The following is a 72,089-nucleotide window of genomic DNA, read 5'->3' as shown; positions in this document are numbered from 1 at the left end:
GAACTCTTATTTGCTTCTTAGTTGGTCATGGACCTACCTTATGTGAAGACTATTTGAGTTTCAGTACAGACTGAGTTTATTCTTATCCCTGTAGTTAAGCCCTACCTATTATCTCGTACAATCGCTCCTTAATGGTATTCCCTCTCTGTACCCATTGGTTGGTCTCTAAAATCAAGGGGGATCTCCAATTCATGTACTTGTCTCATCTGGGGCACACAGCGAGGGGGAGCTCCGCTTTTATTTTAGAGACCAACAATGCAAATCGTGTTGTTGTCATCATCCACCAAAAAGGGGAAGAATGTAAGGGTATTCTCTCACCTTAAGTGTTTTGGTGATGATGACAACTCACTATGTTATCTAGTCGGGTGTCAAGTTATTCGGATATCATGTGTGAGACACAAGACGATTAAGTATTCCCTCCCAAGTGGAAAAGATCGAAGACGGTGTTCTCTACGTGTTTATTCTCTTTGGTCATAGGGATCCCATACTATTAAGATGGAATCCACACTGGCAGTTATTACGTGAATCAATTCTCTCTCACATAGTTTTGCACCCAACTCATTCCATAGCATCATAGAGAGAGAGGCCCATCTTTCCTTCCAAACTTGTTGGTTATACCGCTGCATCGGGCGGTTGTACTGCCCACACTCTGGATGGTTGAATCGGCCGAGCACCGGCTCCAACCGGACACGGGTATGTTGAGCTCCTGTTGTTGGGCGGTGGTGGACCGATTGTACCGCTATATTAATATAGCACGATACTACCGGTGTTCCATGCGGTTATACCGCTTGGGACTTAGATGTGTCTAGCATTCGAGGTTAGTGTTACCGCCGACCAAGTTTCTGTTTTGGTCCAGTGGTAGGGCGGTGGCTGGGTGGTTGTAACACTATATTATGTAGCCTAGTTGTACCGCCCGCGCCACCGGTTGAATAGGTGCCATGTAAAAATGGATGTAACGATTAGAAAGTGGGTGTCCTATATAAAGGGGTGGTTCTTCCACCTCTATCTTATCTCTTACCTCTCTCTGTCCAGCATTGATGCACAGCAAGCTTTCTCGCCCGATCTCTCTCTCTCTCTAGCCAGCCAAACTTGTTGTCTTTCTAGGGATTGAAGGAGGAGATCGAGATCTACACTTTCACCAAAGGAAAATTGATTCCCCCATAGTTTGTTGTGTGGATTTTGTTACTCTTGGGTGTTTGAGCACCCTAGATGGAAGAGGTCACCTTGAAGCCATATTCCATTTTTGTGAAGCTTCATGGTTTCGTTGGGAACCTCCAATTGAGTTGTGGAGAGAGCCCCAACTTTGTTTATAAAGGTCTCGTCGCCGCCTTCAAGGGCACCACTTAGTGGAATCACGACACCTCGCATCGTGTGAGGGCATGAGAAGAATACGGTGGCCTTAGTGGTATCTTGGGGAGCATTGTGCCTCCACACCACTCCAACGGAGACATACTTCCCCCAAAGGGAAGGAACTTCGGAAACACATCCTCGTCTTCATCGGTTCCACTTGTGGTTATTTCTTACCTTTACTTGTATTTATTTCTTGCTTACTATTTTTGTTGTTAGCATCTTATAGGTGATCACTTAGCTGCATATCTAAATAACCTATTTGTTGCAAAACTTAATTTGTTAAAATAAAAGATTAAAAAAATTAGTTGCCTATTCACCCCCCCCCCTCTAGTCAACTGATACATCTCAAACGTATATATAATTTTTGATGGTTTCACGTTGTTATCTTGTCTTCTTTGGTTGTTTTATGTACCTTTTATATCTTTTTTGGGACTAACTTAGTAATTCAGTGCCAAGTGCCAGTTCCTGTTTTTCCGTGTTTTTGACTCTTTTCAGATCTAATTTTGGAACGGAGTCCAAACGGAAGAAAAATCCGAAATGATTTTTTCCCGAACGGAAGAATATCAGGGGGCCTTTGGGCCAAGCCAGGTGGGCTCCAGAGAGCCCACAAACCCCCACTCCGCCACCAGGGGGAGGCGGTGGTGGGCAGGCTTGTGGCCTCCCTGGCCGCCCCCTGACCTAAATCTTTGGCAAAAAATCAGGGGAGCCTCGAAAATACTTTTCTGCCGCCGCAAGCTTCCGTTTCCGCGAGATCTCATCTGGAGACCCTTCCCGGCGCCCTGCCGGAGGGGACTTTGGAGTTGGAGGGCTTCTTCATCATCATCATCGCCCCTCCAATGACTCGTGAGTACTTCACTTCAGACCTATGGGTCCGTAGTTAGTAGCTAGATGGCTTCTTCTCTCTCTTGGATCTTCAATACAAAGTTCTCCATGATCTTCATGGAGATCTATCCGATGTAATCTTCTTTGGTGGTGTGTTTGTCGAGATCCGATGAATTGTGGATTTGTGATCAGATTATCTATGATATATATTTGAGTCTTTGCTGATTTCTTATATGCATGATTTGATATCCTTGTAAGTCTCTCCGAGTCTTCGGTTTTGTTTGGCCAACTAGATCTATGATTCTTGCAATGGGAGAAGTGCTTGGTTTTGGGTTCTACCATGTGGTGACCTTTCCCAGTGACAGCAGGGGCAGCAAGGCACACATCAAGTAGTTGCCATCAAGGGTAAAAAGATGGGGTTTTATCATTGGTTTGAGATTATCCCTCTACATCATGTCATCTTGCTTAAGGCGTTACTCTGTTCTTATGGACTTAATACACTAGATGCATGTTGGATAGCGGTCGACGTGTGGAGTAATAGTAGTAGATGCAGACAGTATCGGTCTACTTGTTTTGGATGTGATGCCTATAAAAATAATCATTGCATAGATATCGTCACGACTTTGCGCGGTTCTATCAATTGCTCGACAGTAATTTGTTCACCCACCGTCTACTTGCTTTCATGAGAGAAGCCACTAGTAAACACTACGGCCCCCGGGTCTATTTCCATCCATCGTTTACATATACGCTTTTACTTTGCTTTGTTACTTTGTTGCTTTCAGTTCTCACTTGGCAAGCAATCTATAAGGGATTGACAACCCCTTCATAGCGTTGGGAGCAAGTTTTTGTGTTTGTGCAGGATTTTGAGATACTCCTCCACTGGATTGATACCTTGGTTCTCAAACTGAGGTAAATACTTACCACCGCTACGCTACATCACATTTTCTGCTTCGAGGGAACACCAACGCAAGGCTCCAAGGCCACAGGGGAAATCCTTTGCATACTTGCCTAGGAAGTTCCTTAAGGCGTAGCCGCAGCAAAAAGATCAAGCCAAGTATTCTCCCATCGACGTGCCTATTTTTGGCGCCGTTGGAAGGTCATTTGTTGCAGTAGCATCAACCATATTGATCCTTTCTGTAGCCGACGTGCTTCAACTCCAAAATGTCATTGTTGGTAACATTGGAGACCTTCCATTTGCCTTTCGAGCCCAAGCCGGCCATCTCCAAATTGGAGAGAGGTTTGAGGGGATTGGGGAAAAGAGGAAGCTTGGAAGTTGGAGCTCCGATGATTGAGAAAGGCAATGGTGATGTGATATCTCGGGAGCGTGTGGAGGCTATGGTGTGAGATCCCTTTTTATAAGCCACTATAATACCAATAGCCCCTCTGTTGCACCGCGAACTTCGTTGTTTCCTGATAAATCGTGAAGTATGCATGCGCGGGATAGCCCAAATCATAAACCATATCCCCTAAAAAGCGGGGCACGATCTCCGTATTGACGAAATGTGCCAATGAAAAAACTGCCTCGAACCGTGTTTTTGTAACTAGTCAGTGGTCATGACCGTTCATGATCTTTCGCTAAAAAATTGTCACAGAAAAATGCTATTCACAATCAAACGGTTGGCCTATAAGGATGAGTCACATATACTGTCCGAAAACATAAAAGTCATCAGTGACCGGATTATTACCGGTCAAGTATAAGTGGGGGAAGGAACTAGCCCCACAAGCTGAAGACTTTGGGCACGAAAAGCAACTGGAAATCAAGACTACGACATTAGAGGCCAGTTTGGGGGCTACTAAGGAAGTCCGGGACTAAGGGGTCCTCGGGCCGCTGACATATTTTCATGGGCCAAACTCATGGGCTGCCCTGTGATTATCACTCAAGGCCAAATTACCACATGATGTTGTATCCCGAACGGATTCTTACGAAGACTTGGTGTGCACTCCAAGGCAAGACGAATGGTCAGGATGTTTTCTCCTTGGTGTAACAGATATTGTGTAACGCTAGTACCCCTGGTATCTATATAAACAAGAGGGCTTTTAGTCCGTAGGGAACGTGAAGATCATTACTCCTAGGGTTTTAGACCACAACATACGATCTCGAGGTAGATCAACTCTGCATTCGATACTCTACCATAAATATAAACAAAAGTAGGACGTGGGGTTTTAGCTCTATCAAGAGGGCACGAACCTGGGTAAATATTGTCTCCCTTGTCTCCTGTTACCCATCGATCCAAGATCCACAGTCCGGGACCCCCTACACGAGATTCATGTGATTGAAGGTATATCTTTAGATATAGAAATTTAATCTTTTAGTTTCTTGTTTATGACTAGTTTGGTTTATAAAAGAAAATTACAAAAAAATGGAACTTAGTTTACCTCAATTGCTTCATCTTTATATAGTCTTCTATGAAAATGATGGATCAAAAAATTGTGTCAAAGTGTTAGAAGAAGAATTTAACAAAATGCTTGGCACTAAATCCTTGAATGATAAGCATGATTGCAAAGTTGTTAGTATGAATTCTATGAATATCCATGATGCTGATGATATGCAAACACACAAGCTTGGGGATGCTATGTTTGATAAATATGATATTTTTAGTCCCTCCAAATTTTGATGAGCAAATTATTATGATGATAGCATGCCTCCTATTTATGATGATTATATTGATGAAAATGGGTTTGGAAGAGTGTCAACTCTAGGTACTAATGATCCCACTATTTTGGAGGGTGTTGAATCTTATGGCAATAATTATGAAAGTAGATATGGAGATGTCATGACTTTATTTAGTGAAGAAATTTTAACTCACTATGACAACAAAGTTGCTATCTATGATGATTATGGTGATGACATGTATGCTATAAATAGTGATAATAACCATGAAACTTGTCATCGCGATTTTAATGTTCAATTTGGTTATGTCAATCAAGTATCACATGGTAATTATTTTGTTGAGTTTGTTCCCACTATTATGAATGAGAAAAAAATGCTTGTGTGGGTAATAATAAAAATTCTATGCTTATGCAACATGAAAATAATGCTTTATGCGATAGTTATATTTTTGAGTTCCTTCATGATGCCAATGAAAAATATTATGAGGGGGGAACGTGTGCTTGTAGGTATTGCAATTTTGAAGTTATGCATGTTTTGCTTCCCTATTTAGTTGGTTCTTGCTATAATACATTGTTTTCTTGCAAAATACCTATGCATAGGAAGTGTGTTAAACTTAAATGTGCTTGCCATGAGATTCATGATTCTCCCTTGCATGTATCATTTACTATTCTTATGTGAGCATCATTGAAATCATCATGCCTAGCTAAAAGGCATTAAAGAAAAGTGCTTGTTAGGAGACAACCCGATACTTTTACCCACTATTTGTGTATGTTCACATGATTAAGCTACTGTATTAATCATGTTTTGTCTCTTTTATTTCAATAATGTGCCAAGTAAAGCCTTTGGGATAGCGTGGATACTTGTTAGTTTGATTCTGTGCAAAAATAGAAACTTTTGTGTCAAATATAAAAATTGTTATATTTTACTGGAGCATCAATATATTTTGAAATTTTTACACAATTTTTCTGTGCAAATTACCTAGTTTTTCCTAATTTTTCAGAATTTGCACACATAGGGAAGTATGGTTTTAGTCCAGGTCTTTACAAATTGTTTTGTTTTTTATAGATTCTATTTTGCATGCATAGTTTGCTAGTTTTAGTATTTCCATAGCTTATATTTAGTGATACAAATTATGGAAAATATGGATGCAGCAGGTATTATGTCATAACAATTATGAATCTTGCCTTGGCAGTACCTAAGTGAATGATTTGTCTTTACTACACTAATTCATCTCACGAAGTTCCATTAAGTTTTGTGTGATTGAAGTTCTCAAGTTTTGGGTGAGATGTAGATATGATGAGAATAAGGAGAGGCACTACCCTAAGATTGGGAAATCCCAAGGCACTGTCAAGGTAATATCCAAGGAAGACCCCAAGCATGTATGTCCAGGGCATCCCCTCTTTCGTCTTCAACACTATCAGTATATCATACTTGGAGCTATATTTTAATTTTTCATATAATATGTGTTTTTATTAGAGAATTATTTGATTTTGTTTTTTTACTTGCTTTCTATTATTTATAATCTTGTTTTTTACAAAAATTACCAAGAATTGCCTTGACGATGCTTGAATTGCATGCTTGATGTGCGTTGTTCAAGAACACAAACTTTTGCTAGAGTGTTTGAATTTATTTATTTTACTAGAATGAGTAAGGTTTCTTGAATTTTTATATAGTACTTTCATACAAATTATTTATCATTTAATAATTTTTCATAATGTTTGGAGATACAAAAGTACACTTTTTAAATTAATTGCTACAAACTACTCTGTTTGGACAGATTTGTTGACATAGTTTTGTTATCTACTTATCCTAGAGTTTTCAAGTCCTATATTGGTATATATAAATTGTGTAAATGATAGTATACAATGCCTAACGTTTCAAAAATATTATACAACTTGTCTTGGCAGCACATGAAGTGTCGATTTATTCGTGTGTGTACTAAGCTATCTCACGAGTTATTTTCAAGTTTTGTCTCGATGAAGATTTTGAGACTTAGGTGAAACTCGGATATGAGAGGGATTAATGAGATGCAAAAGCTCAAGATTAGGGATGCCAAAGGCTCCCCCAAGCAAATATTACAAGAAGTTTGAAGCATCTAAGCTTGGGGATGCTATGCATCCCACCTCTCTTCATCAACAACTGTCGGTTAGCCTATGTTGATCCTAACTTTCTATTTGTTTGCTTGGTATGTGATATTCTTGGAGTGCCTTTTGTTTTCTTTGTTGTCTTAAATAAATCTAAGATCATAAAATGTTTATTGATAGAGAGTCTTCACATAGCTACTTAATTGTTTGACTACTCGTTGATCTTCACTTATATCTTTAGAGAGTAGTTTGATGTTCACTCTTGTGTTTCACTAAGAGTAAAGTATGAATGAATGAAATATCATAAATCTGCAATTATAGATGTGCTTTATGCTTAGCAGTGTTTTACATTTGGTTTAGAAAGTAAAATCTATTGAAGTTTTACGATAACAATATTGGCCATACAAGCGATTCTTGAATGACTAGTATAAGGAAGAGAACTTTCGTATGCAAATTCATTATCTTCGACATCTTTTATGATTGTGAATACCCGTTAGTTATTTTCAACCTTGATAAAATTGTTCAAGTTGGACAAGGAAGACGGCGTAATGAGTTATGTTTGGCTATATTTGCATAGAAGTTATATTGTTATGGATCCTCCAACATGTGGTGCTTGTTTATAACCTTTTTCTAGCCAAAACTTCATACTAAGTAGAGATAATACTTGTGCATCCAAATCCTTGAGCCAAGTTTCTTCCACAAGAGTCCACCATACCTACCTATATATGGTATTTCACTACCATTCCAAGTAAATTTGCATGTGGCACCTCTAAAACCTTCAAATAAACATCTGTTTTATGTGCCTATACCACTCATGGAGCGATCGGGGCGGTCAATATCTTTCATGCTAAGCGGGTTATTCTCATGATGGGCGTTTATTCACTTGTCATTGCACGGGAGTGGCTGGTAAAAAGGATGCCCAGTCCTGCATAATACAAAAATAAATAAACAATAACTCCCCCTAGAAAGTGATTGTTTGGATGGAACCCGCGGATACGGCTAGCCATGGAATGTCTTTGATTGGTTGAGGGGGAGTAAAATTTCAATTCTGTTTGGGAACCGCCAATAATATGACTAGCACAGAAGATATTGAAATCCCTTATCATAACATTGACACAGAAGTCACACTACCCAAAATATAATCATCTCTGTTTTAAGCAATGAGCTCTAGCACCTCTACAAATCCCTACGCCCCTCTACAAAGGGACAACCTATTTACTTTTATGTTATTTACTTTCACGTTATTTACTTTACTTGTTGAGTCAACTTTTTATTCCAACCTTAATCTATTAGTTGGTAATCATCATGGGGTGGAGAAATTCCATGCATATATATCTAGTCAAATATATTTGATCATGAGTCATTATTGTTGAAAATTATCTTTATGATAAGTGTGTTGGGAGGCAAAACATTAAGCTCCTATCTTTCTATGTGTTTGATGGATGATATTTTTCTAAAAGTATGCTTTGAGTATTAGCAATCATAGAAGACTATACGATAATTGAGTACGTGGAGCTCTTACTTAGACTTTGTAAAAATAAGATGCATTGAAAGTGTTTGATGACTAAGAACATAGGTTGTTAAGTTTCAAGAGAATGCATTGTTTGAACCATGACATGTGAATTGATGTACTCTATCATGATGATTTTTATGATAAATAGTTGCTAGTTTTCATGCTAGAAAAAGTGTTTGAAATTATCATTGATCAAACTTATACACTATGTTAGCATTCACACTTCATAAATTACTTCTTTTATCATTTACCTACTTGGTGATGAGTAGGAATTAAGCTTGGGGATGCTAATACATCTCCAACGTCTCGATAATTATGAAGTACTCATGCCATATTTACCCACATTTACAATACTTTTGTATGGTTTTCTGCAATTTTATATGATTTCGTGGAACTAACCCACACTTATGTTGTTTTCAGCAGAATTACCGTGGTGCTATTTTTGTGCAAAAAATAAAAGTTCTCAAAATTATAGGATACTTTCCGGAGAGTTTTTATGGAACATATAAAAATACTAGAGCGAAGAACCAACGGAGAAGGGGCACCGGCATCCCACAAGGCAGCAGGGAGCGCCCACCCCCCTAGGACGCGCCCTGATGCCTTGCGGGCCCCCTGTTTCACCTCATGTCTTGATTCCAATGCTGAAAAATCCTATATATTGATAACCCCGCGAATGTTAGCCTAGAACTTTCGCTCCGCTGCCAAAAGCCTTTGTACCAAAGTGATCTCATGTGGAGCCCTGTTCTAGCACCCTGTCGGAGGGGGAAATCATCACCTTAGGCCATCTTCATCACCCCGACGTTCTCCATGATGAGGAGGGACTAGTTCACCCTCGAGGCTGGGGGTATGTACTAGTAGTTATGTGTTTGATCTCTCTCTCTCCCTCGTGTTCCTAATATACCCTCAGCCTTGTTAATATAGTTCGATCATATGGTGTTCTTCCCTTCCTATCTTGATGTGATGAATTGAGTCTTTCCCTTTGAGGTTTTGTTATGTTGGATTGGATTTGAGAACACTTTATATATGTCTTGTATGTGTATACCCGTGGTGACAATGGGGTGTTCTATTGATTCACTTGATATATGTTTTTGTAATCAACATGCGGATTCCCGTGACATCACGGAGATCTATGCATATGGGTTGATACACGTTCTTGCCCTACTTTCTTCTATAGAAACCTTGAGGTACTCTTCGAAGTTCTTTGTGTTGGATTGAATATGATGAATCTAAAAAAAAAAATTTGCATGTCAAATAATCAACTCATGGATACTTGTGGTGACATTTTAGTATCTAGGTGACGTTAGAATTGGTTGATGCATATCATAGGTGTTATTATAGTACGAACTCTAGGGTTCTTTGTGACACTTATAGGGATGGCTCAATAGATTTATCGGAAAGGATAACTTTGAGGTGGTTTTACTACCTACAACAATTTCATCTTATGTTCTCTGCTAGGTAGGAACTTTGGAGTGATTCTTTGTCGCACGTTGAGGGACGGTTATACGATTAAATTATGTTAGCACTCTTGAGAGATTGCATTAGTGAAAGTATGAACCCTAGGCCTTGTTTCCAAGCATTGGTATAACGTTTTGCTCGTTGTTACTATTTGTTACCTTGCTGTTTTTATATTTTCAGATTAAAAAGACCTATTTCTATCATCCATATTACACTTGTATCAACATCTCTTCACCGAACTAGTGCACCTATACAATTTATCATTGAATTGGGTGTGTCACGGACACAAGAGATTTCTTATATTTGATTACAAGGTTGTTTGAGAGAGACCATCTTCATCCTACACCTCCCACGAATTGATAAACCTTAGGTCATCCACTTGAGGGAAATTTGTTGTTGTCCTACAAAACTCTACACTTGGAGCCCCAACAACGTCTACAAGAATAAAGTTGTGTAGCGAGGCGGTTGCACCATGGTGCCTGGAGGCGCGGGTGTGTGCTCGGCGGCTCCGACGCTTCGAGTCCACCGGTCGGTGTGGGTTGGGCAGTGGCCCGGTGTGGCTGATGCTCTGGGCATGCATGTCTCCACGACAGCTTGGCAAGTCGGCTGCGGTGGCGGATGGCGTGGTTCGGTGTCGACTAATCCGTATGCAGCGTGTGTCGGCCATTGATCTTCCTCCCAGTGGTTTTCTTGTTACTTTCGTCAAAGGGCTAGTCCTCTCCCACCTACGGTCCATTGCTCGTCTCGCGCCCGGGGCAAAAGAACCGAGCTTGGCTTGCTCTCGGCGGCAGGACCGAGCTCGGCTCGCGCCTGGTGTTGTAGGACGGGTTGATGGAGACTAGTTTTGGCTGGTGGGTTTCGACGCTTGGGGCCGCCTAGGGGTGCGAAAGGCGGGGCCTTTCCATTTGTCTGTTTGGCTAGGGTAGCGGGGGGTCTCACATGATGTGGTGTCTATTGGGGAACGTGATAGAAAACAAAAAAAATGACCTACGCACCAACCTAGGACCACTATGAAGATCGCATACAAGGTTTGATCTAATCGTTACCAACTCCTAGCGCAGGGGAAGTAGAGTCGATGTAGATCGTTGGTGTAGATCCCCGCGGCTAGGATTTACAACCTCCCAACCGTGAGGATGTTTTCCCTCATCTGCCCATTGGACAACCCTTTGGGAGGCAGTCACACAGTCCCCGAGACAGTGTCACGGACATCCCTTCGGGTGGACCCCCAAAACTCGGACGACCACTCGGACAACCCTTCGGGAGGACACACGAATAGACCCTCGTGCAAAAGATCGAACCTACGACCTATCCATGGGGTTGCACTCATACGGTGTCACCTATCTGGTAGTGCTTCGCTGTCCAGAACTAGTTCCCATCAGAACACACACAACCTTTCAGCTCTACAAAACTATTTCGTGGGAGGGAAAGAAGAAAGCCACATCATGCATGGCATTTGTGAGAGAGTTAGAGTGAGTATAGAGAGCTTCTATCCACCTCTATTTATAGTGGTAGGTAAGGGGTAGATGCAAGGGGAAAATACCAAAACAGCCTTCCCATGACAGCACTCAATACATTAAAGCATAGGTGACGTAATAATGGCATCACCTACTACATTAAGGTACATGAGTCATCATCATGATATCACCCACTTCTTTTAAGGTACATGTGTCATCACCATGACATCACCCAATACATTAAAGTATAGGTGACAAAATAATGACATCACCTACTACATTAAGGTACATGTGTCATCACCATGACTTCACCCACTTCTATTAAGGTACATGTGTCATCACCATGACACCACCCACTACATTAAGGTACGGGTGACATAACTATGACATCACCTTACTACTTTAAGGTACATGTGTCATCACTGTGACAAAACCCACTACATTAAGGTACGGGTGACATAATTATGACATCACCTTACTACTTTAAGGTACATGTGTCATCACCATGACATCACCCACTACATTAAGGTACACATGACATAATTATGACATCACCTTACTACCTTAAGGTACATGTATCATCACCATGACATCACACACTACATTAAGGTACGGGTGACATGATTATGACATCTCCTTTCTACTTTAAGGTACATGTGTCATCACCATGACATCATGCACTATTTATGACAACTTTTCATTTACTCCGATTTTCTCTCCGGAACTTTTCCATTATCTCCGAAACTTTTTCAGTGACTTTTTCTCAGACCCCTTGTCTAGTATTCAGAAGATAGATGACCCTTCAGTGTGTGACCTGATAGGTTCGGTGAAGTTTAGAAAAGACCGGAACAGTTTCCAGTCAATGATCAACATCCGAGTCGTGGACACCCATATTGACCCCTATACACACACGAATAAATATTTGAGTGAAACTAGACTTGTTGTGTGCTATTCCTATTTCTTCGCAATATGTTACAAACACCCGAGGTGAGATTTATGGGCATCCCCGTGGATCAACCACTTGTCCACTATGCCACTTTCCTCGTTATCGGTTTTGTTCTCTTTTCTTGTTCTGCGTTCTGGCATCCCTGTGATCAAATCACATTATGTATCGCTAGACGATGTTGGATATCATAACACCGAGAGGGCCCAAAGAATATCTCTCCGTCGTCGGAGGAGCAAAACCCAATCTTGAGCTATCAAGTTCCTTGTCATACTTTTCAATGAACCCGTAAGCCGCCGTAATAGCCACCCATGGATGATGTTTAACAAACCCAAAGTTCATGGAGCAAGCATGAATAAGCTCGATACTCTCATGGTATAAGGAATTATGCAAACATTATCTTTATCTGTGTTATTTACCATTAACTTGTGATGAATGCATATCCTAGCATAACATCAATCGGGTCAATTCAACACAAGTGTTCTACTAACATTGTGCCCTCAAAGTTGCTGGCATAGTCATGCCCATGATCAGGAAAACACAACCATCATGCAACACTTGAACTAGTCTTAGAGGCCACACTAGGAATACATTTTACCATTTATTATTCCACACGTGCATATGAGTCTTCCTCCGAGCCTCGTGGTTATTGTAGACTCGAGAACCATAGCAGTTATAGCATGTAACATAAAGATAATTATGATCGTGGAGATAAATAATAATGTTTATTATTACCTCTAGGGCATATCTCCTACATACTCCAACTTGCGCTGGAGTCAATAATCTAGTCAGTGCTAATGCACTTTACACATATGGCATACCGGTGTAACAAATGCTTCGCTTGTGGTATAGCCTGATGTCCAACGGATCTGACATCTTCAGTTCCATGTGTATCTTTGCATCTCCTCGTGTTTTCAATCTTTCAAAAAATTCATATTTTGTGTGGACTTGGCTTTGTATATATGTGAATCACAAGCCAAACCTTGATTCCTCAGACTGAGTTATGGAGAAACTATCTGCAATAGTGTCCTATTGACCAAAGCCATCTTGGAACCATACTAAGTTCATGAATGAACTATATGATTCAACATCTTCTTTGTCGCTTCCAAAGCGTCAACATACTTATCCTTTCTTATAGAATTCGTCACGGTAACCTGTTTGGAACAATTTCCAACTATCGTGCCACCATATCATGTACTACACAAAACAACTAATTTAAATTGAAAATCACTTGGAGCATTGACGAAGACTGTATCGATGTAACCTTTTACAACAAACTCTTCATGATCTCTGCTTGCGAGAAAACATGTCATTGGTGCTACTCTAGTCAATGACCTTGTTTCACTGTGTCCCATGATCATTGCTTTGATCACTATGGTATCTATACTCGCAACAGCTTGGGAGTATCGGACATATTTGGTTTTTTTACATACCATGGAATACATGATTAATCCAAACACAAAAGTGTGTGGAATATCCATCATGTATTTTTCTCATCAGTGTTTTGGGACACCGAGTCTTGCAGAACTCTTTCCATGTGACTTCGGCAAGAATCACTCCTTGGCAGTTTTAATGCTAAATTGTTTTAGCATCTTGTCAATAGGTATTTTTGGCTTTAGCTCTATCAGATAATTTTATCTCGTAGATAATTATGCCTTATACCGAGGCTACCTAGCCTAAGCACTTCATCAAAAACAATTTTCAATGAAGTCCTAATTCATGTCAAGAAATTTATATTATTTCCAATCAACAATGTGTCAAGCACACAAGGTTTTTAGAAATATTATCATGCTCCCACTTACTTCCTTGTAACTAAAACCATCTTCGTTATCCATTGATGAAATCAAACTCTTTTGACTATTTCTTCAAAAATGAATATTCCAACTCCATTTTGATCTCTTATGTCCATCATTGGAACTCTCAAGTTTGCATACTCACTAGCATCCTCTGGATTGACAAAATACCTTAGACTGTATCACATGCAAGTCCTAGGTTGCATTTCCATCACATGGAAATACTTTTGGCATCCATGTTCCATATCTCATGATTGAAATATGTATCAATTGCTAGTTTAACCCGATGTGACTTTATGCAATGCAACGGTGAGACAATCTCATTGTAGTTAACTCCTTGAATTTGTTATAAGCAACAAGTCGAGCTTTATTTATAAACATTTTTATCCATTTCAATTTATAGTTCCATAAATATTCATTAGACTTCAAGTCTTTTGAAAGGTTTTAACAAGATTTAATCTTGAATCATTTATATGGAAACTATCTTGGATTGTATTGGCGTTTAGCCAATTCTGGAGTCAGGTTCCATCAACGCTTCCTTGTGTATCGTAAGTATACTGTTGTCTAACAACAATATCTCATTTGCGCACCTCAGAGGTTTGCACGAGTTTTGCCTACATGGTTCAGCTGGAAGTTTGACCGAAGTTCATGCATCTCATGTAGAGGCTTCTGTATCAGTCGCAGTAGGAAACTATGGAATCACTTCTAAGGTTCCTTTCCTTTGATGTGATGACGAAGATACTATTATCTCATCGAGTTGCACTGCCCCCCCCCCCCCCCCCCCGCTCACCTTTTTGTAAGAACCATTTTCTACAAAATCGTACCATTCTTTGTGGCAAACCTTTTGGCCTCGGTATAGTGAGGGAGGAATACCCAATTACTTGGGATAGCCTACAAAGTAGCACTTTTCTGATTTGGAATACGTTTGTAAACATTTTACACAAGCCTCATATTCCGAATGTAAAGAAAAGATATATCATGGTTGGGTGTACCATACCATGGAGTCATTTCAACATATGTGACAGTGCTCTTTTCAGTGTAAAAGTCGCAGTCTCTAAAGCATTACTTTAAAAGGGATAATGGAAAATTGATTTATGTCATCTTTGATCTCACCATGTCATACATGGTTTGATTACATCTTCACGGGTTTTCCACTCATAGTGGTGTTCCGAGTGGTGTAGGTTATGAAACCCTTTTCACAACTCATCACACATTCGCTAAACTTGTAACTCAAATATTCCTTTCCGCAATCTAATTTGTAGAAACATATTTTTTCTTGTTACAATAATTTCTACTTCATTTTGAAAACCTTTCAAATGATTTCAAAAGATCCAGACTTACAGCTCATCAAGTAAATATCCATATATCTACTCGAGCCATTTATGAAGATAGACAAATCCACTACTAGCAACAACATTTATCGGACTACACACATCAAAATGTATGATCACTAATAAGTTTGTTGCTCGTTCCTTATGGCATGTGAACGGTATTTCAGTCACTTCACTTTTCGGACAAAAGCTGCAAGTGTCAAATGATTCATAATCAAATGTCTTCAAAATCCATCATTATGAAATTTCTCCATGCGGTTTTCTCCAGTGTGACCAAATGTAGTGTCACACATGTGTGGTATTCTTTTAATCTTGTGACATTTAGCGTGAGTGTTATGGATGTATCACATTACCATCAATATTCATAACATACATCCCATCCTGATGGAAGTACGACCCTTATGTTATTCATAATACAAAAGATCAAAAGTTATCTTACGAACAACCTTCTTGCAACATACTTTATGCAATGGGATAGAGTGTGTAAAACTCTAAAATGAATTATGAAGATGAATACAGATGGTAATACGCTGATGGAAGGTATAGTAACATTTACTATGTTCCTAACGTGTATCTAAACCTTATTCCCGACAAGTCTTTTAGGTCGTAGTAGTTCTTGCATCGAATTGCAACGGAATGGAATCGAGCAGGTATTCCGGTGATCAACTTTTAATCATAATACCCAAGAATCAGTGATTAACATGTTTAATCATAATTCCCAAGAACTATTTCTTTGACCAGCCTTATATACATCAATAACTTGTATGACATTCATACATGAGTTGGATATTCCAATATTCTCTCTTTTTGCCTTTATACTTATAATAGTTTTACTTTTAGTATTTCTCCTACTCTCAGAAGAAGCACCCAACTTAAGAGTGGTGTTAGCCCCGGACTTCCTAGGCATGTAAGTCACACTAACACCCTTTGGACATTTCCTTTCTCTTTAAGTTGTTGTTTTATTCACCATCATGATATGACCGGCGTTCTTCTAGATCCCTCTCTTATTAGTCAAATGCCCAGTAAACACTTTACTAATACTTTGCAAACAAACATTTCTTTGGATATCACATATCTTTTAGCCTTTGTTTGTCTCTCAAAATGATTTCCAGTTTCCATGAATATCACATAACTATCCCAAAATTTTGAAGTTTGGGTCTCGTGGAAGCAAACATATTGCACATGACTGTAATGGAATTCTAGCTTTTGGATTGAAGGACGAGAGTCACATCACCCATAGCATTAGCAGGATAATACCGAAAGCATGCGATAGGACAAAGTCCTTCTTGGCACCCTTGAGGACAATCCTCACATTACGTTTACCAACCGTAAAGTTTTAACCAGATATCCAACAACTATCAAATTTTTCAATAGGGAAGGTGGAAATGCAAGCCATTATTCCACAACTATTATGCAAATCACACTTAGACGGAGTTCATAATTAATTACACTAAGAATTAAAATAATTAATTCTAAAATGCGCTCTCACTCAAATCAATATCTCTCATAATTGATTGTGAGTGATTTAAGATCCATATTGCAATTCAACGCCAAGGATATATCCATCTCAAGTGACGAGAATTGCAATTGGTAGACCAACTTGCCAATCACATATCTATGTGACTCTTGTTCATATTTTGATGCGCGTGTTCTGAGCTCATGATTTTCATGCCTGGACGTCAAGACAACCAAGTGATCTTGCTGCGAGGTCTCAACTCACCCGCCTCACACTTCTCTATTCGTTCGTACCCATGTATCCATGTGATACCCCAAAGAGACGGGTGTCGTGACAGTGCTACACTTGGGAGAACACTAACTACTTGATATTTTTAAGTGAGAGATCACCCTAATAAAAGGCGGCTACCATGCAATCAAAAAGGGCTCATCATAAGGGATAAACATCTCAGGCAATTCATAATAGCATGATATGGTATAACCCTTTTCCACGGAGAAGTCTTTATTTTCTTCGTCTTTGGCATTCGCGTCGGTGTCCACCTTCACAAAGTTTGCCACCACCTTGGCGATGCACATGATAATATTGTTATCACTATAGCTAATAAATTAAGTGCATTACATAAGGTTGACACGTAGGTCATTAAAGTGCAATCATATGGCTCCAGCCATCATGCCGAATCATGACACGCATGTCATGTTAATTAATTTACATCATATAGTCATATCATACATAATCAAATTATTATGAGCATTGCTATACCAAGTCACATGCGCTTCCCGCAAAACCAAGTTAGACGCCTCAATCGTTTTATGAAAAATATATATATTACGTGGCTTCTAAGGTTTCGAAACAAAACGAAGGTACCAACGTTCATCATCAAGCATGATTTTCCAACTCGCTAGATTAACATTGTGGGGTGTATGAAACACGAGATAATAAAATCTCAAGCCCCATACTGAACTTCATCATAAGCATGACCCCCATGCAGATCATATCTGCATTGCCCTTTTGTGTGCGAAACATCCATCTTTCTTTAACTATGGTGGAACCCAAAGAACAGTTAGCACTTCGTTGATCTATCAATCAACATACTCAGGAGCAGCATGAAAGGATTGTGGATTGCCAGAAATTTGTTAGATTCCACCATGCCTTCAAGATCACGACTACGCAAATTCAAGGGAAGCAACATGAACATCGGGTAACATATTTCATCTGCTACCTGCACAAATAATTTTGAGTAATGGAACACATCTACTACAAATTATATTGTGCAACACCCATATATCTCATGTATTCTAGATCGCAACCTGCATCTACACATAGCACGGCTCTGATGCCATTGTAGGGTAACGCGACAGAAAACAAAAAAATCCGACCTACGCACCAGCCCATGGCCACTATGAAGATCACATACAAGGTTTGATCTGATAGTTAACGACTCCTAGCGTAGCGGAAGTAGACTCGATGTAGATCTTTGGTGCAGATCCCCACAACTAGGATTTACAACTTCCCAACCGCGAGGATGTTTCCCCTCATCTGCCCCTCGGACAACCCTTTGGGAGGCGGTCGGACAGTCCCCCGGACGGTGTCACGGACAACCCTCCGGGAGGACCCCCAAAATTCAGACAATCACTCGGACAACCCTTTCGGAGGACACACGAACAGACCCTCGGGCAAAAGATCGAACCTACGACCTCTCCACGGGGTTGCACACATACGGTGTCACCTATCCGGCAGGGCTTCGCCGTCCAGAATTAGTTCCCACTGAAACCCAGACAGCCTTTCGGCTCTACGAAACTATTTCGTGGGAGGGAGAGAAGAAAGCCACATCATGCATGGCATTTGTGAGAGAGTTGGAGTGAGCATGGATAGCTTCTCTCCACCTCTATTTATTGTGGGAGGCAAGGTGGAAAGACCAAAACAGCCTTCACATGACATCACCCATGACATCACGCAATACATTAGAGTACATGTGACATAATAATGACATCGCCTACTACATTAAGGTACATGTGTCATCACCATGACATCACCCACTTCTTTTAAGGTACATGTATCATCACCATGACATCACCCAATGCATTAAGGTATAGGTGACATAATAACGACATCACCTACTACATTAAGGTATATGTGTCATCACCATGACATCATCCACTTCTTTTAACGTGCATGTGTCATCACCATGACATCAACCAATACATTAAGGTATGGATAACATAATTATGACATCACCTTACTACTTTAAGGTACATGTGTCATCACCATGAAATCACCCACTACATTAAGGTATGGGTGACATAATTATGACATCACCTTACTACTTTAAGGTACATGTGTCATCACCATGACATCATGCACTATTTATGACAACTTTTCATTGTGTTCGAAACTTATTTTGATTTTCTCTCCGGAACTTTTCCGTTGTCTCTGGAACTTTTTCGGTGACTTTTTCTCAGACCCCATGTCTAGTATTCAGCATATAGATGACCCTTAAGCGTGTGGCCCTATAGGTTCGGTGAAGTATAGACATGACCGGAACACTTTCTGATCAATGACATCGGAGCCGTGGACACCCATATTGACCCCTATACCCACACGAATAAATATTCATGTGAACCTCGAGTTGTCGTGTGCTATTCATGTTGCTTCACGATATGTTACAAACACCCGAGGTGAGATTTACCGGCATCTAGTGGATCAACTACTTGTCCACTATGCCAGTTTCTGAGTTATCCGTTTTGTTCTCTTTTCTCGTTTCTGTGTTCCGACATCCCTGTGATCAAATGACATTGTGTTTGGCCAGCCGATGTTGGATACCGTAACACCGAGAGCTCCCAAAGAATATCTCTCCATCGTTAGAGGAGCAAATCCCAATCTTGAGCTATCAAGTTCCTTGTCATACTTTTCCATGAAGCCGTAAGTCGTCGTAATAACCAATCTTTTACGAATGATGTTTAACAAACCCCAAAGTTCATGGAGCAAGCATGAAGAAACTCGATACTCTCATGGTCTGAGGAATTATGCAAACACTAATTTTATCTATGTTATTTACCATTAACTTGTGACGAATGTATCTCATTGCATAACATCGATTGGGTCGATTCAACAGAAGTGTTCTACTAACATTGTGCCCTCAAAGTTGCACGCATAGTCATGCCCATGATCAGGAAAATAGAACCATCATGCAACGCTTGAGCTAGTCTTAGAGGCCAGACTAGGAATACGTTTTACCGTCTATTTTCCCACACATGCATATGGGTCTTCATCCGAGCCTCGTGGTTATTGTAGACTCGAAAACCATAACAATTATAACATGGAACATAAACATAATTATGATCATGGAGATAAACAATAACGTTTATTATTGCCTCTAGGGCATATCTCCTATAGTGTCAGGGTCTTGGATGTTGGGGTGGCCGCCTTGGTGGTGGTAGCCCATGGCTCGGTGCTGCCCGGTGGCCATGGTTGTGTGGGCGGCGTGGTAGTCGGGGTCTGTGCGAGTGTTAACTGGGGTGAAAACATGTTCCATCTTTGGACGGACCGACGGTGACTGTCGTGGGTATAAGCCTGACAGTAGATGTGTAGGGTACGAATGAGATGGGCAGAGTCCTAGCTACGGCGAGGTTGTATGAGTTCAGGCCCCTCTGCGGTGGAGGTAACAGCCCTACGTCTCAGTGCTCTCGGAGCTTGTTACCGAGTGTGATATGGAGTACAAAGATTTTCCAACCCCTTTACCAGTGGGGGAGGGCGGCTTATATAGAGTGCGCTGCCCCCCACAACGGTTCTGACTCAGGGATGGAGTAGTGGCGATTGAATGCGTACGTTACAGGTAATGTATGCTCTAAATGCTAATAAGTGCACCCGGAAACGTACGACAGTTTCCCTCCGGAGAGGTTACGACGTACCGAGTGTATCCAGTCGGTGAGCCTGGTGTCCTCCGAATGCTAGTTACCGACTGGATGATTCAGGGCCTGTTACCGACTGGATGATGGGGATACCTTAATTCAGTCGGGGCAGACTTAAGGTCCTGTCCTTTGTGTGGGGTAGTCCTTGGGTAGGACATGTAGGGCAGGCCTATGACCCTACCCTAGGACTATGACCCCATCATTAGTCCCCGAATGGATTGGGGTTGAAACGTAGAAGCGGTGTTTGAGGTTCAGATCCGACTGAACTAGGTTTGGCTTGGGCGTTGCTTGCCTCTATCCATTTTATCTCTCTCGACCAATGCTCCGAGTGGAAGTGCTTGCGAAACAGACTGTCGGGAACCGAGTGCTCCCACGGCATCTTTTGACGCGACCGATCAACTGACAGCGGCGGATTTTCCGGGATCTCAAATTTCGGGTTCCGCGCGCTCAGCGGGGACGACGTCAGCGTAGCGCCTGACTCCTCGATCCTCGCGCCTTCAACTCCTCCACTGATATCGTCACGGCTGGTTGTGCAGATAAGATTTCGGGCCCGCTCGCCAGCGACCCAGTCGGTGCTCTATTTAACTCTGGGCGACGAGACCCTTCGGTTACGATCGCCGAATCTTTCGCTCCGCCTGCTCCGTCTTCCTTGCCACCTCCTGCGCTCATACACTCCTTCCTTCTCCTCCTTCTCGAGAGCTCGTCGTCGCCGCCATGACCAAAGGTCAGACCAGCAAGATGGAGGCGAGGAAGAAGAAGAACAAGGCAGCGGCCGCTCAGCGGCGGCAGCGGCCGTTGCCGGCGGGGTGGATCCAGGGAGACTTTCTCCCCTCCACGGTGATGGAAGGGGACCTGCTGGAGCTGGTGGAGCACGGCATGCTCGTGCATAAGTCCTGGAGGCTGCCGGCGGTCGACGAGGTCGAGCGAGCGCCACGGGAGGGGGAGCGCGTCTTGCTCCTCAGCCATGTTCACAGAGGTTTTTCTCTGCCCCCGCATCCCTTCTTCAAACGCATCATGAACCACTTTGGTGCTCAACTCCATCACTTCCCTCCGAATGCCATCGCCCACCTTTCTGCCTTCATTGTTTTGTGCGAGTGTTTTATCGGTTGTCCCCCCCATTGGGGTTTATTCAAACATATCTTCTCCGCCCGCTCTCAAACCATCAAACGCCTTAGTCGGTCGGACGACAAGACGCATCTCCTCCAGCTCTGTGGGGGTTTGGGATTTCAGAAGAAGAGTCGGAGCAGCTATCCTGCCCTCCAGTTGAGCGAATCGGTTAGGAACTGGCAGTCGACGTGGTTCTACTGCCAGGACATAGCCTGTCCGAATGCGTCGACTGGGCTGCCTCCGTTTAGTCTAGACCGGGCCGCCCCACCTAAACAGCTCGCGCTCTCGAAAGCCGAGAAGAACGACATCCAGCCTTTGGTCGAGGCACTTGTGCATGTTGTCAGGAAGGGGGTCACCGGCATAGACCTGCTGGAAGTCTTCTTGGGTCGGCGGATCCAGCCGCTGCAGGCTCGCGATCACGCTATGTGGCACTACACGGGGCCCGAGGATTCCACTCGGACCAACGTGGTGGGTGTACCCGAGGAGAGGGTGACCTCGTGGGTGCTCCAAATCACGGGCCCTTGTGAGAACCCCAAAGGAGCTCGCCGAGTGACGCCTTTCAGCATGGATCACCCTCCACCGAATCAGGTGAGTGACATGAGCCGAGTGCATTGAACTGTATCAATTCCTGTCTTTTATTTATATCTCCGTGTGATGTCTGATGTTTCCGATTGAACTTCATGCAGGCGTGGACCAACTGGTTCTCCCCCGTCTCGAACGGGAATCTGGAGGAGGAGGAAGAAGGCAGCCAGGAGGGGAGCGTGGAGAGTGCCGAGTACGTCTCCGACAGCGGGGAGTCGGAGGAGGAGGACAGCGAGGACGAGGAAGAGGACGAAGAGACAGACTCGCCACCTCAGCGGCCAGAGCATCGGAGCAAACGTCGGCACGAGCCTGTCATCCCTTCAGCTCCTCCTGCGTCGTCGAGTGCTCCGCCTCTTGCCCCGGTGGTCCCGAGTGTTCGAGGCACCAAGAGGGCTAGGGACGCAGCCGCTGAGCCCGCGGGCCAGTCTTCCAGGGCGCCTAGGCCGAGTGGGCCCAAACCCCAGAAGGCTCTGCCGCGGATGAGGGTTGCCATCCCCGTCACCTCCACGTAAGTGAATCTAACTTTCAGATCTTTCTGTTGTCCGAGTGAACTCCTGTTTTATAAGTCGAATGGACTTCACTCGACAGGGTCGCCACTTCTGCAACTTCTCCGGCCCGCCAAGGGGACGACCCCATGGACACGGACAACGTTGCCTCGTCCCAGCCAGGTATGTTGTAGGAGAGTCGGGTGTTTTATTTCTGTAGACTGCACCATTCTTTCTTTTTCTGAGTCGTCGTGCCATTCGGCTTGTCAGGGGCGATTCACCTGGACGAGGACGAGCAGGGGAGAGCCGACCCCGCCGTGGAGCCTGTCCTGGAGCCAGTCCTTGAGGCTGCGCCTCCTGCTGCCACTCTTGTCGCCGACGCTCCGCCAACCGAAGCGCCTCCACCGACTGAACCGGTGCCGGTGGGGGAGGACCCGACTGGGGTGGATCTTGGGATGCCCCAGGGACCTCCCACGATTCCCGGTTCGTCGAATGTTGAATTCAGCATCCGGCGTCTTCCAGAGGAGCAGGTGGGAGCGGCCAAGGGGGCCATGGTGCAGGCGGAGCTCATGGCTGGAGAAGCCAAGAGGGCTTACGACTCCGTTGCGGCGTTGTACCAGCGGAGCTTGGAGCTGCGCGACGACATCCGAGTAAGTAGTCTAGTAAGTATTTACTATTCTCCTGTAACCCACTGGGTGGTATTGTTTTTGCGATGGGTTCACTCCGGGTGAACCCAGTGGGTGTAGTCCCCGAGACTTCTGTCGAGTGCTTGCACCAACAGTTGTCTTTATACATTTTGCCTTCAGGTTGGTTGTGTCCGTAGACAGGATTTCGGAGTGCGAGTACTTATTGCAGTCGGAGCGCTCTTGCGGTAAGAGTCTCCGAGAGTAAGTTGCGCGCAAGTCGAGTAGTATTGGCCTCTGAGGCGTAGGTGAAAACATGCATCTCAATAGGGCGGCCTGCTTGAGGTGTATGCCAGTGGGGTCACTCTTAGTGAACCCACTGGGTGTAGTCCCCGAGACCGCTGTCGACTGCTTGCGTCGGCAGGGGTCTGAAGAACTTATACTGTGTATTGAGAAACTTGTTGATTATCCTTTGTTTGTTGGTGGCAGAAAACATGTGAGATGGGAACGGCCTATGAGGCCCTGAGGGATGAGAGGAACCAGTATGCTGGTGAACTGGAAGCTGCGATGCTCGCCATGGCCGGCATGAAAAGTGCACTGGAAGTACGAGAGAAGTCCTTGGAGGAGGCGCTGGAGGCAAACAGGGTGTTGACGGCGGAGGTGGAGAGGATAGGGAAACAGAGGACTGAGCTGCACAAACAGATGGGCATCCTGAACAAACGATGCATAGCCCAAGAGAAGTATGTCACCGACTGGGCGGCACAGATGATGACTCGTCTGGCTGGTAAGTCTTATGCTTTGTCGAGTGGTTGGACCGTGTGACGAACACTCGGTTTTTACTGTCTGCTTGCTCGTTTGATGCAGACTTTTGCGGAGACGCTGAAGCTGAAGCAGCAGTTGTGGAGCGGTCCATGAAAGACAAGGTGCCACTCGGCGATGACGCCAACCGGGATCTGCTCCGGGCACATATCTGCGTAGGAAAAGTAGGTCCTTTCATCGGTCGACTGAGAGAAATTGTCGGCCGAATTAACAATGAACTTTGGCCGGAAGACGAGTCGCGACAGGAGATGGAGACCCTGACGGGGCGACTGGAGGAGGTTCCGAGCCGAGTGCAATTCTGGAAGAAATCGGCAGCGCGTTGCGGTGCAGATGTTGCGTTGTCCTTGGTCCGAGTCCATTGCAAGGAGGTGCGAGAAGATAAGCTGAAGGCGTTGAAGGTCGCCAACACGAAGAAGCTTCGATTCGAAGACTTCATGGAGACGTTCCTTGAGACTGCTACCCGCATCGCTGATGGAATCGACTTGGACACTTTTGTGGAGCCCTCCAGTCCTGACGCCGGCCCAGCTGACGCGTGATCGAACTTTATCCTCGGTATGCCGAGTGTTTACCTATAATATACTCTGGCCACTTCTGTTGGCGGTCGTACTTTTAAATCGGTGTGGGTAAGCTTGATCCGCACCGAGTCAGCTATCATTTTTGAACTTATGTTGTCGGAATGAAAACATTTATTCTTTTGTTTGAATGCTGTTTCGAGTGCAACACTTAGTGCATACTCGGAGAAGATTAAGACTTAGGTGATTGTTGGCCACGTCTAAGTCTCCGAGTGGGACTTGTAGTGCACACTCGAATGAGTTATTACTTAGGTGATTCGTGATCACAGCTAAGTCCCCGAGTGCGACGTATAGTGCACACTCGGAGGAAGTTAGTACTTAGGCGATTCAGGATCGCAGCTAAGTCCCCGAGTGCGACGTATAGTGCACACTCGGAGGAAGTTATTACTTAGGCGATTCAGGATCGCAGCTAAGTCCCCGAGTGCGACGTATAGTGCACACTCGGAGGGAGTTATTACTTAGGTGATTCGTGATCACAGCTAAGTCCCCGAGTGCGACGTATAGTGCACACTCGGAGGAAGTTAGTACTTAGGCGATTCAGGATCACAGCTAAGTCCCCGAGTGCGACGTATAGTGCACACTCGGAGGAAGTTATTACTTAGGCGATTCAGGATCGCAGCTAAGTCCCCGAGTGCGACGTATAGTGCACACTCGGAGGGAGTTATTACTTAGGTGATTCGTGATCACAGCTAAGTCCTCGAGTGCGACGTATAGTGCACACTCGGAGGAAGTTATTACTTAGGTGATTCGTGATCACAGCTAAGTCCCCGAGTGCGACGTATAGTGCACACTCGAAGGAAGTTATTACTTAGGCGATGCAACATCGCAGCTAAGTCCCCGAGTGCGACGTGAAGTGCACACTCGGAGGAAGGTAGTACTTAGGTGATTCTTGATCACAGCTAAGTCTCCGAGTGCGACGTATAGTGCACACTCGGAGGAATTTATTACTTAGGTGATTCTTGATCACAGCTAAGTCCCCGAGTGCGACGTAGAGTGCACACTCGAAGGAGGTTAGTACTTAGGCGATTCAGGATCGCAGCTAAGTCTCCGAGTGCGACGTGAAGTGCACACTCGGAGGAAGGTAGTACTTAGGTGATTCTTGATCACAGCTAAGTCTCCGAGTGCGACGTATAGTGCACACTCGGAGGAATTTATTACTTAGGTGATTCTTGATCACAACTAAGTCTCCGAGTGCGACGTAGAGTGCACACTCGAAGGAGGTTAGTACTTAGGCGATTCAGGATCGCAGCTAAGTCTCCGAGTGCGACCACTCGGACGATCCAGATCGTGGCCATCGCGGTGGGCTCGACCCCTGTCGACTCTTCGCTGGGCGATTCGCCCTCTTGCGTCGGGTCTCGGGTCGTAAGTGTCGCCGACTGAACGCCGATCATCATGATGTCGGGACCCATAGGGCCCACCCCGCGGAGGGGTGCGCGAACGGCGGCGATCTTCACGGACCATGGAACGACTGCCTCCCCTGTGGCGCTGATAGGAGCCAGGGCTGTGAACCGACCGATGCGTGTTTGCATGGACGAAACTATTGTGGATCCGATTGTGCGACTGAGAGACTGCCAAATTCTGCTGCTGCGCCGTGTGCAACAGAGCATGGATCTGCTCGATTCCTCTTCCTGCCTCTGAATCAGTCGGCTGGAGGGAATCGACGATCTTGGCTGCTGCAGCCAAGTTGAGGAGAGGTGTGCGGAACAACTCTACGTTGCTCTGCCGGGTGTGCCGACTGGCAGAACGGCGAGGCGGACGGCGTGCACCGGATGCTTCACCGACTTCGCGCTCGTTCCAGCCGGCCTGATGGGGATCTTCATGGGTGTTGGCCATGTGAACTTCTGCTGCAGGCCCGCGGCCCACGTACTCGGAAGGGAGCTCAGTCGGAATCGAGCCCGAGCACTGGGGACGCAGGGCAACCACAACAAACTCCAGAACCGCCACTTGAGAGGACGCTTAACTGACGCGCTCGGGCATGCTGCACCCAACGTTGTAGACGCGGACTGCAAGATCGCTTGCTGCGGCGCGTGACGAAGGTGCGAGCTGGCAATGGAGCCGATTGTTGGAGAAGAAGAACGCCGCGAGCGCCGGCACGGAAGTGTGTGGCCCCGCGACGGGGAAGCGCCTCGACGTCGAGAGGTGCCTCCCGAAGCCACGCCGAATCGTCGACGACGAAGGAGAGAGCGCCGAAGAGGATCTGGTAACCCATGCTCGAATCTCCACCGGACGACATGACGAAAGGAAGTAGTCGCAAACTCGCCGGAAGTCGCTTAGACGCCTGCCCCACGGTGGGCGCCAACTGTCGTGGGTATAAGCCTGACAGTAGATGTGTAGGGTACGAATGAGATGGGCAGAGTCCTAGCTACGGCGAGGTTGTATGAGTTCAGGCCCCTCTGCGGTGGAGGTAACAGCCCTACGTCTCAGTGCTCTCGGAGCTTGTTACCGAGTGTGATATGGAGTACAAAGATTTTCCAACCCCTTTACCAGTGGGGGAGGGCGGCTTATATAGAGTGCGCTGCCCCCCACAACGGTTCTGACTCAGGGGTGGAGTAGTGGCGATTGAATGCGTACGTTACAGGTAATGTATGCTCTAAATGCTAATAAGTGCACCCGGAAACGTACGACAGTTTCCCTCCGGAGAGGTTACGACGTACCGAGTGTATCCAGTCGGTGAGCCTGGTGTCCTCCGAATGCTAGTTACCGACTGGATGATTCAGGGCCTGTTACTGACTGGATGATGGGGATACCTTAATTCAGAGGGGGCAGACTTAAGGTCCTGTCCTTTGTGTGGGGTAGTCCTTGGGTAGGACATGTAGGGCAGGCCTATGACCCTACCCTAGGACTACGACCCCATCAGTGACGAAGCTCGTTCCCTTCTTGAAGGCGTCGTCGCGGCTCTCATTGTCCGTCGTGTTCCTCCAGGGGAACTCCGATCCTTGGGTCAGGCGATGGCGGTGCGTCGGTGTCGTAGTCTTCTTGAAGGCCCTGCCTTGGAGCCCACAATTTATCATATGCGGCTTCATCTCTTCGTGGTGGCGTGTCCACGGTTGAAGCCCCAATTGCTCTTGTAGTGCTAGAAATAGTGTTGTTGCGCTCAACACCTATGTACCATGCCTTGGGTGTGTACATGTGGTGTGGTGGTGTGCGTTTGTACCGGGTTGTTGATAATCGTTGCTTTATATATAAAGCAGTGCGAAAGCCTTTTTTGGCAATAAGGTTTATTCTATGCCCTCAAGTACGTAATGAACTACTCACAACACATCATATGAATCATGATCAGTGATAATGACTATAAAATTAACAATCTGAACACATGAATATTTCATGAGGAAAACTTCTAAGCATCGATACGAAGGAGTAATCAACATGAGAAACTATTCTCAACAAAAGATCTAAGGTAGAAGTTCATAGAATAGAGATATGTGGTGTGGTGAAGGAGTTGATGAAAATGTTGATGGAGATGATGATCCCAATAATGATGGGACTGTTTGTGATGACGATGGCTTCGAGTTCCCTCTACCGGAAGGATGAATCTTCGGCAATATCGACCTGCCGGAGGGAAAAAGTGCTCTGCTTCGGTTCCGCACTGCAGAACGACGACGCAAAAATCCTAGAGAAGTCCATGATCTTCTTAAGTTAGATGGGATTTTATGGCAAAAGGCATCAGAAGGCGGTGCAGGGACCCCACCGGGAGGGGGTGGCTTGGCCCTATCACCTGTTGGTCCTGTGATACCCATCTTCTCACATATGTCGCCTTGTCTTCGATAAAAAATGGTCAAATTTTCATCGCTTGTGAAGCTCCAAAAAAATACTTGTTGTTATGTTCTGTATTACATGCAACTTGAAATGAAAAATACTTCCTCTGTACCAATATGATTGTAGTTGGGGAGAACTAGATTAGTTCTCTCCAAGTACAATTATTTTGATAGGGGGAAGCAACATTCAAATTAACTAATAATATGCAAAATATCACTACTAAAGAGTACATTGTAATAGGAAATAGTGATGGATGGGACACAATCAGAGAGTGGTAACAAGTAGGTGAGGAAGTAAGTTAGTTGCGTTCCTACGTGTGGTTTCGAAATCAAAGCGAACACGCATGTGGTGACATGCATCAAGATTGATGCTTTCGATCTAATGGTCGTCGGGTCGTTCGCTGGGAATACCAAAATCTATGACCTCAATCAAATAACATTTCTGTATTTTAATCAATGAAGCTTAAGGTCCTTCCAGTGTTCCACTAGATGTATTTGAGGGTGCCAGATATGTAGAAAAGATTATGTAAGTATGTGACAAAGCAATTAAGAAGGCTAAACAAACAATACTAAACACGTGAACCTATATAAAATACATATCATCAATGTATGTAAAAGTTGTTGAGATTTTTAATACTCTCATCATCTCATCTAAATATATCATCTACTTCTTCTAGTTCTTTTTAACTATAATTATTTAGGCATGGAGGGAGTAAGTATCAATGGAATAGGCTAAGCGTGATTCAGAAAAAGTATGAGAGAGTTAGCAACAGCAAGTCAATAAAGACAAACTAGGGTGTGGGTGTCGGCCGAGGATGCGATAGAAAGAGGAGCGCACGGAAGGTGTCTTCTTTCGAGAGGGGGCGGGGGGAGAGACCAGAGACCAAGGGAAGCTTCGCCGAGGATGGCCGCCGTCCCTCCGCCGGAGACTGCGCTCTCCTCCGTGGCGGACGGCTCGGATGACGAGGATGGGGACCAGTGCCGCATCTGCCGCTTCCCCGCCGAGGCGGATCGCCCTCTGCGCCGCCCCTGCGCCTGCAGCGGCAGCATCAGGTTCGTCCACGACGACTGCCTCCTCCGATGGCTCGCCACCAGCCGCCAGTCCCGGTGCGAGGTACCCCTCCAGTCCTCTCCTCCGCCTACCCCTCTCTCGGCATCGATCATATCCGCCATGAATGGTCCACGCGCTTGTTTGCTTTAGTAATTTCGATTCGTGCTGCTGCTGTGTGGTGTGGTGTGGTCTGCGCGTAGCTAATCTCCGAATTCCAATTCCACGTGATGCTCATGTTTCTGTGCTCGTTTCGATCAGGTGTGCAAACGCGAGATCACCATCAGCCCTCTCTACGCTCCAAATGCTCCCGCGAGGCTGCCCCTTTCCGAATTCATGCTCGGCCTGGCCAACAAGGTCATGGGCTGGGTTATCGTGCTGCTCTCCCTCGTTGTCGCGGTCCTCGTCTGGGAATTCATCATGCCCATCACCACTCTCTGGACATGGCGCCTCGCTCTCTCCAGGAGCTTTGCTCAAGTGCGGCACCTGCTCTCCCTCCGCCTCTCCGCCACCTCCTTCGCAGATGGGTTCTACAGGTTCAGGTTCATGCCTTCCGTGGATACCATATTCGCCTGTGTTTCTATCAGAAGAGCCTTCGTCAGGGACCTTGTCCATTTTAGACAGCTCAACGGGCTTGCCAGAATTGGTGCTGACGCTGTTGCTCCATTTGCTCTCTGGGTTGCTCGCCTGGAAACTAACCTTCAGAACAGATTTGGGGGATTGGATAGCCTGCAAGTCCTTGCGCTGCATACCGTGGAAGCTTCCTTGATGGTACGCTTCTTGCTTTGATCTCCCCAGTGTCCTCTGACTGTACATTATTGTTCCCTTTTTTGAGGGAACGTCCACAAGCTGTGCACATCTTATGACTATATAGAGAAGCAAATTGTAATTCATAATAGCCTAGCATTATGGGTTTTTCATCCAACACCAGCTACTGTTTCTTGTTTACTGTGATGGGAGGAATCTATATTCTACCTGCGGGAGTAAAGTACTGATTAATGAAGTTATATTCTAGAGATTAAGCACATCTTGTCATGGTTTTGCTTAAATTGGTGATAGTAGAGTATAACTCCAGTTCAAAGTGAAGATGCCGCTTACGATCCTGGCTATTGCTAGTAATGGAAGAACTTAAATGATTTGATCATCACATGGACCAAAACAGTATAGGTTCTTTTGTAAAACTGGATGGTGTTCTGTTCTTTACCTTTTTCCTACCCTGCAATTGGGCAAGACATCATCAACATGGTTTGCTGTCCATCAGTCTGGACCCTGGAGACGTAGAAATTCCAATGTTGGATGACTATTCCGAATATGTAGGTTTAGGATTTCTTAGGCCATTATTTTGAGTGCGCCACCATGAGTGGCTAACCTTGTCCTCCTTGGTGCTTAAATCATTGTGCTGTTCCACCATGGTTTTATCTACAACATTTTTGGACAATGCTTCAACACCACATGTGGACGCTTTCTTGCTTTTGTAGCATGAAGGCTTCAGATATCTTCTGCTTATCTTTTCTAATATATTTAATTGCAGAAAATCTAACTAAATAATTTTCTATTCAGGTGGTAATAGTTGACATAGGCATTGCTTTCATGTTTGGTTTTGTTCCCTTCACGTTGGGAAGGATAATCCTATGGTGTGTTTCGTGTTTCAATTTTGGAAATGTGGATGATGTCAACTCAAATGCTTCAACAGCTTATATCCTTTTAATTGGATATGGATTTATCTTTTCACTGGGTGTAACTTTTGCTGGGATGCATACTTTCAAACAATACTCGAGGGGAGAGCGCCTTCTGATAGCCATTTTCTTCAAGATCTTGGCTGATGGGACATGCTGGTTGTTGAGCCCCTTTAGATGGCTGCATCGTATACATGCAATGGTCCGCAAGACATTCTCTCTCTGCCAGATGTTCTTTAGAGGGATTGGAAAATTGATCACTTTTGCCAACTTTTCTCTTAATGTCATAAATATGGTTGTAGTATTCCCCTTGCTCTTTGGCTGGTCTCTTGATATCTGTACTTCGAAAATGTTTGGTGCAACAATACATCAAAGGTTCAAACTTATGTGGGCTTCATCCTTTTCTTCTATTGCTCTACATTGGCTTACTGGATGCATCTTTTTGATGCTACGCTCCAAGTTGTCCAGTCTTCTTCGCCCGGTATTTATCGTACTGTATTTGTGGTCTCACCATTTCATAGTGCATGCATTATATGTTTCAGGGGTCTAACAGTGATTTTTTTTTTTTGCTTGTGAATAGATACTGAGGCGAGGAGTTAGTATTCCATTTTTCTATCTTGCTGAAGAGCATAATGTGAAACTATGCTTGCGTGAACCATTCTATATTATTTCTTTCAAGAAGCTTCCTCGTCTTTTTGCTGGCATTATCAATGTTGGTATGGTCTTTCTTGTTCCTGTTCAAATCGCTAGTGGATTGGCACCTAAGTTGTTCCCGTTAGATATCACGTAAGTATTCTTTTTTTTTCTTCATCTTATGCATCTGCCGGTCTTTGACGATTCAACACATTTATTTTAATATTATGAACTGTAGCTACTTCGATCCTCCTACTAAGGGCACATCATTTTGGCAAGCGCCACGGACCTATGCAGAGTTACTTTCTGGCATTGTTCTTCTGAGGTTTCTCATTTGCAATACACTCAAATACCTTCAACCTAGCAAACTGATGGAGAAGATACTGCAAAATTGGTTTGCCACTACTGGACAAGCTCTTGATCTATTAGATTTGTTGACTGTCCAGCCTGCTGATGGAGCCTGTGGACATGAGGTTAGTAATAGCGTCGCACCAAATGACCAGTATGGCAGCACTTATGAAGCTATGGCTAATAGGTAAACTCCGATATTTTTGTTCATTCAAGGAACTGTATTTTCTGCACTATTTGTAGTTTGATGCTGCCGCACCCATTCTCCAATATGATCTAATTCTATTTCTTTATGATTTCGTTGTTGACTATTCATTTAAGATGCATGCATTCTGGTGGATAGGCATTAGTGTTGGTATTTGTTCTTTTTGCACACTTTTACCTCTCGAATGAAGAGGGTAGTCTATCTCGGTATATATCTTCCCAAATGTGTCTCGTCACAGCAATTTCCATCTTCTTTTCGGGGTTAAACATTGCAACGGTGGTCTAAGTATGTCACAGAACTGGAAAATTGAATTTTTGGATCCTCAAACTTGTACAGCTGGATTGAAGTGGGATCCATATATGGTTGTAGTGTCTGGCATTACTTCCATATGGGCACTATGGGTCATTTAAAAACGATACTTCAAGAAACAAATATGTGTGCCATTGTTCCATCTTCAGTACAGCAATTTAGTCTTCAGTCAAAATAAATTATATTTTCCTTGTTTTTTTTTCTGCTTTTTTTTTTACCATTCAACTAACTAATGTTTGGCAAACTCAAGATGTTGGCTGCACTTTTTTAGAAGATATTTACCCTTCTTACACATTGTAACAGGAGATCTGTTGCAGTTCGAATGACACTGCTTGTAGTGCTAGCATGGTTGACTGTTGTGATATTCAACACTGTTATGCTTATCTTTCCAATCTCAATTGGGCGTGCATTATTGTTGGCCATCCCTCAGCTGCCAGTAGTAGGTGGATTGAAGTTCAATGGTAATAATTGCTTATGATCGTTGAAATTCCTCTGTAAATGAAGTAAATATTTGTTTATGTTATTCATCTTATTTTGGGCTTAATTGGGCAATCTTTCTTTTAGATCTGTTTGCATTTGCTGTTGGATTTTGCACCATATCAACTATTATTGCCACATCTAGAGATTCATTTGTCTACATGACTTCTGGGAGAACATGCCTTCTAGCTTCTGCTATCTGCAAGTGGGGTATAACTGCTGTGAAGAGCTCTCCACTTTTGTTCATATGGGTGAGCATTCTAATTGAGGTGGTTTCATTTTTATCTATTTTATTTTGAGATACAGTTTAGTAACTTGTTGTTTGTTGCCAGATTGTTATCATTCCCATTCTGATAGGACTGCTGGTTGATTTTCTCCTGATATCACCCTTCAAGTTCCTGGTTGATTTTCTAGTCATGTCACCCTTTATAGTGCCCGCTGATGACATTCCAGTTCTAGACTTTTTCAGCATTTGGTTCCTGGGGCTGATATTGCTGAAATTCTGGACTATTTTGGTGAGATGCAACTTGTTTTGTCACTTTTCTGACCTCTTAACTTGTATTTATCGTGTATGTACCAAACCTGGCAATAATCAGGTGATCGCAATTATTTGGGAAAAATTGTTACTCCCTCCTTTCCAAAAAATTGTCATAATTTTGGTTCGAACTAAAACCATGACAAGTATTTTGGAATGGAAGGAGTACATGACACCCAAATTATACTAGTTGCAAAATGCACAGTTTCCTTGCTAAAGCGAATTATCAAAATAAACAGTGCATATTTTTATATTAGTCCACAATGCTTTTGTAATTCACTCTTCCCATTGAGAAAGCCTGCAAATATTTGACTTGTCTCCATGCCGCCTCAAGCATGCTATCAAGTATCAACTGCCAATATCTGCCTAATGATGGCTGAGTTTCTATTCTGACAGATCTTGCAATGGGCATACTTAGTGTAGTTTGCTGGTAATTTGCCAAGTTATTCTTATTAGATTTTTTTGTTATCATTGTTGAAGGCTCATTGGACAAGGGGCGTGCCTTTCCTGGCTCATTTCATTGATGGAAGATGGGACTGGAAGCTTACTCGGGCAAAGGATGATGGCTTTGCAGGGTTGAGGGCAAAGTGGGTCTTGCAAGATATATTGATGCCTATCACCATGAAGCTAGTGATTGTTCTGTGTGTTCCTTATGTGCTTGCGAAGGGCCTTTTCCCAAGGTTTGGCTACTCTGCTGCGGTGAATTCGGCAGTGTACCATTTCGCATGGCTGGGCAGCCTCGCCTCGTGTGGGCTCTGCTACCTTGCCAAGGTATTCTGGGGTGCCCTGGTGAAACTCCACGATTCTATCAGGGATGAGCGCTATATTATCGGGCAGAGGCTGCAAGACTACACTGACAATAGCTGAAGGCCCCTTTCCTTGCAACTCAGTTTTCTATAGTAGTTAGGTTTAAACATTACAACAGTCGGCGCCAGGAAGCGAAGAGGCCTTGTTACTGATGGAGATGTGATACGGTGAGATGTGGCGGAGGTAGTTTGCTTGTAAATATGGATGTAGTTTTAGTTGCCATCACCTGTTGGTCATGATCTTGTGCCGGTTTGCTAGGTCGCTGAATCTTGAGAATTTGATCGTAAACGTGGTTGTAATAGCCTACGGTTCTTAGGAATCTCATACACTTTTTGCGATCATCATCACCCCAAAGGTCTTGATCTGGTGCCGATTCGGGCAATGTTATCTAATTCCAAGGTTTTCTGCTTGTTCCTAGGGCTTTAGCCATATGGGTGTGGCGTTTCTTGGTATTTTGGCTTCCTTCAGGACCCATGCGGCATGTACTCGTGTTCTGGCATGTCACCGTCGGTTTCATGTAATTAGATGGGGAAAGAGCTCCCGTCCCTGGAGGGGAGCCAGTATGTTACTAGTTTTTGGACCCTACAAATATACATATGTTGCAGTTTTTCCTTTTTCTTTCTGAGACGGTGTAGCCTGTAGTTTCTGACAGACCAACCGACAGTCAGCTCACCTCATATATAACAAATGTACACGTAAGATAGTATGCTTTCACAAATTTTGATTTAATTTACAATCGGTGAGGAACAAGGGAGGGCCTTGGGAAGATATAGCAGAAAGGGTTTATCCATAAAAGCAATTCTAGTCTAGAATTATCTGGGGAAATGGGGAAAGTACCCTTTTGAGCTCGAGCTCAAATGCACCCGCATGAATAGTAAAATTTTAAAAAAATCAAAAACATTCAAAAAATTCTGAATTTTTTTTATGATGAACTTTGACATAACTTTTAATTGCTTGCAATTTTTCATCATGATATCACATCCGTGTAAGGCGTGGCAAAAAAAAAATCAGTGTTTCAAAATGCTTTCGAAAGTAGCATTTTCAGAGCATCGTTTTTTTTCACGCCTTACTAAAATGTGATATCATGATGAAAATTTACAAGTTCTTAGAACTTTTGTCAAAGTACATCACAAAAAAAAATCAGAATTTTTTTACATATTTTTGATTTTTTTTTTTTCTGATTTTACTGTTCACGCGGATGCATTTGAGCTCGAGCTCATATACTCCATGTCCGGGAAATGACTCCTACTAGACTGTCTCTTCAACGCTTCCTCAGATTCCTAATAGCTTTTGCCCTGCCCAGCACCTTGAATAATTTAGTTTGCGGCTGGCGTGTCTTTCTGCTCCTATTTAAAGAAATAAAAGTTCAGGCGAGTACTTGAGTGAATAACGGGCATCACTGGACAAAAAAAAGATGATTAACTGTTAATTACACTTCTGTTTGTGGAAAGAGTACGCATTTTGCTTGATGTTGTCACACCTAGCTTGCCACAAAATTTTGCAAACAAAAGGGCACTAGAAAATAGCCCGAAGTAAACTAATAATGGACAGCGGTTGCATAACACAAGTCCGTCTTTTGAATAAAAAAATTACAAGTAAATTGATTTATTTGTTTTGTATGGTGATAGCAAGAACCTACTATTTTCCATCTCTATTATACCACCGTTTTACAAAAACATACCAGGTCTTAGAATAATGTTACATATGGATAACGATTTGTGTTTCTAAGGTCCAGCCCCTCAAGCATCTAATATCACATGTGCCCCCTGTATTAACATGGACCATATTGTGGTTGAGAACAAAGTTAGGCAGGTAATCATGACTCTTTTCTTAAAAAGAAATTGCAAGATGCTGAAGAAATATATTTCATGATAGCCAGATTTCAAACTAGTGCTGCACTCAAAATTTCAGTTAAATATTCATGAGTAGATTGAGAGCTTCCACCTTTGCACTGGATATATTATTAGACCTTCTGGAAACTGCTCTTCTGCCCAGATTTACATGCACGGTGACGCTGGCTTGTGATAAATCGATGCCCAAATTTTCCATTGCATTAGTCAAAGACGTAAATAGGCTGTTCAAGAAGAATTACAATAATAGTCGAGTGAGTCAAAGCTGTTCAAGATGAATGTCAAAAACATGTAGGGATACCAAATCTAAAACTGATCAGAAAAGAAAATGAATCTAAATGGACGACTAAGATAATTCCATCCTCGAGGATAACAAAAAGATGTACACATATGGAATCACTTCTTATGAAGTGCAGCAAATACACATGTGTATTTGCCCAACCCAATACTGGGTGGATATGTATCCAAATGTATCCATGGCATAATATGTACTCCCTCCATCCCAAAATTCTTGTCTTAGATTTGTCTACAAATGGATGTATCTAAATACTAAAATGTGACTAGATACATTCATATCTACACAAATGTAAGACAAGAATTTTGGGACGGAGGGAGTATTAGATATAGGTATTAGATACAGATATGACACCTTGCATTGGGGCATCCTAGGTCACCAGGGTAAATATTTTTGCATTTACATGCACTTTTTTTCCACCATGCGCTATTCATCCTACCAATTGGAGTACGAAGAAATGCAAAAAATATCAGCCAAGAACAAGTTGAGAAATCTTTTGCAGCTAATGCCATATGTACCCTAAACAATAGCAACCCCTTTGTTCGTTCCAGTAACTCTAAACTAGTAGCAGCAATTATCAGTAAGGAAAATTTCAGAGAGTTTTGCGAAGGCTAGAAACATACTTTTGGGAGTAAACGCTGGAAACTGTTATGGTACCCTCATCTATAGTCAGATCTTCTTTTTCGTTGCTCATTTCACTGTCCACAAGGCAATCTGCTGGACATGTAAGTTGTTGCCACTCAGACTGGTACTTTGATTCTGTAATATCTGAGAAAAAAAATGAGAACAGTTAGCACTCGTTGAATAGTATTCCTCTGTAAGCTAATATAAGACGTTTTAGATCATTAAAGACGTTTTAAATCACTACTTTAGTGATCTAAAACGTCTTATATTAGTTTACATAGGGAGTACAAACTAAAAGGCTAACAACTCACACAGACATATTATCCATGTATACCTGCATTTGAGTTGGCTGGTTCTAGTACCGTTTCAGCATTTTGCAGCATTTCTGGCATGGTGGGGATGCTGTTATCCAGAAAATTCCCAGCAGAGCAATTTTTGGTTGTGGGTGCTACACCTGGCATGAGATCACCTGGTACTCGGTTGCTACTCTGTTATAATATAACATGTTATTGCAATAATTTTAAGGTTTCAACCTTAGGCATTGCTGAATGCTATTAATCCATCTGTTCAGAAACATAGCTAGAAAGTGTGCAGTGAAATATCCCTAACTTTAACAGCTAATATAAATTTTCCAATCATTGACTGCGTGGAAATGATAACATCAGATTTGGCTTGATTTTTTTTCTTCACACGGCAATATTTCATTTCATACTAACATATCAGAAGTTAAATAGATACTGTGCCGCTGTTCAGCAGTGTATCTTGAGCACAGGGAGTAAAATATGACACACATAAATCACAACATGATGTACGAATTACTATTACTGGTTTACTGTGTTTTTCTCGGACAGAAGAATTCAGTTAATTACTTATGATTGAATCATTGTGCATATACGTACGTTTAACGTTAGTGGCTACTTACAGACAAAATTCAAAAGATTTGCAGTGCTACATTGTAGTGAACTTCACCTTTGCACACTTTCCATCATGAAAATTCTATGGTAGAACTTTCTAGTCAGCTGCATAGGATTTGGGAGTTACAGATTTCCAGTGAACAGCAATGAAATAAGTTACTAGTTGTGGATCCAATAAACGAACCGGGCACATTTCTCCTAAATGTGTGCTGGAAAGAGAATTCGTAATAATATATAATTTATGTAGATGCTTTAGTGGTGCAAATTGTAATCATGTAATGATGTCATGTTAATCTCTATCTAGTCTGCAACATATGATATTTTCATATAATTCTCTCCCATACAAATTTGACTGGCATGGCATGGCATAGCAAATAGAAGGCAGACTTACGTAATGAATAGGGGAGGCCAGTGATATGTGGATTATCCAAGGTACCAATTTTTTTTTCTTAATATTCTTTGCCGCATAAATTTGAACTGGCATGGCATAGCAAATAGCGGGCACACTTCTGTAGGGAATAGGGGAGGCCAGTGAAATGTGGATTACCCAAGGCATCAATTTTGTATTTTCCTGGCTCCAATCTCCACCAGCACATGCTTCATGCTTTTGTACCTTTTCTTGTAAGAATTTGACGTATTCGATCACCTGCAGAGGATGGCACCTGATTCATATGTGCACTGGAGTACGTACACACGTATCCTTGTCGAAACGGGGGAAAGGGAGTCATGAGAAAGGGAAGAAAAGAAGAACCTCCAAAAGGAATGTGGCCTTATCTCTCTTCTGGTCGCTTTGTGGTACAAGATCCCGAAGTATCTGAAATCTGCATTGCAGTTAGCAATGCTAAAAAGTTGTTGGTAGATAGGGGGTAATGTCACAGAAAGAAGAAATAATGTACTTCATAATGGATGGACTAGGGTGGGCATTTGGGGGCTTGCCTCTCATTGATTTTGCAGCGACGCCTCTGCTCGGTAGCAGAATGCTTGGACCTCGGGGAGCCCGGTGCTTTGTGGTCTCCTCCGCTGCCAGCGTCGATTTCCACTGCAACATGGCATTGTACGGTTGTAACCCGACGCACTGACACGAGTTCATCAATGAAGTGGAGGGGTTGATAGAAGAAGACTGACTTATATCGCTGAGGCAGAAGCCTGAACCAGAGCCGTCTCCGCCGCTGGAGGCAGAGGACGAGGCTCCGGCAGGATGGGGTTGTACTCGGTTCTGCATGAAAGAGGGGCCCGGCCCCGCCGCCTGCCCTAGCCGGCCGACCACCGCACGGCAACCAAATCCGCCACAAACTGAGAAGGAGAAGAGGAATTTGGATCAAATTTGCGGCGGTAAAAGGAGAATCGGCCCAGAGCATTCCAAGCTAGGGTTTCTTTATGCAATCCAAGCTAGGTTTCGTCAGAGACAATTCCAAGGAATTGACCCTTGTTGGAATAAATCTTCACTCCACACCATTGCAGTAGAGGAGGAGTATTTGGAAAGAAGAATACCTGGGCGGAGATCCTCAGACCAAGGAGCCAAACTGCTGCCACCGCCACCGCCGTCGCCGGAAAAGAAGATCGGAGCAGCGCGGGGGTTTAATGAGCTTTTTCTCAATCAAAATTGTAAGGCGCACGGAAAACAAATACTTGTAGGGGCCTTTTTTGCAAATAGCCAATTATTAGGACAACTCCTCCAACGCGGATCTCACCAAATCGACCATAATAAATGTATGGAGCGAATGCTCACCACATTTTTGAATTTTCAAAAATAATGGCTGCTACGAATCAGCCGAACATTCGTTTGGATAGTCGTTCAATTTAGTGTTGGGTCTCCGTTCGATCCAAGCAACACAACCTCAGCTCACGTCTTCCTCCTCTTATCTCCTCACCCCAAAGCAACGCACCATCCGTCATGGCATCGGAGCCGTCGGCGAGCGCTGCAACTGACCTCCAAGAGCCGCCACCGACCGCTGCATCACCGAGGAGCACCGCCCTGTTCCATTAGAGCCATCGCCATGGCAACATCAAGTACAAAAAGGAATCGATGCCGCATCGACGACGTCTCCGACGAAGTTTCATTGGAGGCACGGTAATGCTACATTGCAGCTCCGATGATACTCCATTGCAGTCGTGGCAGAGCTCCAATGACCTGCGACGTGTTCCATTGCAGCGTCGACGGTGCTTCAATGCATTCTCGACGAAGCTCCATCGTAGCACCCGTCGTCGCCAGCGATGCTCCACCGCAGCGCGAACGCTGACACAATGGTGGCCCTTGGATGCTTCATCGCAGTACCCGACGTCGTTGACGATGTTTTGCTGCAGCCCGCATTGGCACGACAGACTTCACCGCAACAACCGTCGACGAAGTTGCCCCGCAGCGCCTCATCGCTTATTGGTGCTCCATCGCAAGGCGGTGACGACGGGCGCATGCTGCGATGGAGCACGATGACGACAAGGGGTGTTGCAATGCGACCACGATGATGGATGCTTGGTCGACTACGGCACCGGTGGCCGTTGTTGCAGTCCCCCAGCGTGGGAGTGAGGGAGTCCGGGAATAAGGGGTCCTTGGGCCGCTTACCTATTTTCTGTGGGTGGGACTCCTCGGCCGTCCTATTGTCATTACTGGACTCCGGATAGATAAAGGTGATGTTGTATTGAAGACGGACACTTTCGAAGACTTGGTGTGCACTCTTTGGCCACGTGGTGATCGACATGCTTCCTCTTTGTAACCCTAGCACGTGCGGTATCTATATAAAGCGGAGGGCTTTAGTTCATAGGACAAATTAAGCTCATTACTCCTAGGATTTAGATCACAACATACGATCTCGGGGTAGATCAACTTTGTACTCGATACTCCATCATAAATATAAACAATATTAGGACATAGGGTTTTACCTCCATCAAGAGGGCCCAAACCTGGGTGATCACCATCTCCTTTGTCTTGTGTTACCCATCAATCCAAGATCAACAGTTCGGACCCCCTACTCGAGATCAGCCGGTTTTGACAACGACATTGGCACTTTCATTGAGAGTTCCACTGAAGGATCATCAAAAGGATCAATGGCTCGCTTGGTCACCGACGAAGGCATGAGCATCGGGGATATCTTTGTCCCCGGCCAACTCTCTGCGTTCGGCCGCGTTGTCCCGCATGTCAAGGCAACTCGTCACCACGACCAGATCGACGGGTTTGCCCCGGGCCAGGGAATCAAGTTCGTTGACTTAGATTACGTCGTCGATGCCCAAAGGAATCTGACCCTCACTGGGATCTCGGCTTCGGCTGAAGAGCCCGAAAATCCCAAAGCCTTGATTTCGGATCCCCTCCCCGACCTCACGTACGGGACTGTGCCTACTTCGGATCCGACCTTAAGTGCGGATCTGACCATTGCGCTCAGGAAACGGGGGTTAACCTTGTCCGAGCACACCCCTTGTGCTGACGCATCGGAGATCAAATCCACCAAAATCCCGAGGACTACTCCGACCAGTCCCTCACTGTCAAGCAAAATGCTGGCCCGGATCCGAACCATGGAAATTTCGGACGTCCCCGCTTCGAGCTCGGACATGGGGAACTTTATTTCCCACCCACCTCCCACTTAGTAGCCACTATCGATGACTTAACCAGTATGTTGGACTTCTCTTCGGACGAGAGGGAAGACAAATTTACGAATGTCAATACATTGGCTCCTCCTGCGATGGGATGATGGACCGCCACCTCCACCTATGGTGTGTACATGGTGGACACTCATACGTCTCCGTCGTATCTATAATTTTTGATTGTTTCATGCTAATATTCTACAACTTTCATATATTTTTGTCAACTTTTTATACTATTTTTGGGACTAACATATTGATCCAGTGCCCAGTGCCAGTTCCTGTTTGTTGCATGTTTTTTTTTGTTTCGCAGATTATCCATACCAAACGAACTCCAAACGCAATAAAAAACTTACGGGGATTTTTTTGGAATATTTATGATTTTTGGGAAGAAGAATCAACGCGAAATGATGCCCGAGGGGGTCACAAGCCCCCTATCCGCGGCCTGGGGGTGGGGTCGCGCCTCGCAGGCTTGTGACCAATCCCTAAGGCGTTTCGTGCCCTTCTTTCTCCGCAAGAAAGATAATATCCGGAAGAAACTCGTGTTAAAATTTCAGCCTAATCGTAGTTACGGATCTCCAGGGATTTAAGAAACGGCGAAAGGCAGAATCTGGGAACGCAAAACCAAAAGGACACAGAGAGAGAGATCCAATCTCGGAGGGGCACTCGCCCCTCCGCCGCCATGGAGACTGATACGTCTCAAACGTATCTATATTTTTTTGATGGTTTCATGTTGTTAACTTGTCATCTTTGGATGTTTTATGTACCTTTTATATCTTTTTTGGGACTAACTTATTAATTCAGTGCCAAGTGCGAGTTCCTGTTTTTTCTGTGTTTTTGGCTCTTTTCAGATATGATTTTGGAACGGAGTCAAAACGGAATAAAATCTCCAAAATAAATTTTTCTTGAACGAAAGAAGATCACGGGGCTTGAGGGCCAAGCCAGGAGGGCTACAGGGGGCCCACAAGCCCCATATCCGCCACCAGGGGCGGCGGCCAGCAGGTTTGTGGCCTCCCTGACGCCCCCCTGACCTAGCTCCTTCGCCTATATATTCCCTAAAATATAGAAAAAAAATCAGGGGATCCACGAAAATACTTTTCCGCCGCCGGAAGCTTCCGTTTCTGCGAGATCTGATCTGGAGACCCTTCCCGGTTCCCTGCCGGAGGGGACTTTGGAGTTGGAGGGCTTCTACATCAACATCATCGCCCCTCCAATGACTCGTGAGTAGTTCACTTCAGACCTACGGGTCCGTAGTTAGTAGCTAGATGGATTCTTCTCTCTCTTGGATCTTCAATACAAAGTTCTCCATGATCTTCATGGAGATCTATCCGATGTAATCCTCTTTGGCGGTGTGTTTGTCGAGATCCGATGAATTGTGGATTTGTGATCAGATTATCTATGATATATATTTGAGTCTTTGCTGATTTCTTTTATGCATGATTTGATATCCTTGTAAGTCTCTCCGAGTCTTGGGTTTTGTTTGGCCAACTAGATCTATGATTCTTGCAATGGGAGAAGTTCTTGGTTTTGGGTTCTTACCGTGTGGTGACCTTTCCGAGTGACAGTAGGGGCAGCAAGGCACACATCGTGTAGTTGCCATCAAGGGTGACAAGGTGGGCTTTGTTGTAGATATGAGATTGTCCATCTACATCATGTCATCTTGCTTAAGGCGTTACTCTGTTCTTTTGGACTTAATACACTAGATGCATGCTGGATAGCGGTCGACGTGTGGAGTAATAGTAGTAGATGCAGAAAGTATCGGTCTACTTGTTTTGGACGTGATGCCTATAGATATAATCATTGCCATAGATGACGTCATGACTTTGCGCGGTTCTATCAATTGCTCGACAGTAATTTGTTCACCCACCGTCTACTTGCTTTCATGAGAGAAGCCACTAGTAAACACTACGGCCCCCGGGTCTATTCACATCTATCGTTTCCACTTTCGCTTTTACTTTGATTTGTTACTTTGTTGCTTTTAGTTCTCACTTGGCAAACAATCTATAAGGGATTCACAACCCCTTTATAGGGTTGGGAGCAAGCTTTTTGTGTTTGTGCAGGCACTTGTGATACTCCTTCACTGGATCGATACCTTGGTTCTCAAACTGAGGGAAATACTTACCACCGCTGCGCTACATCACCCTTTCCGCTTCGAGGGAACACCAACACAAGGCTCCAAGGCCACGGGGGAAATCCTTTGCATATTTACCTAGGAAGTCCCTTAAGGCGTAGCCGTAGTAGAAGGATTCCTGGTGCCGTAGCACGTTTCTAGCACCGTTGGAAGGTCTTTTGTTGCAGTAGCAGAAGTATTTCTGGCGCCGTTGCCGGGGAAGGAGAGATCTATCCAAGTAGGTCTCACAAATTCATCTCTTGCATTTACTTTTTTGCCACTTGCCTCTCGTTTTCCTCTCCCCCACTTCACATTTGCCTTTTTTCGTTTGCCTTTTTGTTCGCCCTTTTCTCTCGCTTGCCTTTCCTTTTCTTGAGTGCTATGCGCCTTCAATATGCTTGCATCTTCGCTTGGTGAAAATCTAGTGATATGGATCCTCACCCACTTGCTAATCTCTTTAAGAGATCCAATTATGTTGATCCAATTGCTAGTAAATTGAGTGCACTTGACTTTTTCTATGGAGTTTTGCTTGAGATGCATGAATCTGAAAATCGTGAGGAAGAAATTCATGAAGTGATTCACGAGGGCTCCTTGAATGAAAAGCATGATTGCAATGGTTTCACTATAAATTCTATTAGTGACAATCATGCTAAAATTATGCAAAACCCTAAGCTTGGGGATGCTAGTCTTGCTATGACCACTACTTGTTGCAAAGATCATGATTGGGGTGATGATTTTTCTTTTGATCTTGAAAATTTGTTCAAGCCTCAAGATGAATATGATATTTGCAACAATATTTAAAGTGGGATTGGAGAAGTCATGACTTTATTTGATGATAATCCCACTATTTTTGAAGAGCGTCAACTTTGCATGCATGTGGATCATGAAAAGAATATCCTATGTGGTAGCTATATTGTTGAATTTGAATATGACCCCACATGTAATTGCTATGAGAGAGGAAAATATTGTGGTAGAAACTTTCATGTTACCAAATTACCTCTCGTTATGTTGAGATTGTTATTGTCTCTTTCTTCTTCCTTGCATTTGGTAACTATTGGTTGTCTTGCCAATTTGTTTTCCTATAAAATGCCTATGCATAGGAAGTATGTTAGACTTAGATGTGATTTTCACATGATTTATGATGCTCTCGTTGTGCTTCAACTCTTATCTTTTGTGTGAGCGTCATTGAAATCCTTATGCCTAGCTAAGGGCATTAAACAATAGCGCTTGTTGGGAGGCAACCCAATGAATCTATCCTTTTTCTTTCTGTTTTGTGTTTTCCACACTTTCATAATTCTGTTATGATTGTGTTTTTTGTGTTTCTTTTTGTGTTTGTGCCAAGCAAAACCATTATGATTAGTCTTGGGGATGATCGTTTGGTCATGCTGGAAAAGACAGAAACTTTCTGCTCACGAAAATAATTTTCACTTTTTTTTCTGTAAGAGCTTTTGAGTTGATTCTTTTTGTTGCTGATTGCTACAAAGATTCTTCAGATTGTCGTAGTTTGTCAGAATTTGTGAAGTACCAGAAGTATACGTAGTATAAAGATTGCTACGGACTGGTCTGCTGTTAATAGATTATGTTTTTGTTGAGTTGGTTGCTTATTTTGATGAAACTATGGATAGTATCGGGGGGTATTAGCCATGGAAGATTGAAAATACAGTAACCCAACATCAACATAAGTAGAATTTAAGTTTGCTACAGTACCTAAGGAAGTGGTGGTTTGCTTTCTTATACTAATGTTATCACGAGTTTCTGTTTAAGTTTCGTGTTGTGAAGTTTTCAAGTTTTGGGTGAAGTTCTTATGGAAAAAAAGATAAAGAGTGGCAAGATCTCAAGCTTGGGGATGCCCAAGGCACCCAAAGAGATTCAAGGATGTCGTAAAATCCTAAGCTTGGGGATGCCCCAGGAAGGCATCCCCTCTCTCATCTTCAAATCCATCGGTAACGTTACTTGGGGCTATATTTTTATTCACCACATGTTATGTGTTTTTGCTTGGAGCGTATTGTATCGTAGGAGTCTTTTATTTTTGTTGTGTCACAATCATCCTTGCTGCACACCTAGGGAGAGAGACATGCACTCACCGTGATTTTGTCGAGCTTCACTTATATCCTTTGGTAGACAATTCAGCTCACATGTGCTTCACTTATATCTTTTGAGCTAGATACTTTTGCTCTGTGTGTTTCACTTATATATTTTAGAGCATAGCGGTGCGTGGCTTGGTAGTTGATCTATGCTTTGAAAGTAGTCTCAAAAGGGGTAGTTATCCAAAGGGATACGAAAATTTCCACCTTCATGTGCATTGAATAGTCAGAGAAGTTTGATTCATCTCAATTAGTTTTGAGTTGTGGTTTTGGTAATATTGAAGTCATGCTAGTAAGGTGTTGTGGATCTAGAAATACTTGTGTTGAAGTTAGTGGTTCCCGTAGCATGCACGTATGGTGAACCTCTATGTGATGAAGTCTGAGCATGATTAGTCTTTTGATTGTCATCCTTTGCGTGGCGGTCGGGATCGCGCGGTGGTTTATACTTACCAACCCTTCCCCTAGGAGTATGCGTTGAATGCTTTGTTTCGATTACTAATAAAACTTTTGCAACAAGTATATGAGTTCTTCATGACTAATGTTGAGTCCATGGTTTAGATGCACTTTCACCTTCCACCATCACTATCTTCTTAGTGCCGTGCAACTTTCGCCGGTGCACAAAACCCACCATTAGCCTCCCTCAAAACAGCCACCATACCTACCTACTATGGCTTTTTCAAAGTCATTCCGAGATATATTGCCATGCAACTACCACCATGACATGTGCGACCACGTCTACATTGCCATTGCATGATCGTAAGATATCTAGCATGATGTTTCTATTAATGTCTATGCCATGCTAGATCATTGTCACGGTACACTACCGAAGGCATTCCATATAGAGTCATCGTTGCTCTAAGTTTTGAGTTGAAAGTGTGATGATCATCATTGATGGAGCATTGTCCCATGTGAGGAAATAAAAGAGGCCAAAGATGCCCACCAAAAAAAAGAGAGGCCAAAGAGCCCACCAAAAAAATAAAAAAAATGAGAGAAAAAGAGAGAAGGGACAATGCTACCACCTTTCTACACTTGTGCATATTAAGCACCATGATCTTCATGATTGAGAGTCTCTCGTTTTGTCACCACCATATAGCTAGTGGGAAATTTTCATTATATAACTTGGCTTGTATATTCCAATGATAGGCTTCCTCAAAATTGCCTTAGGTCTTCGTGAGCAAGCAAGTTGGATGCACACCCACTAGTTTTCTTTAAGAGCTTTCACATACTCTTAGCTCTAGTGCATCATTTGTATGGCAATCCCTACTCATTCACATTGATATCTATTGATGAGCATCTCCACAGCTCATTGATATGCCTAGTTAATGTGATTATCTTCTCCTTATTTTGTCTTGCAACCTCCACCAAACTCCACACCGCTTATAGTGCTAAAGCCATGGCTCCCGCTCATGTATTGCGTGAGAGTTGAAAAGGTTTGAGAAAGTAAAGGTGTGAAACAATTACTTGGCCAATACCGGGGTTGTGCATGATTTAAATTCGTTGTGCAATGATGATAGAGCATAGCCAGACTATATGCTTTTGTAGGGATAACTTTCTTTTGGCCTTGTTATTTTGAAAGTTCATGATTACCTTGCTAGTTTGCTTGAATTATTATTGTTTCCACGTCAATAGCAAACTATTGTTTTGAATCTAATGGATCTGAACATTCACGTCACATAACAGGTGTTACAAAGGACATCTATGCTAGGTAGCATGAAAGCATCAAAAATTCATTCTTTATCACTTTCCTACTCGAGGACGAGCAGGATTTAAGCTTGGGGATGCTTGATACGTCTCAAACGTATCTATAATTTTTGATGGTTTCATGTTGTTATCTTGTCATCTTTGGATGTTTTATGTACCTTTTATATCTTTTTTGGGACTAACTTATTAATTCAGTGCCAAGTGCCAGTTCCTGTTTTTTCTGTGTTTTTGGCTCTTTTCAGATCTGATTTTGGAACGGAGTCCAAACGGAATAAATCCCCGAAATAAAATTTTCCCAAATGGAAGAAGATCAGGGGGCTTGAGGGCCAAGCCAGGAGGGCTACAAGGGGCCCACAAGCCCCCTATCCGCCACCAGGGGCGGCGGCCAGCAGGCTTGTGGCCTCCCTGGCGCCCCCCCTGACCTAGCTCCTTCGCCTATATATTCCCTAAAATACAGAAAAAATCAAGGGATCCACGAAAATACTTTTCCGCCACCGGAAGCTTCCGTTTCCGCGAGATCTGATCTGGAGACCCTTCCCGGTGCCCTGCGGGAGGGGACTTTGGAGTTGGAGGGCTTCTACATCAACATCATCGCCCCTCCAATGACTCGTGAGTAGTTCAATTCAGACCTACGGGTCCGTAGTTAGTAGCTAGATGGCTTCTTCTCTCTCTTGAATCTTCAATACAAAGTTCTCCGTGATCTTCATGGAGATCTATCCGATGTAATCCTCTTTGGCGGTGTGTTTGTCGAGATCCTATGAATTGTGGATTTGTGATCAGATTATCTATGATATATATTTGAGTCTTTGCTGATTTCTTTTATGCATGATTTGATATCCTTGTAAGTCTCTTCGAGTCTTGGGTTTTGTTTGGCCAACTAGATCTATGATTCTTGCAATGGGAGAAGTTCTTGGTTTTGGGTTCTTACCGTGTGGTGACCTTTCCGAGTGACAGTAGGGGCAGCAAGGCACACATCGTGTAGTTGCCATCAAGGGTGACAAGGTGGGCTTTGTCGTAGATATGAGATTGTCCATCTACATCATGTCATCTTGCTTAAGGCGTTACTCTGTTCTTTTGGACTTAATACACTAGATGCATGCTGGATAGCGGTCGACGTGTGGAGTAATAGTAGTAGATGCAGAAAGTATCGGTCTACTTGTTTTGGACGTGATGCCTATAAAAATAATCATTGCATAGATATCATCACGACTTTGCGCGGTTCTATCAATTGCTCGACAGTAATTTGTTCACCCACTGTCTACTTGCTTTGATGAGAGAAGCCACTAGTAAACACTACGGCCCCCGGGTCTATTCACATCTATCGTTTCCACTTTCTCCTTTACTTTGCTTTGTTACTTTGTTGCTTTCAGTTCTCACTTGGCAAACAATCTATAAGGGATTGACAACCCCTTTATAGCGTTGGGAGCAAGCTTTTTGTGTTTGTGCAGGCACTTGTGATACTCCTTCACTGGATCGATACCTTGGTTCTCAAACTGAGGGAAATACTTACCACCGCTGCGCTACATCACCCTTTCCGCTTCGAGGGAACACCAATGCAAGGCTCGAAGGCCATGGGGGAAATCCTTTGCATATTTGCCTAGGAAGTCCCTTAAGGCGTAGCCGTAGCAGAAGGATTCCTGGTGCCGTAGCACGTTTCTGGCACCGTTGGAAGGTGTTTTGATGGAGTAGCAGAGACCACGGACCAGAGGGGAAACCTTTCTCCCATCTAGGGAGGCGGTCAAGGAAGAAGAAGAAGAAGGGGGGCTCTCTCCCCCTCTCTCCCTGCGGCGCCAGAACGCCGCCCGGGACATCATCGTGTGACGGCGATCTACACCAACACCTCCGTCATCTTCACCAACGCCTCCATCACCTGCCCCATCTATATTCAGCGGTCCACTCTCCCGCAACCCGTTGTACCCTCTACTTGAACATGGTGCTTTATGCTTCATATTATTATCCAATGATGTGTTGCCATCCTATGATGTCTGAGTAGATTTTCGTTGTCCTATCGGTGGTTGATGAATTGGTATGATTGGTTTAATTTGCTTGTGGTTATGTTGCTGTCCTTTGGTGCCCATCATATGAGCGCGCGCGTGGATCACACCATAGGGTTAGTAGTATGTTGATAGGACTATGTATTGGAGGGCAAGGGTGACAGAAGCTTCAGCCTAGCATAGAAATTGATGCATATGGGATTGAAGGAGGACCAATATATCTTATTGTTATGGTTGGGTTTTACCTTAATGAACATTAGTAGTTGCGGATGCTTGCAATAGTTCCAATCATAAGTGCATAGAATTCCAAGTAAGGGATGACATGCTAGCAGTGGCCTCTCCCACATAAAACTTGCTATCGGTCTAGTAACGTAGTCAATTGCTTAGGGACAATTCCGCAACTCCTACCACCACTTTTCCACACTCGTTAAACTAACGTAATTGTTTCTTTATCTAACCAGCCCCTAGTTTTTATTTACGTGTTCTTGCAAACCTATCCTATCACACCTACAAAGTACTTGTAGTTTCATACTTGTTCTAGGTAAAGCGAACGTAAAGTGTGGGTAGAGTTGTATCAGTGGTCGATAGAACTTGAGGGAATATTTGTGCTACCTTTAGCTCCTCGTTGGGTTCGACACTCTTACTTATCGAGAAAGGCTACAATTGATCCCCTATACTTGTGGGTTATCAAGACCTTTTTCTGGCGCCGTTGTCGGGGAGGAATAGCGTGGGGTGAATATTCTCGTGTGTGCTTGTTTGCTTTATCACTAAGTAGATTTATTTGTTGTTCTAAGTTGTTCTCTATCTTTAGTTATGGATATGGAGCACGAAATACCAAAAAAATTAGGTGTACTTGCTACTCATGGAGATGGGGAACCTCCTAAAACCCTTGATGCTCATTATGTGGAAAATATTATGCACTTCTTTAATAATCATGAGAAAATCCCATTAAATTATATAATGGGATACACGTTGGATCAACGTGAATACTTTAGGGATTATCGCTTGACTCAAAAAGGGAAACTATTATGGGATCAAATTCATTTGTTGAAATGGTATGCTTGGGAGCTATGCTCGAGATAGGATATTACTTGTTGTTATAGGATGAAGGCTAAACACCTTCCCTTTTCTTGCAAATTTAATGCTAATGAAACCTTGGCTTCTTATGTTAATGGTATATATGATTACTATGATGTGGAACAAATAGAAGAGTTTGTTGATTTTATGGGTGCTTATGAAATTGAAGCTCTATTTATAGGGTGTGATGATAATGATGATGATGCTTACCGATCTGAAAATTTGGTTATGCTTCGTTATTGTTATACTAATTATGAATATAATGCCCATATTTATCGATTTATGGAGAAATTCTACGCTGCCCAAGAAGAGACTAATATTTTGCAGGAAACTATGGAAGAAGAAAATGCTGAAACTGTGAGGTCATTAGATGAAAAAGATGACGAGGAGAGCGAAGAACAAAAGGAGGAAGAGCGGACTAGCTACCCGTGATAGCCTGGCTTATTAGGGATGATAGACTACTCATATCAATAAGAAATTCCTTCTTTTCCGGGAGCCCATTCGAACAGAACCCCCAGGTTAAGCGTGCTCTACTTGGAGTAATCCTAGGATGGGTGACCGACCGGGAAGTTGATCTCGGGTGCGCATGAGTGAGGACAAAGTGCGTAGAAAAGACTAGTATTGATATGTGGGGCCAGTCTAGATCCCGCCAGGAGTAACGACCGCCGGCGGGTGTGCCCGGGGCGTTACAAGTTTGATATCAGAGCTGACCCTCGCGGTTACACGGATGTTTGCGGACAGGTGTGGAGTACCCGTCGTGGCAAATGACATGGCACATGTACTAGACTGGATGCACAGACGTTTGTGCCAAGAGGGAACGCTCTTGTGGCCTCGTCGGATGTTTGCGGACAGGTGTGCAGTCATGTTGTTCATGACGTTTGTGACCCGTCGTGGCAAATGGCATGGCACATGTACTAGACTGGATGCACAGACGTTTGTGCCAAGAGGGAACGCTCTTGTGGCCCGACGAGGACGTCGATTCCTCTGAGTGGTGGTGTATGTGATAGCCTGGCTTATTAGGGATGATAGACTACTCATATCAATAAGGAATTCTTTCTTTTCGGGGAGCCCATTCGAACAGAACTCCCAGGTTAAGCGTGCTGCTTGGAGTAGTTCTAGGATGGGTGACTGACCGGGAAGTTGATCCCAGGTGCGCATGAGTGAGGACAAAGTGCGCAGAAAAGACTAGTATTGATATGCGGGGCCAGTCTAAATCCCACCAGGAGTAACGACCGCCGACAGGTGTGCCCAGGGTGTTACACTACCCATGCACACCTTCTAATGAGAATAACTCTTCAACTCATACATTGTTTAATTTCCCTTCGTTCTTACCAAAGGATGAATGCTATGTTGATTGCTATGATCCCTTGAATTCGTTTGAAATATCCCTTTTTGATGAACTTGATGCTTGCTATGCTTGTGGCCATGATGCCAATATGAATGATATTTATGAAGATGAATGTGCTATAGTTCCTTATGTTAAACATGAAATTGTTGCTATCGCACCCACTTATGATAGTCTAATTATCTTTTTGAACTCTGCCAACTACACTATATCGGAGAAGTTTGCTCTTATTAGGGATTACATAGATGGGTTGCCTTCTACTATTACACATGATGATTTTGATGAATATAATATGCATGTGCTTGTTTCTCCTACTTGCAATTATTATGAGAGAGGAACTACATCTCCACCTCTCTATGTTTCCAATACGATAAAATTGCAAGAAACTGCTTATGCTATGTATTGGCCTTTACTTGATGTGCATGAATTGTTCTTCTATGACATGCCAATGCAAAGGAAGAGAGTTAGACTTAGCCATTGCATGATATATGTTACCTTGTGCTCACTACTAAATTACAAATCATTGTTAATTAAAATTGGCTTTGATATACCTTGGGATCCGGGTGGATCCATTACTTGAGCACTTTATGCCTAGCTTAATGGCTTTAAAGAAAGCGCTGCCTGGGAGACAACCCGGAAGTTTTAGAGAGTCATTTATTTCTGTTGAGTGCTTTTATATAGTTTAGAAACAAAAAAATATAGAGGGGAACTTAAAACTTTTTCAAAAAGAGAAGAGATTGAAAGGTGATGCATTGTGGAAGTGAGGGTCGACCTTGAACACTTGTGTTCATGCTCATGGAAACAATGTAGAATTTTTCATGGAAGTTTCTTGAAAAAATAATTATCCCCTTGTACAATTCCATTGTATTATAAAAATAATGTGCCAAGTAAAGCCTTTATGATTAATTTGGGTGATAGTTGTTTGATCATGCTGAAAAAGACAGAAACTTTGTGCTCACGAAATTACTTTTAGTTCCTATCCAGAAAGAGATTTTGAGTTGATTCTTTTTGATTCTGATTGATATGAAAATTTCCCTATTTTTCATATTTTTTCAGAATTTTTGGAGTATCAGAAGTATGGTAGATGTTTATATTACTAGAGACTGTTCTGTTTTTGACAGATTCTGTTTCCTATGCATTGTTCTCTTATTTTGATGAATCTATGGGTAGTATCGGGGGGTATGAACCATGGTGAAGTTGGATTACAGTAGATATAATGCTAATATGAATTTGGAATGAGTTCACAACAGTACTTAAAGTGGTGATTTACTTTATTATACTAACGGATCTCACGAAGGTTTTGTTGAGTTTTGTGTGATTGAAGTTTTCAAGTTTTGGGTGAGACCACGATGGATGAAGGAATAAGGAGAGGCAAGAGCCTAAGCTTGGGGATGCCCGAGGCACCCCAAGGTAATATTCAAGGAAGACTCAAGCGTCCAAGCTTGGGGATGCCCCGGAAGGCATCCCCTCTTTCGTCTACAATCTATCGGTAATTTTACTCGGAGCTATATTTTTATTCATTACATGATATGTGCAAATGCTTGGAGCGTCTTTTGTGTTTATTTTTCCTTTTTCTTTTATGCACCATGCTGGTATGATATAGTCCTTGGATGATTTATAGAATGCTCTTTGCACTTCACTTATATCTTTTGAGTATGGCTTTATAGAATGCTTCATGTGCTTCACTTATATCATTTGAAGTTTGGCTTGCTTGTTTCCCTACACATAGAAAACTGCCATTTGTAGAATGCTCTTTTGCTTCACTTATATTTTTTAGAGCGGGGCATATCTTTTGTAGAAAGAATTAAACTCTCATGCTTCACTTATACCTATTTAGAGAGTTATCAGGAGTTGGTCATTCATATGGTTAGTCATAAAATCCTACATAAAACTTGTAGATCACTGAATATGATATGTTTGATTCCTTGCAATAGTTTTGCGACATGAAGATGTGATATTAGAGTCATGCTAGTGAGTAATTGTGTATTCGTAGAAATAATTGTGTTAAGGTTTGTGATTCCCGTAGTGTGCACGTATGGTGAACCGTTATGTGACGAAGTCGGAGCATGATCTATTTATTGATTGTCATCCTTTGTGTGGAAGTCAGGATCGCGCGATGGTTAACTCCTACCAACCCTTCCCTTAGGAGCATGCGTGTAGTACCTTGTTTTGATGACTAATAGACTTTTGCAATAAGTATGTGAGTTCTTTATGACTAATGTTGAGTTCATGGATTATACGCACTCTCACCCTTCCACCATTGCTAGCCTCTCTAGTACCGCGCAACCTTCGCCGGTGCATTACACCCACCATATACCCTTCCTCAAAACATCCACCATACCTACCTATTATGGCATTTCCATAGCCATTCTGAGATATATAGCCATGCAACTTCCATCGTTCCGTTTATTATGACACGCACCATCATTGTCATATTGGTTTACATGATCGTAAGATAGCTAGCATGATGTTTTCATGGCTTGTCCGTTTTTTGATGTCATTGCTACGCTAGATCATTGCACATCTCGGTACACCACTGGAGGCATTCATATAGAGTCATATTTTGTTCTAAATATCGAGTTGTAAGTAAATAAAAGTGTGATGATCATCATTATTAGAGCATTGTGCCATGTGAGGAAGTAATAAAAGAGGCCAATGAAGCCCAAATAAAAAAAAGAGGCCAAAGAAGCTCACCAAAAAAAGAGAGAAAAAAATAAAATAAAATAAAATAAAATGAGATAAAAGAGAGAAGGGACAATGCTACTATCCTTTACCACACTTGTGCTTCAAAGTAGCACCATGATCTTCATGATAGAGAGTCTCCTATGTTGTCACTTTCATATACTACTGGGAAATTTTCATTATAGAACTTGGCTTGTATATTCCAATGATGGGCTTCCTCAAATTGCTCTAGGTCTCCGTGAGCAAGCGAGTTGGATGCACACCCACTAGTTTCTTTTTGAGCTTTCATACACTTATAGCTCTTGTGCATCTGTTGCATGGCAATCCCTACTCACTCACATTGATATCTATTGATGGGCATCTCCATAGCCCGTTGATACGCCTAGTTGATGTGAGACTATCTCCTCCTTTTTGTCTTCTCCACAACCACCATATTCTATTCCACCTATAGTGCTATGTCCATGGCTCACACTCATGTATTGCGTGAAAGTTGAAAAAGTTTGAGAACACTAAAGTATGAAACAATTGCCTGGCTAAAACCGGGGTTGTGCATGATTTGAATACGTTGTGTGGGGAAGATGAAGCATAGCCGAACTCTATGATTTTGTAGGGATAACTTTCTTTGGCCATGATATTTTGAGAAGACATGATTGCTTTGCTAGTATGATTGAGATATTATTGTCTTTATGTCAAATGATAGACCATTGCTTCGAATCACTCGTGTTTTAGTATTCATGGCATGATTAGATTATATGATCAAGATTATGCTAGGTAGCATTCCACATCAAAAATTATCTTTTTTATCATTTACCTACTCGAGGACGAGCAGGAATTAAGCTTGGGGATGCTGATACGGCTCCGTCGTATCTATAATTTTTTATTGTTTCATGCCAATATTCTACAACTTTCATATACTTTTGGCAACTTTTTATACTATTTTTGGGACTAACATATTGATTCAGTGCCCAGTGCCAGTTCCTGTTTGTTGCATGTTTTTTTGTTTCGCAGATTATCCATACCAAACAAAGTCCAAACGCAATAAAAAACCTACATGGATTTTTTTGGAATATTTATGATTTTTGGGAAGAAGAATCAACGCGAAACGATGCCCGAGGGGGTCACAAGCCCCCTAGCCACGACCTGGGGGTGGGGTCGCGCCTAGCAGGCTTGTGACCAATCCCTAAGGCGGTTGGTGCCCTTCTTTTTCCGCTAGAAAGATAATATCCGGAAGAAAATCATGTTAAAATTTCAGCCCAATCGGAGTTACGGATCTCCAGGATTTAAGAAATGGTGAAAGGCAGAATCTGGGAGCGCAGAAACAGAAGGACACAAAGAGAGAGATCCAATCTTGGAGGGGCTCTCGCCCCTCCGCCGCCATGGAGAGCATGGACCAGAGAGGAAACCCTTCTCCCATCTAGGGAGGAGGTCAAGGAAGAAGAAGAAGAAGGGGGGCTCTCTCACCCTCTCTCCCGGCGGTGCCGAAACGCCGACCGGGACATCATCGTGTGACGGCGATCTACACCAACACCTCCGTCATGTTCACCAACACCTCCATCACCTTCCCCCATCTATATTCAGCGGTCCACTCTCCCGCAACCCGATGTACCCTCTACTTGAACATGGTGCTTTATGCTTCATATTATTATCCAATGATGTGTTGCCATCCTATGATGTCTGAGTAGATTTTCATTGTCCTATCGGTGGTTGATGAATTGGTATGATTGGTTTAATTTTCTTGTGGTTATGTTGATGTCCTTTGGTGCCCATCATATGAGCGCGCGCGTGGATCACACCATAGGGTTAGTAGTATGTTGATAGGACTATGTATTGGAGGGCAAGGGTGACAAAAGCTTCATCCTAGCATAGAAATTGATGCATGTGGGATTGAAGGGGGACCAATATATCTTATTGCTATGGTTGGGTTTTACCTTAATGAACGTTAGTAGTTGCGGATGCTTGCTAATAGTTCCAATCATAAGTGCATAGAATTCCAAGTAAGGGATGACATGCTAGCAGTGGCCTCTCCCACATAAAACTTGCTATCGGTCTAGTAACGTAGTCAATTGCTTAGGGACAATTCCGCAACTCCTACCACCACTTTTCCACACTCGTTAAACTAACATAATTGTTTCTTTATCTAACCAGCCCCTAGTTTTTATTTACGTGTTCTTGCAAACTTATCCTATCACACCTACAAAGTACTTCTAGTTTCATACTTGTTCTAGGTAAAGCGAACGTAAAGTGTGGGTAGAGTTGTATCAGTGGTCGATAGAACTTGAGGGAATATTTGTCCTACCGTTAGCTCCTCGTTGGGTTCGACACTCTTACTTATCGAGAAGGTCTACAATTGATCCCCTATACTTGTGGGTTATCAGACACCCCTAAGGACGATAATGTCATAGGGAAGAGCGATGATGACACCCCAGTTAAAAGCAGTGGCGATGAATCCCAAAGGAACCAACGTCGCAAAAAGGCTAAGGCATGTAAGGGCAAGGAAAGTAATTCGGGAACTGATGAAAACGCCACCACGGATGACCCAAAGAACCCCGTTGATCCCGCTTCTCCCGAACACGGGCTTGACAATTCGGAGGGACACACAAATCTAGATAAGTTCGAGGACCTCGACGATTTCGAGGATATCAACTACATCCCGCTTTTCGAAGAAGAGTGTAGTCTCGGAGACGAGGATTTCATTGTCCCCGAAGACCCGTTGGATCAAGAACAATTCAAGTGACAACTTATAGCCACTTCACGGAGCCTCTAGATCAAACAACAACAGATCAAGGCTGAACAAGACTCTATCAATGACAGATGGACCCAAATCCTAGTGGCTAAATAAGGGTATGGCAAGGAACAACAGGGACAAAATAAAAGTTACCCGTGCCGCTGATTATTGTCGGAATTCGAGGATGAAGCCTTTCAGCCCACACCTCTAAGACGAACTCAAGGCGACCAGCCAGACCACCTCCCTCGAGTCCGGGAGAGGACGACTAGAGACGCCGAGGAACAACCCGAACACCCTGGTAGACGAGGGAAGGAGTCGGTGCAGCTCGGAGACCCATCTGACCTGCGACACAATTTGAACGGTAAAGCAAGACAACCAAGATCTTTCTATGGGTCTAGAGGACGCACTCCGGCTAGATGGGATGAATACCAAGATCGATTCAATCATCATGATAGAGTTCGGGAGCCACCGCAAAATGGGAATTCATCCGACCTTCGGCATGATGTGGCCCGAGTCAAAGGCGTTGCTCATCCAATGTGCTTTGCCAATGAGGTGATGCATCACCAGTTCCCTAAAGGGTTCAAACCCGTTAATACAGAGCAATATAACGGGACAATGGACCCATCCGTGTCGATTGAGGATTTTCTTCTCTACATATGGCCCGAGGTGATGACCTCCACGCCATAAAATATTTACCATTAAAGCTCAAAGGACCAGCGCGGTTTGGCTGAATAGCCTCCCCGAAAACTCCATTGGGAGCTGGGAGGAGGTCGAGGATGCTTTCTGAGCTAATTTTCAGGGCACCTACGTCCGACTGCCGGGCTCCGATGACTTGAGCCACATTGTCCAACAAGCTGGTGAGTCATCCCGGCAGTTATGGAACCGATCCCTCACAAAGAAAAATAAAATTGTCGACTGTTCAGACGCTGAGGCACTCGCCTCCTTCTGAAGTAACATCCGGGATGAATGGGCAAGATAGGCCAAGAACAATTGCAGCCCTTACGTCCCTTATGATCCGCTTTTGTATGGGCGAAGGCAAATAACTATCCCATCGGAACAATCCCCCTACAAACCCCGACATGTCTGAAGTTCAGGACGGAAACGGGAAACAATGGTGTAACAAGAACAAGCGCCATCACAACGCCGATGAAACAGAAGACACGACAGTCAATGCCGGATTCAGCAACTCCAGGTCCAGACCGCGGAAGAAACCCTCTAAGGGGAATCGGGATGGACTGACCGCACTGGACAAAATACTGGACAGACCCTGCCAGATCCACGCACCCCGAATAAGCCCGCTACCCACACCAATCGTAACTGTTGAGTAATCAAACAGTGAAGCAAAAATATAGCTGAGTACTAGGGCAAGAGCCCCCATAGAGAGGATGATGAAGAACCTTGTCGGATGAACAACGGGGGCCAAAAGCAATTTCCTCGTGAGATGAAAACCATGAACATGATCTATGTCACACACATACAAACGAGCACTTCAGGATGTATACACCATATAGCCAATAGCCCCGAAGTATAACCCATGGTCGGCATGTTCGATCACTTATGACTGCACGGATCACCTAACCAGTATTCAGCACACGGGTTCGGCGTCCCTGGTACTCAACCCAATTATTGATGGGTACCATCTCACTAGAGTCCTTATGGAGAGAGGTAGTAGCCTCAATCTGATTTACGCAGATGTGGTGAGAAAAATGGGTATCGATCTGTCAATGATCAAACCCAGCAACACCACCTTCACAAGAATAATTTTTGGTGTTGAGGCCCGATGCTCGGGCACCATAACTTTGGAAGTAGTGTTTGGTTCGCCCGACAACTTCCGTAGCGGAGACTTGATCTTCGACATTGTCCCTTTTCACAGCGGGTATCATGCACTCCTCGGTCGTACAATGTTTGCTCGCTTTAATGTTGTTTCCCATTATGCATACCTAAAGCTGAAGATGACAGGACCCAGGGGTGTTATTACCGTCAATGGTAACACTGAGCGATCCATCCGAACCGAGGAACATACTGTAGCTCTGGTAGCCGAAGTACAGGTGGCAATACAACTCCAAAGTCCGAGCCCACCGTTAAGGAACACAAATGAGCTCGTGTTCCGCCATAGTTCTTGGATCATTCTCATGCTCAAACTAAATAGGGATACGCTCCCCATAGCAAGACCTCGCCACCAGCAAAGTATGTGCCTCGAAGGCACAACTTTGTGCTTAAGACACCATGGGCACCTATGGGGACTGACTACACGGGAAAAGGTATTCGGCTAAACCGAACTATGGTCATTACACGTCTTCGGACAAATACATGTACCATAAAGGACAAACTCTGTGTCAAGCTACCCACACCTCAACGACTTCTCAATACCACCTTTGTTAAAGGTCCGGTCGCCAACTAACCCCTCCTATAAAGGAGTACTTCCCAAAGAGTAAAGGTGCAGACGTGCAACATGACAACATAAAAGACATCAAGCCATCTGCAGGAGACCCAGTATAATCCCTTCCTCTGTAAATTTATTTTCAATATTCATAACATTTTCTTGGGAAATTCGGATTGTATGGATAGAAACCACGAGTTAATTGGAAATAGAGATCACTCTTTATGGTTCATCACATTTTTACTTCTTTCTCGTTCTTTTATGAACTGTTTTTCAACACCAGCACAAGCTTCTTTGATTCACATATTATATGCTAATGTCTAATTGACCGGGGGCTCGACTATCGTGGTTGCCATAAGCATCATTCCAACACTATTTTATTACATGTGTGTGGAGTCTTGGATATTGCGCTATATGCATCGATTCTGAATTATGTCTTGGGTCAATAATTGGGTTGCTCGGCTCCTATGCTTACCCCTTTATATTCCACTTGTTCAGCTAAAAGGGTAAAGGGAGAACCAATGCGATTGTACTTGTAGCTAGTCTGGTTAAGTATCTCAACGGAGAAAACCGAAAAGTGACTGTCATAATAAGCGAGAACCGGTGTGCGATCCGACAACAAATATTAAATTAAGAGCCGCTCGAGGTTCACCGCATTATGCAGAGGGATTGGAGTTATACAAACCAAGTGATAATGGTTTTTTACACCTCGGCATATCCGAACATCACAAATTACAAGGGGCTCCTAACTAGTCCCCGCAGTCAAGCTCCTATGGTTAAGTGAAATAATTAAAGCCCCATAGTCCGATAGCCTTGTTTCCTCGCGCGCTACCGCCTTCGGGCACAAAGACGTTGGCCAAGGGTAACAATGCGAAAGCTAAAAACACCCTGATAGCATCTACCAGGGGGTGAAGCCAACGACTGGAAACTTTCAAGTTAAAACGACCACACATGAGTCAAAATTAAAAACAAAGTAAGACATGGTATACCATGCAAAGCAATATAGCATTGTATCGTATAGAGATTCAACCACTCATACAGGATAGTGTTTTCATTCAATGATTACATCCTTGGGGCACTAGGCTTATATGGCCCATTCACCTTTCATAACATTGGAAAAATTATCGCTCGGGGTGCCTATGTTCCTTTCCAGGGGACGGAGGCGCAGTGACCATTTTGGCCGGTTTCACTTTCGGTAGTGCATCATGGTCCTTGCAAAGGCCATCCGAACTCCCTCTTTGTAGATAGAGCACTTCACGATGTCAATCTCAGGGTGAAAGCAACCAGTTTCTGCACCAGGCCAAAAAGCCGCTTGGCAGCGCCTCCTTTGGACATAGCCTAACACAGAGATCCTTCATTGCCGGCTCTGCCATACGGTGCAGCTCCATCAGTTGTTTCAGCTGATCAGAGACAAGGAGGGGTTGCTCCGGGGTTTGGAATTACGCCCAGAAGAACCTTTGCTCGGCATCACCTTCCTGGGATGCATAATGCTTTGAGGCATCCGCCGCATTCTTTGAAATATCCACAAACATCCGCCGCCATACTCGAGTAAGTGATACGTCCATTTTGCATCATGAATCTTTATTGATATTTGCTATATTGTTGTCCATTATTTTCTGTTATTATGTAATTCTTATTCCTCTTGTCTCTGAATATGCAAGGTACATCACAAAGAGGGAAGTATCTGGAAACTAGAATTCTGGACCGACCGAGAAACCGAGAAAAAAGGAGAAAAATCAAGTTGCTCCAAATGACCTGAAACTTCACGGAGAATTTTTCTAGAATATATAAGAATTATTGGGCCAAAAATATACCGGAGAGGGGCAGCTAGCTAGGAACAAGCCAACAGGGTGCGACCCCCCTGTCCGCGCCTTGATGGCTTGTGAGGCCCCTGCTGGCCCTCGATGCCCCTCTTCTACTATATGGTGTGTTTTACCCTAGAAAAAACTCAAGAGATAACTTTTAGGATGAAGTGCTGCTATATCGAGGCAGAAACCTGGGCAGAGGCCCTTTTGCCCTCTAACAGAGCGATTCTGCGAGAGGAATTCCTCTCCGTGAGGGGGAAATCGAAGCCATCATCATTACTAGCACTTCCTCCTTCGTGGGAGGACCAATCTTCATCAATATATTCACCAGAACCATCTCATCTCCAACCCTAGTTCGTCTCGTGCATTAAATCTTTGTCTCAAATCTTAGATTGGTACGTGTGGGTTGCTAGTTGTGTTAATTACGTCTTGTAGTTGATGCTAGTTGGCTTACTTGGTGGAAGACATTATGTTCAGATCCTTAATCCTTATTATTATATCTCTAATGTTGAACATTTTGATGAGGTGTGAGTAGTTACTATTGTTCTTGAGGACATGGGAGAAGTCTTGTTATAAGTAATCATATAAAGTTGTTATTCGTTCAATATTTTGATGATATGTATGTTGTTACTTCCTTTAGTGGTGTCATGTCGATGTCGAATACATGACACTTCACCATGCTATGGTCCTAAGGGAATTCATTATGGAGTAACAAGTAGACGATGGGTTGTGAGAGTGACAGAAGCTTAAACCACAGTTTATGCTTGCTTCATAAGGGGTTGATTTGAATCCACATGTTTCATGCTATGGTTAGATTTATCTTAATTCTTCTTTCATAGTTGCGGATGCTATCAAGAGGGGTTAATCATAATTAGGTTGTTAGTTAAAGTAAGAAAACCACCTTAGCACCGGTCCACCCACATATCAAATTATCAAAGTAGCAAAAATGAACCAACTTAGTATGATGAACATGACTAGACATATATTCCCAAGTGTCCTCAGGAGCACTTGCTTTATATAATGGTACTTTCAGGCCCGCCCTTTGCTATAAAAAGATTGTGTTGCACCTTTGTTACAATTGTTACTTGTCACCGGTTATGAATTATCTTGCTACAAGACTATCTATCACTGCTACTTACAACACTTGCACAGAATATCATGCTGAAAACTACTTATTATTTCCTCTTGCTCCTCGTTGGGTTCGACACTCTTACTTATTGAAAGGATTATGATTGATCGCCTATACTTGTGGGTCGCCGGTAGGCAATGCAAACCTTTTTATGCCAAAAATACATTGCAATAAATATCTCTTATTATCCGCAATCTGCTTGATCTGGTGCATCTCCTTTTGATGATTGTGTGCCTCCTTCCGTGCATCTTGAAGTGTCGCGGTTGCAGATGACAACTCAGAAGATGTTTCCTTATTTTTCTTCTCAGGGACCTCACATTTAGTGACGACATCCTTGAGCTCTTGTTGTACCTGAGTGACCCTGGCCTTGTGCTTGTCACTCAGAGACCTCACAGTTAATAGTTCGACAACCGCTTGTTTGGCTGACACCTTCTCTTCGGCAGCCTCTTGCTTTGCTTTACTCAACTCGGCCTTGAGCTTCTCGACCTCCATGGTAGCAGCTATAGTTGTCATGCAAATAATATGCATTTTAGGGTACAAATAAGAATACCTCACTTTGATGGGAAAATTAATGTTAAAAAGTCTAGTTCGAACTTACCTTGTGCATCATCAAACCGCTTGTTAAGAAGGTCGAGCTCTTCTTCGGAGCTCTTAAGCTTTCGATTCATTTCTTGGGGGGCTGCTGCCAAAGACGAGGCCTGCAGAAATGCGTGTGAGAGTCCTAAGTTAACAGGTATTTTTGAATCCTCTCCTGGGTTCTTTTTATCACCCTACGAGAGCCTTGGGGACTACGACTCACTCTTTTTCACTTATATAGTTGTGTTTTCTGCACTACTTTGACCCCCACGTGAGTTTTTCAAACTCACACATGGCTCGGGGGCTACTGAATGTAGGGATTGCTTATAAACCCATAAAAACAACTCCTTTGTAAAAAATAGATTGTGAATTACTCTGAAGCCCGTCGAAAGCCTCTTTCAATCCGTTATCAACGAATTGAATACTCTTTAGTACCACACTCAATAGAGTGTGGTGTTCTTTAGGGATAGAAGAGTCATTTAGACCTTCTTCCATCATGGCCGGCCACCCTGTTTGGGGCCGATCTATTGTTGATGGCTCTGGGTATGACATTGCGGTTTCTCCTCACGGAGAAGCTGGTGCAGATGGTTCCAGAGGTTAAGAGGCCTTCAGAATTATCTTCGGAGAAGGTCCAGGGTGTCCGGGCTCTCTTTCTTTCCTTGCCGGGAGGGATTCGTCCTCCTCGTCTTCGATGGCCGAGGTGTTAGCCTCGGCCATGATGTCATCACATCTGGCCCTGGTTTCCGGTTTTGGGGGGTTCTTTCGAGACACTACCTGCTCGAACTCCTCGATGACAAGGGGATGCGTGTTGTGTGAAGTGGTCCCTCTTTCCACCAGATTGGCCGGCAAAGAGTCCCCCTCCGAGATTTGATTGATGGGGAAATCATGTGGTGGGCTACAATATGGAAAAAGGGCCTAATCATTAATAGCCGAATCTTAAACACGACAGGATGTTGGGTTTTTGAATCCATACCTTTGCGCTTGCGACTTCACCATGAGGGGGCTTCAAGGGACCAATTCAAAATCCACAGTTTCCTTGTCAAAATCCGAAACATCATCGAATAGGACCACTGGGGCCCTACATTGCCTCTTCTCGGCAGAGGGAGCTAGATCTCCCTCGACGTCTTTGGGCGCTGTCCTTTTCTATGTGTGGGAGGATCTTCTCTACTCCCCGTCTTCTTCCTCTTATCCCTCCACATGAGAGGGACCAAGTGCGTCTTTGTACCTGGTGTCCGGAGGTCCTTTTGACTAAAGACCCTCTGGGGCCTTCTTCTTCTCCTTCTCCTTTTCTTCCTTCTCCTTTGGAGTCGTGTATGGCTTCTCGACTAGCATGGCTATCAATAAGGTCGTCCTGGGTTCTTCGGACAAGGGTGTTGGACAGTTGATCTACTCGGACTTCTTCAGCCAGATCTGGGAGCATAGAGGAAAAGAGAGTTGAGAACCTTGTTAAAAGGAGAAAAATCGACGCGGGATAAAATCTTACCGGTCCAGGGGTTAGTAACATTGATGTCGATGTCCTCCTCTTTGGTCAACCAAGTCTTCTATGACATGAATAACATCTTGCACAATTTCTTGTGGGTAGTACGGAATAAGCCATGCACAATAGTCAGGTCACCCGGATTGTAAGTCCACATCAGAGTAGCCCGATGCTAACAAGGGAGGATGCGGCAATGCAACATGACTTTAATGGCATTGGTCAGCTCGACTTTATTTTCCATCAGGACGGAGACGCACTTCTTCAGTGCCTTCACTTCTGTGGCATCCCCCAAGTGTAGGGACTTCTCCGTCCAGGACACTAGTTGGATGGGAGGGCCGAATGTGAATGCAGGAGGTGCTGCCCCTTCTACGTCCCATGGCTCGGTGATATAAAACCACTCTTTTTGCCACGCCTTGAATGTTGGGGAACGTCGCATGGGAAACAAAAGAAAATCCTACTCTCACCAAGATCAATCTATAGAGATCAACATCTACGGGAAGGGGGAGTGCATCTACATAACCTTGTAGATCGCTAAGCGGAAGCATATATATAATGAAGTTGATGTAGTCGAACATCTTCGCGATCCAAATCGTAGTCCATCCCGCGATCCCATCACGATCCGTCCCGCGATCCCATCACAATCCATCCCGGTCTAGTGCCAAACGGATGACACCTCCGTGTTTAGCACAAGTACAACTCGATGACGATCTCCACCTTCTTGATCCAGCAAGAGGGGAAGGAGAGGTAGCTGAGTTCTCTAAAAACACAACCACGTGGTGGAGATGGTGGTGGAGCTGATCCGGCAGAGATTCAATGTGCAGTGTCGAACCGATCTAGAGGAGAAATTAACTAGAGGGAGGGAGAGAGGGTTGCGCCTTGGATTAGGCTGCTACTGCCCTCTCTCCCCTCCTATATATAGGAGGGAGGGGGAAGGGGTGGCGCCCTACGGTTTCCCCTAGGGTTGGCCGACCGCCCCAAGGTGGAGGAGTCCACCTCCAACTAGGAGGTGGGGCGCAGGGGGGGGGTCCTCCTCCAATTAGGACTCATCCCCTCTCTTCCCTCTTGGTGCATAGGCCCATAGAGGTTGTTTGCTGATACGTCCCAAAAGTATCTATAATTTCTGCTTGTTCCATGATCTTTTGGGTGACATTGTTATATGTTTTGCTACACTTTTATATCATTTTACACATATTTGGACTAACCTACTAACTCAGTGCACCCATTGCCAGTTTCTGTCTGCTGATGTCTATTTTGCAAGGGCTTTTACCCAATTTTTGGAAGCCCAAAAAATCCAGAAAATATATATAAAAAATTAGCGAACCATAAGCTTCCGGATCACCGAAGGAGGGCCGGGGGCCTCCCAGGCGGCCTGCTGGCGCGGCCAGGCCCTAGGCCACGCCAGAAGGTCGCCTGGGTGGGTCCCACCTCCTCTGGTGCCCTTCTTTGGCCTATATTTAGAGTCCCGAGAGGAAACCCTCATGGACTTTCTGGAATCGCGAATTTCTCCATCGTTCCGCCGCCGCAGCGCTTCCGAGATCGGGAGCGTCAGGAGACCTCTTCCCGGCACCCTGTCGGAGGGAGGATTCAACTCCGGGAGCTTCTCCACCGCCATGAACGCTTCTCGGACATGCTGTGAGTAGCCTCCTTGGACCATGAGTCCATGACCAGTAGCTATGTGATGTCTTGTCTCCAATCTTGTGCTTCAATGGTTAGTCCTTGTGAGTTGCCCTACATGATCAAGGCATCTATGTAATTCTCTTGCTAGTGCTATGCTCGGTTTTTTGGGATCCGATGGATTATGAGATTATGTTCAGATTGTTATGAGTTATATATTTGATTATCCTTTTATATTGTGTTCCTTAGTGATTCATGCATGTTCTCCGTTGCTTTTTATTGCTTTGGCCAAGTAGTAGATCGTGACTCCAAGAGGGAGCGTTATGCATGATTGTGGGTTCATGCCCCTCGATGTCTAGCTTTAGTGACAAAAACAAGAGACTAGGGGATGTGCTTGTTGCCACCAGGGAGAAAACAACGGTGCTTGTGACCACGGTTGCAAGGATTGTTTACCTTATGCATACTCACGCATCATCGAAGAGGTCATGGTGTTGATGGAGAAGCCTTCTATGTCCGAATCCCCCTCCGGCAGGGCACCAACACGTGCCCCAGATGGGATCTTGCGGAGACAGAAGCTTGCGACGGCGGAAAAGTGATTACGATGCTCCCCTGATTTTTTTGGGAATATTTGGGAATACATAGGCGCAAGATCTAGGTCAGGGGACCTCCACGGGGCCCACAAGCCTGCATGGCGCGCCCCCTGGCCGCAGGGTGGGGGCTTGTGGGGCCCCTGGGGCTCTTCTGGCTTGGCTCCCAAGTCCTCCGATCTTCTTCTGTGCCAGAAAAATTCTTTTCGGGGATTTTCTTCCGTTTGGACTCCGTTTCAAAATCTCCTTTGAAAGGGGTCAAAAACATGGAAAAAACAGGAACTGGCACTTGGCACTGAATTAATAAGTTAGTCCCAAAAATAAATAAAAGGCATGCAAAACATCCAAAGTTTGACAAGATATTAGCATGAAACCATAAAAAATTATAGATACGTTGGAGACGTATCAAGCATCCGCAAGCTTAACTCCTGCTCGTCCTCGAGTAGAGAAGTGATAAAGAATGAATTTTTGATGTGGAATGCTACCTAGCATAGTTGTCCTTTGCAACTTCTTTCACGTGACATGAATGGTCAGATCCGTAAGATTCAAAACAATAGTTTGCTATTGACATGAAAATAGTAATAGTTCAAGCAAACTAGCAAAGTAATCATGAACTTTCAAAATAACAAGGCCAAAGAAAGGTATCCCTACAAAATAATATAGTCTGGCTATGCTCCATCATCCTCACACAACTAATGTAAATCATGAACAACCCCGGAATTGGCCAAGTAATTTTTTTCACACTCTTACTTTCTCAAACTTTTTATAACTATCACGCAATACATGAGTGCGAGCCATGGATATAGCACTATAGGTGGAATAAAGTGTGGTGGTGGTTGTGAGACAAAAAGGGAGGAGATGGTCACATTGACTCGACGTATCAATAGGCTATGGAGATGCCCATTAATATATATCAATGTGAATGAGTAGGAATTGCCATACAAGAGATGCACTAGAGCTATAGGTATATGAAAGCTCAAAAGGGAAACTAGTGGGTGTGCATCCAACTTGCTTGCTCACGAAGACCTAGGGCAATTTTGAGAAAGCCCAACATTGGAATATACAAGCCAAGTTATATAGTGAAGATTCCCACTAGAATATGGTAGTGACATTGCAAGAAGTTCCCAATCACGAAGAACATGGTGCTATCATGAAGCACAAGTGTGGAAAAAGATGGTAGCATTGTCCCTTCTCTCTTTTTCTCTTTTTTTTTTAATATTTGGGCTCTTAGGCCTCTTTTTTTATTTTATTTTTTTTGGCTCTTTGGCCTCTTTTATTTTCTCACATGGGACAATGCTCTAATAATGATGATCATCACACTTTTATTTACTCATAGCTCGAAGATCACAAGGATGATGACTCCATAGGAAATGCCTCCGGGAGTGTACCAGGATGTGCAATGATCTAGTATGATCATGCAATGGCAATATGAGAGTGACGACACAAGTCATGAGACGGAACGGTGGTAGTGGCATGGCAATATATCTCGGAATGGCTATGAAAATGCCATAGTAGGTAGGTATGGTGGCTGTTTTGAGGAAGGAATTTGGTGGGTTTGTGCACCAGCGAGAATTGCTCGGCACTAGAGAGGCTAGCAATGGTGGAAGGTGAAAGTGCATCTATACCATGGACTCAACATTAGTCATAAAGAACTCACATACTTGTTGCGGAAGTTTTTATTAGTAATCAAAACAAAGTGCTAAACACATACTCCGAGGGGAAGGGTTGGTAGGTGTAAACCATCGCGCGATCCCGACCTCAACACAAAGGATGACAATCAATAGATCAATTATGCTCCGACTTCCTAACATAGTGGTTCACCATACGTGCATGCTACGGGAATCACTAACTTCAACACAAGTATTTCTAGATTCACAAAACCCTACTAACATAGATTTTAATATTACCAAATCCATGTCTCAAAACTAATTGAGAGGAATCGAAACTTCTCTTTCTACTCAATGCACATGAAGATGGAGGTTTTTGCATCCTCTTTGGGTACCTAGCACATGGGACTACTTTCATAGCATAAGCCAACTACCAAATAATGCACCGCCATGATCTAAAGATATAAGTGAAGCACAAGAGCAAAAGTATCTAGCTCAAAATATATAAGTGAAGCACAAGAGCAAAAGCATCTAGCTCAAAAGATATAAGTGAAGCACTAGAGCAAAAGTATCTAGCTCAAAAGATATAAGTGAAGCACAATGATCATTCTCGCAAAATCACGATGAGTGCATGTCTCTCTCTCTTAAAAAGGTGTGCAGCAAGGATGATTGTGACAAAACAAAAAGAAAAGACTCCTATGATACAAGACGCTCCAAGAAAAACACATATCATGTGGTGAATAAAAATATAGCTCCAAGTAATGTTACCGATGGATTGAAGACGAAAGAGGGGATGCCTTCCTGGGGCATCCCCAATCTTAGGCTTTTTGGTGTCCTTGAATTTGGCTTGGGGTACCTTGGGCATCCCCAAGCTTGATCTCTTTCCACTCCTTATCTTTTTGGCCATGAGAACATCACCCAAAACTTGAAAACTTCACAACACAAAACTTTAAACAGAAGCTTGTGATAACATTAGTACAAGAAAACAAACTACCACTTCTTTTGGTACTGTAGAAAACTTGAATTCTATCTATATTGATGATGGGCTACTATATTCTCACTTTACCATGGCTAGTACCCCCCGATACTAACCATAGCTTCATCAAAACAAGCAACCAACCCAACAAAAACAGAATCTGTCAAAAACAGACTAGTCTGTAGCAATCTGTATACTTCGTATACTTCTGGTACCTCAAAAAATCTTCAAAATTACGATGGTCTTGGGAAAAAGCATATAAATCAGCATAAAAAAGAATCAACTCAAAAGCTCTTTCTGAATAAAAATCAAAAATCATCTCGTGAGCGAAAAGTTTCTGTCTTTTTCCAGCAGGATCAAACAACCATTACCAAGACTAGTCATAAAGGTTTTCTTGGCTCAAACACAAAAAGAAACACAAAAACACAATCACAACAGAATTATGAAAGTGTGGACGCAACAAAACATAAAGAAAAAGATAAATTCATTGGGTTGCCTCCCAACAAGCGCTATTGTTTAACGCCCTTAGCTAGGCATTGATAAATCAATGATGCTCACACAAAAGACAAGAATTGAAGCACAACGAGAGCATCATAAAGCATGTGAAAATCACATCTAAGTCTAACATACTTCCTATGCATAGGCTTTTTATAGGAAAACAGATTGTCAAGACAACCAATAGTTGCCATATGCAAGGAAGAAGAAAGAGACAATAGCAATCTCAACATAACGAGAGGTAATTTGGTAACATGAAAGTTTCTACCACAATATTTTCGTCTCTCATAGCAATTACATGTGGGATCATATTCGAATTCAACGATATAGCTATCACATAGGATATTATTTTCATGATCCACATGCATGCAAAGTTGATGCTCTTCAAAAATAGTGGGATTATCATCAACTAAAGTCATGACGTCTCCAAACCCACTTTCAATAATATTGCAAACATCATATTCATCATGAGGCTTAAACATATTTTCAAGATCATAAGAAAAATCATCACCCCAATCATGATCATTGCAACCAGTAGAGGACATGGCAAAACTAGCATCCCCAAGCTTAGGGTTTTGCATATTTTTAGCATGATTGTCACTAATAGAATTTATAGTGAAACCATTGCAATCATGCTTTTCATCCAAGGAGCTCTCGTGAATCACTTCGTAAATTTCCTCATCACAATTTTCAGATTCATGCATCTCAAGCAAAACTCCATAAAGATAATCTAGTGAACAAAACTCACTAGCAATTGGATCAACATAATTGGATCTCTTAAAGAGATTAGCAAGTGGATGAGGATCCATATCACTAGATTTTCAGCAAGCGAAGATGCAAGCATATTGAAGGCACATAGCACACAAGCAAACAGAAAGCAAGCGAGAGAAGAGGGCGAACAAAAAAGGAAAATTGGTGAAGTGGGGGAGAGGAAAACGAGAGGCAACTGGCAAACAAAGTAAATGCAAGAGTTGAGTTTGCGACACCTACTTAGACGAGTTCTTGACTTGATCTTCCTCCCCGGCAACGGCGCCAGAAATCCTTCTCCTACTTCTCAAACAACAGCGCCAGAAATTGACACGTTGACGGAGATTGGGCTTGCATTGGTTTTTTCCCTTGAAGAGGATAGGGTGATGCAGCACAGGAGCAGTAAGTATTTCCCTCAGTTTGAGAACCAAGGTATCGATCTAGAAGGAGGGTCTTGTCAAGTCCAGAGTACCTGCACAAACACAAACAAGCTTGCACCCAACGCTTCAAAGGGGTTGTCAATCCCTTCAAGATTGTTTGCAAAGTGAGATCTGAAGGCGGAAAGTGCAACGAAGTAAAAAGTGTAAGGCTGAAAATATGGTGTGAAGTAGACCCTGGGGGCCACTGTGTTCACTAGAGGCTTCTCTAAAAATAGCAAGTATTACGGTGGGTGAACAAATTACTGTCGAGCAATTGATAGAACCGCGCAAAGTCATGACGACATCTAAGGCAATGATCATACATATAGGCATCACGTCCGAGACAAGTAGACCGATACTTTCTGCATCTACTACTATTACTCCACACATCGACCGCTATCCAGCATGCATCTAGTGTATTGAGTTCATGACGAACAGAGTAACGCTTTAAGAAAGATGACATGATGTAGAGGGATAATATCAAACCAATGATGAAAACCCCATCTTTTTACCCTTGATGGCAACAACACGATACGTGCCTCGCTACCCCTTCTGTCACTGGGTGAGGTCACCGCACGGTATGAACCCAAAACAAAGCACTTCTC

At 43.5% G+C, this 72,089-nt stretch overlaps 2 protein-coding genes and 1 long non-coding RNA gene across 7 annotated transcripts; 1 reads left to right on the top strand and 2 right to left on the bottom strand.

Moving 5' to 3' along the window:
• Positions 1 to 28,174: 28,174 nt before the first annotated feature.
• Positions 28,175 to 29,374, bottom strand: LOC123411147. The gene is made up of 2 exons (XR_006613195.1): positions 28,624 to 29,374; positions 28,175 to 28,518 (listed from the first exon to the last, which is right to left on the bottom strand). It is a non-coding gene; the product is annotated as an uncharacterized LOC123411147 (long non-coding RNA).
• A 105-nt stretch (positions 29,375 to 29,479) lies between these two features.
• Positions 29,480 to 35,111, top strand: LOC123411145 (probable E3 ubiquitin ligase SUD1). The gene is made up of 9 exons (XM_045104077.1): positions 29,480 to 29,777; positions 29,973 to 30,482; positions 31,272 to 31,868; positions 31,968 to 32,173; positions 32,259 to 32,555; positions 33,186 to 33,343; positions 33,447 to 33,610; positions 33,692 to 33,874; positions 34,375 to 35,111. The coding sequence occupies exons 1-9, from the start codon at positions 29,568 to 29,570 to the stop codon at positions 34,759 to 34,761; spliced, it is 2,712 nt and encodes a 903-aa protein (XP_044960012.1). The 5' UTR covers positions 29,480 to 29,567; the 3' UTR covers positions 34,762 to 35,111.
• A 280-nt stretch (positions 35,112 to 35,391) lies between these two features.
• Positions 35,392 to 39,996, bottom strand: LOC123411146 (transcription factor BIM2-like). Of its 5 annotated transcripts, none has more exons than XM_045104080.1 (9): positions 39,876 to 39,996; positions 39,510 to 39,677; positions 39,321 to 39,423; positions 39,136 to 39,205; positions 38,776 to 39,030; positions 37,805 to 37,958; positions 37,470 to 37,614; positions 36,646 to 36,775; positions 35,392 to 36,041 (listed from the first exon to the last, which is right to left on the bottom strand). In XM_045104080.1, the coding sequence occupies exons 2-9, from the start codon at positions 39,604 to 39,606 to the stop codon at positions 36,018 to 36,020; spliced, it is 978 nt and encodes a 325-aa protein (XP_044960015.1). In that variant the 5' UTR covers positions 39,607 to 39,677; positions 39,876 to 39,996; the 3' UTR covers positions 35,392 to 36,017. The 5 variants fall into 5 exon arrangements, with proteins under 5 accessions (XP_044960015.1, XP_044960013.1, XP_044960018.1 ...); XM_045104078.1 differs by having other exon boundaries at positions 35,392 to 36,047; positions 39,876 to 39,995; XM_045104083.1 differs by having other exon boundaries at positions 35,392 to 36,047; positions 38,932 to 39,030; positions 39,876 to 39,992.
• Between the last annotated feature and the right edge of the window lie 32,093 nt (positions 39,997 to 72,089).

Source organism: Hordeum vulgare, chromosome 7H (assembly GCF_904849725.1).
Source record: "Hordeum vulgare subsp. vulgare chromosome 7H, MorexV3_pseudomolecules_assembly, whole genome shotgun sequence".
Classification (NCBI taxonomy): Eukaryota; Viridiplantae; Streptophyta; class Magnoliopsida; order Poales; family Poaceae; genus Hordeum; species Hordeum vulgare.
This window is presented reverse-complemented; position numbering and strand designations above follow the sequence as displayed.

Coding starts and splice junctions, on each gene's coding strand:
- LOC123411146 (XM_045104078.1), bottom strand. CDS start 39,606: ATGCAGAACCGAGTACAACCCCATCCTGCCGGAGCCTCGTCCTCTGCC. Junction 39,206..39,320: donor CGCTGCAAAATCAATGAGAG/GCAAGCCCCCAA, acceptor ACTGCAATGCAG/ATTTCAGATACTTCGGGATC. Junction 39,031..39,135: donor AGGCCACATTCCTTTTGGAG/GTTCTTCTTTTC, acceptor CATCCTCTGCAG/GTGATCGAATACGTCAAATT.
- LOC123411145 (XM_045104077.1), top strand. CDS start 29,568: ATGGCCGCCGTCCCTCCGCCGGAGACTGCGCTCTCCTCCGTGGCGGAC. Junction 31,869..31,967: donor TGTCCAGTCTTCTTCGCCCG/GTATTTATCGTA, acceptor GCTTGTGAATAG/ATACTGAGGCGAGGAGTTAG. Junction 33,611..33,691: donor CTCCACTTTTGTTCATATGG/GTGAGCATTCTA, acceptor GTTTGTTGCCAG/ATTGTTATCATTCCCATTCT.